Consider the following 72,089-nt stretch of genomic DNA (forward strand, 5'->3'; position numbering starts at 1 on the left):
ATGTCTATAACAACATTTTAAATTTTAAAACCATAATTAATTAAAAAAAAGGAAATTTTGTCAACAACTACCAATTAAAGCATGTGTTTTGAAAACAACTACGTACCTATTAATTTTTTTTTTTTAAAAAAAACTACCATAAATTTGTAAAAAGTTTAAGTCGCACTACCACTCTACACTTTTGGCTAGAATCTCTGACATTTGAGTATCACTTTTTACCACTTTTTACCTTTATGAAGGGAAATTTAGTTAATTTAGATGGTTATTTTATGAGGTAAAGGTAAAAAGTGAAACATACATGCTAAATATTCTAGTTGGAATTATTAGAGTGGTAGTGCTAATTAAAATTTTTACAACTTTGTGGTAATTCTTTTTAAAAAAAAAATTAATAGGTAGTTATTTTCAAAACACACGCTTTAATTGGTAGTTCTTGACAAGATTTCCTAAAAAAAACTTTTCTTTTATGAAAAATAAGGGATATGTGACTTAGTGACTAGGATACTCCAGTCACGTCACAGCCGTTGCACCAACTAGGCACATAGCCAATAACCACAACAGCCTGCTGCTGTAGCCAGGACTTTACTACGCCTACCGACGCAGCCAGGCACTCTCCAACCACCACCCAATCTTCTCGAAACTCTTGCACCCTCCAGCCACCACTTGAAACTCCATTAAAACCACCTCCTTCACTCTTGAAAACCCCCAAACACTCCTCCCCCACCATCAAAAACCCTAGTTGCTAAGGTGTCGGGGTAGGGAAGAGGGGTGATTTGGATTTTTAGGGAGTAGGGATCGAAAGAAGTTTCCTTGGTGGTTGCGTGGGGGAATGGGAGGGTGTGTTTCGGGGAAGGGGGGAAAACGACAACTCTAGGGGGTGGGGGAAGCGCGACGGACCGGCTAGAGAGGGGTATTGGGCTGGGTAGTGGGGGTAGAGGTTAGGGTTGGCCGGTGGGAAAGGTGGGGCTGGTGTTTTCTTTTATTTTTTTTTAAATTTAAAAAAAAAAATTGGACCAATCAGGACTGGACACGTATTATATAATCTAATATAATAGGTCATTGACTTTGTTTAACAGTTTAGAATTAAAGAATGAAAATAGACCCCAAAGTTAAGATTATTCCAGAATAATCCAAAATTGGAATTGTTAAAAGAAAATGGAGCATAGTTGAGATTATTAATATCAATTTTCCTTTAAATGTCAATTTTCATTATGTGATTCTTACATTTGTATGAACTTAATACTAATTAATTTATACTAAATTACTAATCGATTTAATTTGAAGTTTACAATAGAAAAGTAGAAAATACTATTTGCTTCAATAGTATCTAATGCGACAATATATAGCTGATTAGCTGATGTATTGTGTACTACAAGGGAGAAGTGATGCATTTAAATTGAACTTTTCAATTTTAGAAAGTAATACATCTAATAAAAAATAAACGGTGGATCATAATTACTTTGTAATTTCTAAGTACTTGGTCTCATTAATAAACCTTCTTAATAATTAGGAAAAATACACTTTAGTAATCCCAACTTTGCCCAATTTACTTTAAATAATCCCAACTTTCACTTGCATTTTCTTTCTTTAATCCTAAACCGAGCAACAAAAGTCAACAACCCATTATTCTAGGTTACCTAGCACGTGTGAACACGTAATTGCTTTAAAAATTAAAAAAATTAAAAAAAAGACAATAAAGAAAAAAAAATTAAAAACGTCTAAACCATAAGCCACCAGCCACCGTTCGTTGGTGGCCCTTCTACCTAGCTTACCCCCGAACCACCCCTCCCATACCCCCGCCACCGGTTTCCGCCACCAAAACACCCATAACACCAAAAATCGCCCCCAAATCACCTATAACACCAGAAATCGCTACCAAACAACCCACCAATTTCTGCCACCAAACCACCTAACCCCTAAATGGACCTCCTCCCTTTCCAAACAGCCCAAACCGGTGCCCCCTTCCTTCCCATAGCACTGAATCCGACCCCTTCTCCTTTCCTAACCCAAAAACCAACCCCCTCTCTTCCCCTTCTTTGAAATCTTTCCCAAGCTCCCAAAGTTTGCAGTTTTGGGGCTAGGTTAATTGTGGTCGGGGGAAGCAGTGCGAGGGAGGTGTCAGAAATAGGTTGTGGGCGTCGAAAAATGGAGAACATGGTTGAATTTAGGGTTTAGAATAATTAACGTTATAAGTAGTTATTAAACATCTTTGAATGATGATATACAAAACATTGGATACTCCTTCATGTTATAATAAGTGTTACACTTTCTTTTTTGGCAAAATGGTACATTTTAATATTATATCTCACCTTTCATGGTCCTCATCCAAACTCGTTCCTATTTTTTTTATTATTTTTTTCTTCTTACATTTATTAATTTTTAATAAATTATTAACCCTACTGTCTTTCTTTTATAATTTTTTAATACTTCAACTAAGCTACCTGTAGGGAATATTTCAAACATTAAATTTAAGCCCAACTGTGATCAAACATTTAAGCATGGCAGCGTCCAAAAGGAAATATACTAGAGCAAAAGAGTCGCCAATAAGTTCTAGGAACTTGTAAACCGTCCATGGGTGTGAAGTTTACACCCCATTCACGATCGCAGAGATCGCTAACTCCATAGTGGTTCTGAATCATGACTGGATATTCGGGGATGTTAGTACAAATTCAACCTAAAAGAGATTGAACCCGCCTTAAATAGGCCTCTACTTTATTCTTATAATATTCATGTGCGCTTTCCAATCAACATACAATCAATAAATTAATCCTAAACATATTTAATCTACGTTGGTTGATTATTAATGCACAAACAAATCTATTATTGGTGATTACTTGAATCAAAATCATATTAGCCTAAATCAAATTATTAATTATCTTATTAAGTGTGATTTCAAGTACAAATTCCCTTTGACCTGCAAAAAAGGCGTGATCAAGCAACAACTATAATATCATGAATAATCAAGCAATGTATAATTATTGACATAACAATCATCATCATTATATCTTCAAAGCATAATATTAGTAAGATCCTAGGCATGATACTAACATGATTAATAACAAATCCTATCATGTCACTATACAATAAAAATCAAAGCTTTATCCTAAACATGATACTAGAAATATGATATTAGAAATAATAATTAGCACCCTAAACATGATACTAGGAATTATAATAATATTCTAAGCATGATTTCTAAAGGAATAGCGCAATTGAATTACTCACTTTGAAGCCTTGTACCTCTTCCTATTAAAAGAATACACACGTTAGTAAACTTCAATAAAATATTAAATCAAACAATAATTAAAGAATAATTAAAATATGGATTTGGGACTAAACTCTCAGAACTATCAACCTTCCAAGTCGAGGTCTAAGGCAACTTCGAGCTTGGCTAGGTGTATTAGATTCTCCCAAGGGACATATGGTGTGTGTTTGTGACGTGTTTAGGCAAAGATTTAGAAAATCAAGAGGGAGAGAGAAAAAATAAGCTTTAGCTTAGAGAGAGAAGAGATGATGATTGTTGGTGAATGAAAACGGAAGAAATCGTCCCCTATTTATAGTGAAAAAACGACCGAAAAGATCAGAAAGGAGTCATGATTTGAATCGAAATAAAACTCCTTTCATCTCGTGGCGATAGGAATATCGCGGCCCAATGGAATTATTGCGGCGCGATACAAAACAGTTTTTGCAGTTTTTGTTTTTATCATATCTTTTGATCTAAAAATCGGAATACAATAATTAATATTTTGTTAGAAAGCTCTTGAAGTCTACTTTCTAACCCAATCAGAATCTGATTAAAATATTTTGTAGAATAAAAGATATGGCCAAAATAGTGAAAGGGTGTCAGTTTTGGATAGAGTTTGGTATTTCATTCATATCTTTTTCGTTATGCTTGGAATTGGGATTATGATATATCATTGGAAATATAATTTAAAGGTCTATCCTTTGGATAAAAATTATGAGGCATGAAATTCATATATGAACTTCATTCAATTCGAATAGGATTAGTATTTTCAATACGAGGAGTTTTATTTAATTTCAAACTCTTGATCTTTATCTTTCGAAAAGGATAGATTACAACTTTCTAGAGACTTCTAGAAACTCATAACGTATCCAAATTGGTTTAGGAATGGGACTAAGGTTAATGGACCCTCCACATGATCATTGGGTCCTAGGTAAGGCTCGGTTTGGGCCCAATTTCGTATTTTGGCCATAACTTCCTCGTTATAACTCGGATTTGGACTTATAATATATCGTTGGAAAGCACTTTTCAATACTCATCTAACTACACAATCATTGGACCCATATTATGGACCAGAATAAACTGGATTGGATGATTTTATAAAAAGGACACGAAATAAATGATTTTGGAAATACGAAATGAATTATTTTGAATTAAAACAATTTTTAGAAAAAGGGGAATTCACGAGACCCTTCAACATTTCACCTTACTCGATAATCAATGACATGAAAGATACTCATCACTGGGTTTGGTTTTTGGGGAGACACAATTAGGTGTCTACAGAACCCCCACTTTAACTGAGTTTGGAGAAACATAAGTTTTGAAAACAAAATTCAAAGTAGTTAATAGAGACGGAGAATGATTCAAAATCCTTAATCATTCTTTTAACGCCAATATCTGAAAACTAGCGTTAGTTATACAAATAAGGGAGTTAGAAACGCGTATCTAGTGCCGTCAAGTACACGCCCCTAGGTAACATCTTTTGCTTTGTTTAACAACCTTCACTATGCTTCGTGAACGCCTCTTAGGGTAATAATGCTTCGCTATCTTCATTTATAGTGACAATCTTCCACGTCCTAGGGAACATTGTCAAAGGTGACCTTGCTTCTCCATCTTTAGTTTTGTGGTAGTGCCTCGCCACATCAATGCTTCGCCGCTTCACTATTGTTGTTGTGGTCGTGCTTTGCCATGGCGGTGCTTCGCTGTTGTTGACAATCTCCTCCATGCTTTGGGACATCGTTGAAGACCGCAGTGTGTCTCCATCTTCAAAATCTCGTCATTGCTTCGACGTGACCAACTAATGCTGACAACCTCCACACCCTAGGGAAAGCTGTTGAAATCCGCTTCATCACAAACCGCTCCTCTCAAATCAAAGTGACAACCTCCAAAATCATAGCGAACGTCATCGAAGACCGCTTCATCACGAACTGCTCCTCTCAAATCAAAGTGACAACCCCCACAATCATAGTGAACATCGTTGAAGACCGTTTCATCATGAACCGCCCTCCTCAAATCAAAGTGACAACCCCCACAATCATAGCAAACGTCTTCAAAGACCGCTTCATCCTGAACCGTTGTTCTCAAAACAAAGTGATAACCTCCCTAATCATAGCAAAAGCTACCAAAGACCGCTTCATCTCGAACCGCCCTTCTCAAATCAAAGTTATTTCCTCCCCAATCATGGCAAAAGCTACCGAAGACCGCTTCATCTCTAACCGTCCTTCTCAAATCAAAGTGACAGACCTTTTAATCTTAGAGAACCTTGTCGAATACTTCTTCATCTTGAGTTTTCAAATTTTCTTGTCTTTACTCCGAGAAGTAATAGACCTTTATATCTTAAGATTCTACAAGCTTTAAATTGATTTCCGTAGAAATCTTCCAATCCTAGGGATTCTTTATGATCATAATCAATCACTACTCAAATGTTCTTTATCAATACTCAAATGTACTCAATCAATAATGTGATCGTCATCAGGCTGATCACTAATCAAAGGTGTGATTTCAAAGGTGTTTACTTAATGTGTAATCAAAATGTGATAATCATCAGGCCAATCATCAATCAAAACTATAATCGGGCCAATTACTAATCAAATCAAATATCTATCAATTGCTCATTATGAGGCTAAAAAGGATCAAATGCACATCAAAATGCTCAAATGGATTAGTCATGAACCAACCAACTAAGTTATGGGACCCTCAAAGGCTAACACAAGCGAAATTAGAGCCATCGCGTAACGACAGGTCTATTGCGCTGCGTCAAAGTGTATTGCGCCATGTCAAGGTGTGTCGCGCTACGTTGTTTCTGTCGCGCTGCGCTTGAATCAAAGTCACAGTTTTTTAAAATCTCTCTGCTCGTTTAGATTTGCTGCTGTTGCTTGTGTCTTTTCGTTCGCGCTCAATCAAATTACCTCTAATCTTTTGTAAAAGTTGCTCATCTACTAAGGACTTAGTGTAATTTCATCTATGTTTTAGACTATAGAACTTTGCTCGTGTTTATAGTTATCTTGAGGTTTAGCCAAGGCTTGGTGTTACTCAACTCATTGTGTGACTCAATATGTTTAAATAAACTCGACTCAATGCATTGTGACACGTATGTGTAGACTCAACTAGATTTGGTATGACATGACTCAATGTGCAGACTTAAAAAAACGAAGGTGAAGGTGAAGTGTTGGTGAAAAGTGAAGTTTTTTATCTTCCTCAAAAGGAAAAGAAAAAGAATGAATCAAGTGATGGTGCATGTTGAATAAGCTTAATCAAGTGTATGCGTTAATATTGTATCTCATGGTGCAAGGATTACAGCATCCTAGGCTATCTCAGGTGATGACTCGATGATAAAAGTATTTGAGTAACTTAGGCGCGGAGGCTAAGTACTTCGTACTTTGTGGTGCAATGATGATTGTGATAATAAGTGATAAATGATTCTACGATGACAAGGCATGCTTCAAAGTTGTATCAATATTTCATGACAAAGAGTTCCTAAGGGAAGGATTATTTGGCTATGTATTTGTGACGCATGTGAAAGTGACATTACGATTAGCATGCAAAGGCTAAGGGTGTAGGAAAACATTTTGAGAAGAGTCAAATGATGATGACTCTTAGGCCGGGTAGGGTAATGAAGTAGGGATCAAGCCCCCAAGTCTAGCTCTAAATGGATAGGGATGAGCATTGAAGATCCTTGATATGATCATGTATGAATGTAAATATGAATATGAATGTATGATTACTACGGCCGCACCCCAATGTGGGGTTGCCTACGTATCCGCTGGGAATCAGGCCGAACGTAGCTCTAGCCGAACCTCACACAAGTGTGTGTATACCTCAAAGAGGTCTTTCAAGGGTTGTAACGGAGTTAGGATAAAGGTTGAAGAAGAAAGGATAAAGGCTCAATACCCAAAATAAGCCCCCAATATGTGCAACCTTGCTTTTGAATCTTGGTATTTGTATGCTTGAGATTTTCTCACTTTTGAACTCTCTTTATTTTTATTATTTTTTTACTCTCTTTGTTTGCTTTTGCATTTTTTTATTTGGATAAATGTGGGCAATCTCGATCATGCGGTCTATCACTCACTTAGCATTCATGTGTTCCCAAGCACGGTGTTGAGCAGTCGATGAGAGATGTAATCTGAGACGTGTTCATATCAAAGACATGTTTATATCAAAAACATTGGAACACTTTCCATATTACACACTTTTATTTCTTTTTTTTTTGTACTTCCAAAATTTTCTTTGGTAAAAATCACTAAAGCTTTTATATATGAAAATCGCATAAGTTGCACACCATCCCATCCCTAGGTCAGGTAGATGTGGGTTGAAAAAATAAAAGGTCTATCGTTGGACGAGGCTCAAAATAGTTTATCAAGAAAGGATTATGTAATCCAAAGGGTGATAGTGATATGATGTGGCTATAAGCCTACAAGGGGTGCCTCAAATCATTAGTATACCTTGTGCTTAGTTCAGCATAAATTTTAATTTATTTTATATTTTTATTTTTTTTAATGCAATGCAATGATCATATGCAAGGAAATAAATGCTTATTTTATAAAAATGGAAAGGGTGAAAAATCAAAATCATGAAATAAATCTAAGTAATGATGGAGGGTGCCTATGCTAGACTTATTGGGGAAAGGGAAATCAAAAATAAGAAAAGAAATCATGAAACCTTTGTCATTGAAGCGCGCCTCATGCTTTGTGCTTATCACAACTCGGTCTTCTTGCCAGTGGGAGGGAACGAAATCTTGTTTGCATCGATAAGATCTTGGATGAGATTTTGAAACTTGTGACATTCATTTGTAGTATGACCGTTGCCTCAATAGTACTTGCAATAGGAGTCGGGGTTCCATTCGAGTGTTCTCTTTCCATGAGGAGGATCTTATATTGGTCTAATGGGAGTGATGAGTCCTTTGGCATGAAGATGGTCAAAGACGATATTGTAGCTTATTCCAATTGGAGTGAACTTTCTTTCTGGCTCTTTGGTCTTTAAAACATCTTTGTCAAGAGCCTAGATTTCATTGATGTAACTTCCATTTTGATGGGAAAAAGCGGAAGAAGGATTGTCGTTCTTCTTCCTCTTGCCATTGTTTCCATTGTTCTTGGCCTTCTTGTTGCTCGGAGGAACATGAAGGCAATTTGAATCAATGAGGTCTTGAATGCGATCTTTAAGTGTGAAGCACTTTTCGGTGGTGTGACCATGGCCTCTATCATATTTGTAATAGGAGTTTGGATCCCAATTTAAAAGTTGTTTCTTGGGTACTAGATCTTGAATTTGACCAACAGGGTGAATGAAACCTTGACCCTGGAGGTAGTTGAAAGCTTCATTATAAGTCATTCCTATTAGTGTGTATTCATCAATGGTCCGTTTTGACCGCGACTTAGGAGCATTAAGTTTTTCCTTAAGTCCTTGATGGGAGGAAGAAGGAGGATACTCGTTGTTTCATTCTTCCGATCCTGGCGATGAGAGTGTTGTTCGATGATCGACATCTGATTCACTAGGATTTTTACCACACTCATAAGTGTGGCAAGACATCTTGCAATTTACAAATTAAACGTCTTCTTTTAGATTTGACGAGTTTTCCCGGTATCACCCAAGAAAATTTCTTCTTGACTGGCCATTATTAAATTACGAACCTTTTTCTTTGTCGAATCGGTTTATCGAAGAGTGGTACTTGAACAAGGGTGTTGTCCTTGATTAACCGCCTTTCTCTCCTTGACCAAGTGATGTGGACAAGGAAGTTATGGATACTCATTGTTAATTATTTGACTCAAACTCGATTCAACATGCATATATGGGAAAAGATCATGGTGTATGAGGGGAATGATATTTATGGAGAAAGCATGTAAGATGAAGGTGGTGTATAAATGTGGAAAGTATGAAAGAAGGAAACTGTGAGATATGTAATGTACGGAAAAGTGATGTAGATGGAAAGATTAGAAGAATTCAGAAGTAGAATAAACCCTCAACTCAAATGATGGAAAGGCGACTCATGCATATATAGACCCTTATGGCCATGGTGTAAAAAAAAAATTATGTACAAAGTGTATGTTAAGACTTGTGAATGAAAGTGATATGTTCAAGATTCGTGTAATGACCATGTGACTAGACATGTAATTAGACTCAGACAAAGACTAAGCTAGGACTTTGGTTATTAATGTAAATTAATTAATCATGTGAATTAGACTCGACACACTCGGAAAGAAAAGATCGAACCATTGCATAGCGATGGAACTATCGCGTCGTGTCAACTCCATCGCTGCGCGATATTTCTATCACTTGGCAATGGAAGCTGATGCTTTGCGTCACAAGTCAAACCTCCGCGATGAGACTGGACGTTGGTTTTAACTTTTTTTCGATACTCTTTTGAAAAGGTAAGCCTATAGTCTTGCTAAATCAAATATAATTAGACTTTATTAATTTGAATTAATTAATTAATTAAGCAAAGTCCTTTAGTCATTGGTTAGTTTGTTAAGACTTTATTTACAAACTCAAGTCAACACAAACGGTTAGTTTAATCACAGGTAAGGTATGCACAAATAAGGAATGCACATGTAGTCAAGTAGTCACAACATGATACAATGAGCTTGCAACCTAACCATGGCTCTAGTTCTCTAAAGTTGAAGGATTATGGTATTCAAAGAGGGTCCATGCTTATGAGTCCGGATGCATCGCGCGGAAGCCTTACCTTTGGAAGGGTTGGCGTGTATGGATAGGACCCCGCAAGTTAGACTTGCTTCCATGGTTTGGTGAATTCACAAACTCAGATGTACTCGTCGTTGCGCAGAGTGTTCGATTGGGTAGATAGAGTGTGAATACCCAAGGGCTAAAACCATATGTAGAACACATATGGGTTTCAGAAAAGAAGGAAAAACTCAATCAGGAAGTATAATCGGCCAAACAGTATTAGAATCAGTCAAAACAAGAAGGCAGCTTTCTGGCTCGGTGTTGGAAGAACTCGGCGCGAGAAAAAGGGTCTATTGCGCAGCGATGGAGCTATCGCATGGCCATGGACACTGTCGCGAAAGCGACAGTTCCTACACTCCTCGGCAGCTTCCTGTGTTCTCGGGATTTTTCGATTTTCGTAATATGTTTTTCAATTTTAATTGTGAAAGATATTTTCCAATTTTCCTACGTGTAAAAATCCTATGTATTTGACGCATTACGGATGGTCTTTCCAATGCGGACCTTTTTATGCTTATGCCACAATGTTAATTAAAATTACGCACATGAATATTTAGAACTTTTCAAGTTTCATCTACTCATTCTAAATCAATTGCCAAAATAACTTTTAGGAACTAAAATAGAAATCCTTCCCAGTGAAGTCGCCAAAAAACTATAGGGAATATTTCAAACATATCCTTTTAGCCCACTGTGACCATGCATTTAAGCATGGTGGTGTCCAAAGAGAAAGATGCTAGATCAAGAGTCGCCAACAAGTTTTAGGAACTTGTAAATCGTCCACGGGTGTGAAGGTTACACCCCATTCACGATCACAGAGATCGCTAACTGCATAGTGGTCATGAACCATGACTGGATATTCGGGGATGATGATACAAATCTAACCTAAAAGAGATTGAACCCGCCTTAAATAGGCCTCTACTTTATTCTTATAATATTCATGTGCGCTTTCCGATCAACATACAATCAATAAATTAATCCTAAACATATTTAATCTACATTGGTTGATTATTAATGCACAAACAAATCTATTATTGGCGATCACTTGAATTAAAATCATATTTGCCTAAATCAAACTATTAATTATCTTATTAAGCGTGATTTTAAGTACAAATTTCCTTTAAACCTGCAGAAACAATAATATCATGAATAATCAAGCAATGCATAATTATTGACACAACAATCATCATTATAATATCATTATTGAGCTTAAATCATTTTCACTAAACATAAAATATTGTCATCAAACAAAAATTATTTTTTCACTAATTTAAACTTATTTTTATTGATTCTCTAATATTTTCTTAAATAAGTTAAGTAACAACGTATTTTGTATGCGGCTAGCCACATCATCTGGCCAAACAAAATAATACCTATAAAACTGCCGAGTAACCCTTGTAATACTAAGTAACCTCTAACACGAACTAAGTAACCCCTATCTATAACACTGATTGAGTGACCACTATAACACTGACTAAATATCTCTTATAGAACTAACGAAGTAGCTTTTGTAATAGTTGGTGACACGGTTTGACCAACTACGTATGAATGTTTGTGATTAAATATATTATAAATGGATCTTATTTTAAATAACTTTTTAAAATGAATTTGATGATGGAAATAGAACAAAGTTATAGGATATTTATTAAAAGTTATGATTAATTTTGTATATGTGAAATATTAATTATATCGGTAATAAAACTCTATGCAACAATTTATCTTAAAAATCTATCCAACAATCGCTTACTTAGTGATATGATGTGTCACAATAATACCTATTTTCGCCTACGTGGTGTGACACTTGGCGAAAAACTAGAATGTCAAGTGTCGTTGTCTCATGGCCTGTTTGAGAGACTAGCTTTATATATTAGTGATATGATATGAGATTATAATTTGTAATTTTGGTTATCTTTGAATTTTTTTAGTAACAATAACGACTAAATACTAGCACTTATTAATAATATCACAAATCATAGTAAAGTTTAAATTATCCAATTTCATAACATTTTTAAAAGTATATCGATATGGATGATTATATAAAAAGCAATAAAAATTAATTTCATTGGTTTTTTTTATAATAATTTTATGATTTGTAGTTTGTAAAATATTGTCAAATGATATATTATTCAATTCTAATAAAAACATCTCTCTTCATTAATGACGATGATTAGGAAAATGCTATGTCTAGTAACAAATTTGTATTTTTTAGTAACGTAATGTATTTTTTTTAGTAGCGTAATGTACTTTTTTAGTAACATTATAGCTAGATTATTGGCGCCAATGAAATTCGTCCGCTAAAAATTTTGCCTATTTCTTATACATGGCGCCAAAAACCAATTTTTCTACCACTCATTTTTCCTTCTCATTTTTTCAGCTAATAATGAGTTGGCCTTTTTTGATCGGTGTTATATATGGGTCAAACATACAACAATTATATGTGTATCACCCCCTTGACTTCAAACTCTCCTTTCATATGAAGTTCTCCTTTATTTGAAGGAGCACACATAACACATTATTTGTCCAATTTAATTATTCCCTATACAATGAAATAAATCGCATAACTTTTGGAAAGAAATCATCCCAAATTATGCGGTATAACTACAAAAGTAATGAGTCAATAAACTCTTGCTACCCCACATGTTGTGTGTGTGTATATACAGAAGTATAACTATATAAAATCTCACAACTCAAATTTTTATTTCAAAGGTGAAATGAAGGTCTTCTCAAGGAATTTGAACTTTGTCCCAACGGCTTCATCTATAGTGATCATCATTTTGCATTTGCAATTCACAAATAAGTCGGTTAAACAATTTCATCACTTATGTTTTTTGAGAAATAACAATCAATTACTCAATTAATTTGATGAAAAATAATATGATCTTAAAACTAAGTATTATGTATAATCAAATAAATTGATTTGTGTATCTAATAAAAGTTGTCATATATTTTGATTGTTAATACTATACGAGTATTGATTTTTGGAAATTTTGAAAAATACCACCATCTAAAGTAGCCTATTTTTACATTACCATCTCAAGTTTTTTTTATTGTATTATATCACCTAATTTTTTCCAAAACGCTAAAAACTACCACCACTTTTCTGAGTGATGTTATCATAGGTCCCACAAACGGCCTTCCTTTCATTTTCCCTCTTTCTTCTCTCGATTTCCCTTGTTCTTCCCTCTTTCTATCTCTCCAGCTTGCAAATTTGATTTCATTTATCGCTTTTTCACAAATTAAGGTATTAAATTATGCAATTAAACCTTCAACAAATTGAAATTTCAAAATCAAGGGGTTGAACAAGTGTAATTAGGGTTAGTGAAATCAATTTGAGGGTTTTCTCAATTCAAAAAATTAGGGTTAGTAAAATCAATTTGGGGGTTTTCTCAATTCAAAGACAACAACAAATAACCTTAGTTTTTTTAATTTTTTTTGGTGTTCCACCCGATTCACCCTTTGGGCTAATTCGGATTCGGGATCAGTTCTGGGTGGTTAGGTTACAATCCCCTCCCAATTGTTGTTGTGGCTGGGGTTCGAACACAAGTCCTTACTACCAAGTGCAATCTCAATCACCACTACACCAGCATCCAATTGGTACAATTGTGCTAATGTTGGGCTGAAAATCTTCACACTATCCGAACTCATTTTTCTAAATAGTTACTCATTTTTTCTAAATAACACACTCTTGCCCAAAGTATCATCTCAAATTTCACATATACATTTCCATTATTCATTACAGATGCATACAGCATACTCTTTGGCAACTAATTTGTCTATGCAATCAGGTGCTATTGTTGGAGTTAACTATGGGATGTGAAGCAACAATCTTCCTCCAGCAAACTTGGTGATTAAGTTCTGTCAGTTTAAAAACATTCATCTCTTAAGATTGTATGAGCCACATTCAAATGCACTCGATAGCCTAAGAAGGTCGAACATCAAAGTTGCACTTGGCATGAACAATGACATAGTAACAAGCATTGCTATGGGTGTAGATTTCGCCATGGAATGGGTTAACTCCAATGTTGTCCCTTGTGCTAATGAAGTAGATATCGAATGGATCATTGTAGGCAACGGGATGGTGCCCAGTCCATCTGCTGACCTCATCCCTCAAGCCATGAACAATATATTGAGTGGCCTTAATTCAGCCAGGTTATCTAATATCAAAGTCTCGACGGTGGTAAATGTCAATGTCTTGGGTGTGCCCTCCCCTCCTTCTGCTGCAAGCTTCAGTGCAGAAGCAAATAAATCTATGCAAGGGATCGTAGCATGGTTAGCAGGTACAAAAATCCCGCTGTTTATCAACGTGTTTCCTTATTTAGCCTTAGCTTCAAGGCCTAAGGAGATACCGTTAGATTATGCACTTTTTAGTGCACAACAACCTATAATCGATGGGACATACAAGTACTATAGTTTGTTTGAGGCTATGGTAGACGCGTTTTATGTTGCCTTAGGGAACATCGGTGGGGGTAGTGTGACCCTGCTTGTGTCTGAGACAGGCCTACTGCTGGGAATGATCCTTATACTAGTAAGCAAAATGCACAAACTTATAACCAGAAACTCATTGATAAAATGAAGCGAACAGGAACACCAAGAAAGCCAACAATTCTTTTGGATATCTTTATATTCTCTATGTTTAACGAAAATAAGAGGGCAGCTGAAATCGACCAAAACTGGGGGATTCACTACCCAAACTTGGATCCTGTGTATCCCTTGACATTTTAACCAGTATGGAGTATGATTGCTAAACCATGTTATGGCATTTAAAGTTGTAAGTCGAAGACTCGAAGATGCTTTTTATAAGCCTTGGCTTCAATAATATTCCTAAAAAATTTGGCAGTTTTTTTTTTTCTTTTGTATGTTTGTCTTCGAAATATAAGTATAGGTTACAAATTTGTCAAACAGACCGAAAAAAGGATTTTCATTTTGTCTTGCACAACCATATAATTCACCACCTTATTGTTGTGCAGTGGTGTGCTAATGACTTGGTCAAATTCAATCAATAATAAGTTATCTACTGCAGTTGATAGAGGTAAACCATAATTGTGTTGCGCTGCCTCCTCAAGTGTACGCTTTAAACGAAAGACTATGAATAAATGATTGGAAAATTTCTAGCAATGACAAAATACAAGTCAAACAGAAGATATGTTGAGTTTTTTTTTTTTTTAATAACAATTTAAATAGCATTCCCAAAATGGTTTCCTAACACTTTTCAGCAGATGGGTTTATAAAGCATTCCAATTTTCTGTACTGTTTCTTCCTTATTTATATGTCCTGCATTTTTGCTTAATATAAGGGCGCAAGCATGAGAATTAATTGATTTCATGTCAACTTTGAAAATTTTAAAGAGGACCAAGTAAAAAGAATGATCCCATAAGCTATCCTATGTGGCAAGCTCACGGCCACAAAAAAGAAAGAAAAAAAAAACCTTTTTATTTTATTTTTCAAAAGTCATTTAAATGATTAATTAATTGTTAAAAATGTTTTGAAAATTAGTATTGAATCCCTAACCCTTTAAAAACAGGGAACTTCTCCAAATGAAAGTAATAGTGATATGAGTCACAAGTCAATGAAATTTACTGTTCCTAAGCTGCAAAATTGCAAGAGTTTGACAAACTTGCATTTGGGTGCAATTTTATTTAATTTGTTGAGTCACCAAATTATACTTTCACGTTCCATTCATTTCCTTTTTTCACGTTCTTCCTTTTCCTTTTTCATTTGAGTACTTGCTTTTGATTGAAAAAAAGGCATTCTCTATCCCTCTCCTCCCACTCTCTATTTCTCCACCATTGAAATTGTACTCTGAGCCTTCTCTACTCCATTGACGCAAATTCTGCGGCAAGATGTTTATCAAGTTATGAAATTATAAGTTTGAGCTATTGAAATGCTACTAAATTAAGATTTGTATTGTAGAATTTCAGCTATTTTTTTATCAATCACCGAATATCAATTCTACAATAGAGTTCATTCTTAATTGAATTCAATATCAATTTAGGAAAGAAAACAAATTAAGAGTTCATTCCTCTTTCCTGGTCTAGGTTGCCTTGCGATGCCCTGCTCCACTCATTTTGAGGTATTTTTGTTTCAATTTTTTTTAAAGTTTAATTTCTGTAATCAGTGTGCAATTCTCTGCATATTTCGCACCTTTTTACATGATATCAAGCTAACTAATGCTCTGTGATTAATTTATGGTTGGAAAAGTAAATAGTTAGATGTTAACACATCACACTTGATTAGTGTCGAGCTCCTAACTAATTAAATAGGAAGCATCTAATAGTAGCCATAAAGTTGAGTTGATAAGATCGGTGAGCAGTATTTGTTTAGTTTGTCGTGACTTTGTGCCGAAATCCTGGATGTTGGTATAGTAAAGATCTCGAGCTATGGTTTTTCCTCGTGCATTATGATGAGTTGATTACTAGATTTGAGCTATTATTATGGGGTCTGAGGGCATTTTATGAGCTGTTATGTATGGTAAGTCCAGTCATTTGGACGAAAGACTTTACAAGAAGTTTCGGTTTATCAAAATTTAATTTTTAGTGTACTCACTTTAGGATAATTCTAAAGGATACTATTAAACTATTAGTTATAATCATTTAAGTAGTGATTATTAAACTATTTTATGTCTCAATCGTGCCACCTTTTGGAAGGAGTTATTTCATTTAAGCGGAAAAGAAAATAGAATCAAATTAATTTGAAATTTGATTGTTTTGCAGAATTAGGTTTCGATGGAAGTCCGTCAATGGCGATTGTCAATTTTACTAAGCTTCCAGCCGATTCCCCTCATTTCCCCTCCTCTGATCGTGATGATTGCAACTCTCAGGTAACTTCTTTCTCTCTCTTTTCTAATTGCGGGTTTTTCAAGCATTTGTGATTTTTTCCCCCGAATTCGAATGATGGAGCGTGTTTGGGTGAGCTTGGTAATTAAGCATTCTTTATGAATGATGAGCTTGGTATATGCTGTACTGGAGTAATGACCCTTGCAGGACTGTTATCTGATAATCCAGAGGTTATGAAATTTGATAATCACTCTGTTATGAAAGTTTATTGTTGATTATTTGTGATAAAATTACAGCAGCTTAAGTACATGTTCATAGTAAGGTAATAATTTTTGTCTTTTGCAAAAGTATTTTTTTGTTTGAATTGAACAATTATTGGTTTGATTAAATGAGGTAATAATGAAATCTGAAACTTTGATGAATTTAGTATCTAGGCTTTTATTTTGAATTTAGTGTTGAATTGGGTGTTGATTATAATATTTCTTTGTATATGATGAGTTAAAGGAAAGGCTTGTAGTGTAAATGTATATGTGCTTATGTATTAGTTTCGTAGGAATTAGATTTTGAATTTCACAGGATTGTGTTTTAAGAATGTCTTAGTTATATCCACCTCAGTTATATTCACTTTCGGAGAAGAGCTCACAATTACTCATGGTTAGTATTCTTACTACTAATTGTGGGGAAATTCATAGGAGGAGTCATTACCGTGAAGAACTTGGAAGAATTTAGGAGTACATGTCAGTGGAGAGGGTGAGCAAGAACAGGAGAGAATTTGACCAAGCAAAAGGTTGAGCAATTGAGGTATGTTATATATACTCTATACAAATTACAAAGCATGAAATTGGGTCAGCAAAACACATTGATCATAGATTTCATACAATTTTTAATCGAACCCCAAACGCCTAAGTTTTTTTGTTTTAAAACTTAAATTGTAGCTGGGTTCAAACTCGATTATCTGGTTTAAACTTTGATCATCTTGGTTTTTTTTTTTTTTTAAAAAACAATTTTTTTTTAAATCAGGTTGCCAAGTTTCATTGGAGGTGATGTAGCCACAAGTCCTTCAAGGTTGAAATTGAATCTAAAATTCTAATGGTAATCACTCTTCTATACACTTTGTTTATTTCCTCTTTAAATTTGTGATTATTTGGTTCAATTAATAGCCGTATGGTATACAATCGATGCTTAAGTAAGGCCATTGCAATCTCAGTGGGGTCGAAGAAGCTGTCCGTAAAAATATCAAAGCCTGTAAACACTTATCGACATTACTCTGGCCTTAATGGTATTCCTCTTTCTCTATCTTAGATCACATATTTCTGGGTCTTTTTTCTGATTTACAATGTGGGTTATTGCTTATTTTGCTTAAATTTGTTCTCATGTTAAAACCCCATTTTGATTGTTTGTCCAATGATTTTTGCTTTGTCTGTGAAGTGAGTAACAGGGGAAGATGGAAAACTTGAATGGGAACTGAAGTGGAAATTGGAAAGGTTGGAAACTGAAGTTAAAAGATTAATGGCCAGTGAAAGGGTAGCATTAAGTGAGTTTCACAATTCTCCCAGGCATTCAGTTTTCAGTATCCTTTTATTCTTTGGCTGGTATCTTTCTTTGTTTATTCTATTTCTCATGTTTATTTTTTTGGTGTTTATTGTGGTGAAATTGAATTTTGGTATTTGAGTTTTGTTTATTTATGTAATTAGACTGAAAATGTGTTGATGGGTACTGTTGGATTCCGTTTAGAGCGGTAAAAAAATCGAATTTAGCTGTGCACTTTGATCCAAAAGTGGATACTATACTCAGATAGTTGAATATGTTCCCCATTTGGATTTCTTGATTATCCATGTTTAATTCTGATTTGAGTTTCTCTGTTTTGATGCGAGTATTAGTGAGAAACTAGGAAAACGATTATTCATACTTTATCCACTGGTAACTGAAATTAGCTTTACCTTGACTTAAAAATTTCTGTACATGGTGACAACATGGCTGATAATATTCATTTACGGGCTATAATAATTAAATTTTTAGTGTTGTAAATGTTATTAAATCTGTAAGGGTAGCTTAAAAGATTGGAATTTTCACTGTTTTCTTGGATGTGATTGATGATCTGCATGCTAAAAAAATCACAAATTCCTTAGATGAATATTTTTGTAATGATTTTTTTTTTTTTTTTGGGATAATTAAGCACCCAAGGTAATTTATATTTTTTTTTTGATATAATGCAAGTATGATGTATGAGAGGATAAGGTGAATGAATATGTTCTTGTGCCCTATCTCTTATACTCTCCTCCATTGAAGCGTACTCTTAATTCTCCATTGAAATGGCTTATGACTTTGTGAGCTTTCTCTCCTCTATTAAAGGAGCTTCTGAGGTGAAATGAATTTCTTAATCAGCGAATATCAGTTTCATAATCTAGGGTTTATCGTTGACTAATACCAAGAATAAGGCAGGGAGAGGTCATGGGAGTTTCCCGAGGACTGTTTTTCCCCTCTCCTTAGATGACTATTGGTTACAGTGGTTGTCTTTCGCCGTTGATTTATCTAGACACTATTAAAATGGTCCTCAAACCATCGGATGCCAGAACCTTAGCTGCTTTATCTGTCTCTGTGAGCTGTGACTACATGCTCCTTGATCTTCTTGCTGACTACATAAATCACCAGCCATTAAAGACTGTGATGAGAGTACACCATTCAAAGTGTTTAATATGAGTTTGGAGAATTTTGAGGTTTTGGGTAATTTTATCCATTTGGCTTTGCAGAAAGATCAATTGTTGGTTTATTTTATACGAAGTATTATTTTTATTTTGTGGTTTGGTTCTGTTGGAATTTCGAATTTGGAAATTATTTTCCCTAATTTGATTGATTTCCGCCATGGTTGATTTTACCACCTCGAATTTCTCCACCGAATTGTTTGATGAAATGTGAATCTGAGCCTCTTGTTTAAAAAAATAAATGGAAGCTGCATTGTTGAATTTTGGTTTAATATACTACCTCCGGTCCAAATTACTCGCAACTTTGGAAAATTTTATATCTCACAAATAATACCCCAAAGTTGCGAGTAATTTGGACCAGAGGTAGTATATAGGACTAATTCCTACATCTTTTTTAATGTGTTTGTTGAGCAGGTGCCTGGAACTTGGCGTTGGCTGCTTGGAGTATCAAGAGTCCCTGTTGTTTTGCAGTTTCTCTTTATGCTTTGTTTGCTAAAATCCCCCTGATGGCTACATATGAAGGTCAGAAGCCTATTTAAATCATTTATAGCCATTCTTGCTTTAATAACTTTGAGAAATATTAAGTGAGATCAATATTTGCTATTTTGCAAAAAGATTATCCCTGGGTCGCGGAGATTCTATCAAAGATTTATGACCCATTTAGGCTAGAAGACGAGCTTGATTTGCCTGTTGCTGCTAAGGAGGAACACAAACAAAAAGTTGTCAGTATATTATGGATGTGTTCATAATTAAAGAAATTCAGCTTGCATTTCTTGCTGGTGGTGGGCTTATGGTAATAAGTTCATATTCAACTGTTGAAGTATGTTGCTTCCATTGTGCATTACTTGTTCTTCCGGCTCTCCTTGTAGGTGAAGGCTAAGATGATATAGAGAGGACTCCAGAGAAGAGGCATGAAAACTGAAGCTCTTTTTAGGAGACTGTTATAGAACATAATAGCTTTTAAATGACATGACAAAAATATAAATTATCAAAAAGAGAATATCTTAATTACACATTTATTAGATAGATGAGAGGGGGAAAAGTCGAAAGGAGTGAGGAGGGGTGGGGGTGGGGGAGCAAGTAGTAAGAACTGTGTTATCAAGACCATAATAGAAGAGTGAAAGGGAGAGAAGAGGGAGCAAAGGGGTAAGAGAGATGCAGCGGATGACGGAACAAAAGGGTTAGAGGGAGATTGGGAAAATGTGATGGTGACGGTGCGAGAGAAAGATGTGAGAAAGAGATGGAGCATTGGAGGAGGAAAATTATAAAATGAGGAAGCAATAAACAATATTAAAAGAATTTTTCGCAAAATCAAAAAAGACAGTGATAGAAAGAGTAGGGGGAAAGGGATTTAAAGGCAATTGGGGGAGCAAGTGATATGGAGTTTATTTTTGTTCTGTGTGTGCTAAATGAAAAGTCGTAGTTTAGTTTTAGATTTACATATAGAAAATGGATATTAATATATTCTCACTTGAACAAGTCAGATTCACAGTAATTAGATAGGGTTCTTCTATGGTGGATTATTCAACTATTGGTTATAATTACTCAAGTTATGAAAGAGATTTGTTTAGGGTAGTTTATGGGAAGTGCAGTGACAATGAGCAAGAGCACATCTAATAGTTTATGAAAAAAAGCTTGTAAGGGCTCGAGACTAGTATTTCTTATACTTGTAAATCAGATAAATTTGCTGCCGTTAATATGGGAAAGTAGAGAGGAGAGAGAGAGAATATGAGGTAAGAAAAAGACTAGGAGTCGAGGAAGAGTTGGGGAGTACCTTAAGAGACCATTTTAGAATGTAAATGAGGAAGAGAGACATAAATCTTATAGGAGCCTTTTAATTTTCTCACAACCATAAATGGCAAGTGAGTGAAGGACAGGCAAGGAGGGAGTATGCAATATTAATACGTTGGGACGTAGAGATCACTTTGAAACGATTTAAGCTCTACTAGCAATGGTAAGCAGCTTGATCACTTTGAAGTACAACCTATGTAATTAATAAATATTTTTGTAATTACTAGATATAAATCTTATGTTTTTGCAGCATACCAAAGAACTAAGTTAAGGGATATTGGACTTTTTTCGCATAAATAGAGATAAATCCCAAATTTTGGGATTAATCTCCAGCTTACCAATGAACTAAATCTCTATTTAGAGCTTTGATGTCAAAAACTTTGCCCTCCTCAAATTTTATGTCTAAAATATTTGGAATATCTACAATAACCATGACGATAGTTTGTCATTTTAATAGCCCTTGAAATATTATCATTACTGATATATGCCTTGTCATATTAGTTACTACTCTTCCATACTCTGTAAAATGTAATTCATACTGGAAGTGTTATAGTTGATGTCAACCTTCTATGTTTTAGTTACTTTTTGGTGAGTTGAGTTTTGATTTGTTTAACATGATAATTTGGAATTTTGAGTTTAGGTTTTAGTAGGATAAGGATGTCTGAGGAGTTTTTTGTATTTGGTTTTCAGCAAGAAGACGAGGAGATGTTTGTGCCCAATTTTGATGTCTTCGTCTATGGTTTGTGTTTCGAATTCCGACAGTCTAAGCTTCAATGGTGGTGTTACTTCTTAATATGGGGCTAATAATAAGCTCATTTGCTCTGCTTTTTGTCAAATTTTAGGGCGAAGAATGAGTTCAAGTTCAACTCGGTCGAGTTGAGGAGGAGACTAAACCATTCTTCCTAGGTACCTCTTCTCGTAAAATATTGGAATAGGTAACTGATTCCCTTTTATTCTTTTTTTTTTTTTGGAAACATTCCCTTTTATTCTTTTAGTTGGCGGGTTAATATTCATCATTAAACTTAATCATGCCCTTCAAATACTCTCAAATTTTTTTCAATATTGAATATCAAGAAAAAAAAAATCAGAGTATTTGAAGGACATGATCAAGTTTAATGATGATAATTGAATATTACCTACATTTCCACTTTTTTTTTAACCTTTTAAAGTTGTTTATCAATGTTTCTTGCTTTGTTCGTGAAGAATCCTTGGGCTATCTCTAATTCGTTTAAAATTCAAGGGGAGGTTTCACTCACTGAAGCAAAATTTTGCATAATAAGTATTGCTTTGCCCTGCATTTCCACTTTCTTATCTGAGGGGTTGCTTTACCAGATTTATCACTTACTTCGTGTAAAGAAAGATTATGGTTACTTGCTTCTGGTTGCACTTCATATGGAATGGACTTGGTTGAGGATGCTGAGAAGATAAAATATGTAACTGAAGATGATGAAGAGAGGGATGTTTTAGTTAATTATGTCCACCAAAGCATTTGAGATTATGCTATGTTAGATCAGTGTTTTTTTCATAGATCAGTGTTAGCATTGTATTTGGTTGAAATTAGGTTATGCTATGTTAGATTGAACATGAGTTAAAGTAGTTGATGATGATTTAACTAGAACTGTAGATGAATATGTTGATGATAATTATGCTATGTGGGTATAGTAATTCTCATCATCATACTCTCTAATTTGTTTTCTAAAACTTTTTTATTACCTAATACACAATTACACATTTCTATTACTAAATAACATTCTTTTGTAAAGCCTTAAATATACTTATATGTAACCAAAGCTAATTCACAATTGTGACAATTAACTTTTAGCAATTACTTGATCCACATAATGTCATAATCTCACAATAGCTATCCAATCATTACCCTTAGATTAAATATACCCTTTTTGCTCATCAATTCTTATCAAAATAATACGAATAATATAACACATTTAACTTCTACTTTACCTTATTTTCACCTAAAAAATTACACTTTTAACCTTAGGTAGTACGACATAGTCAACTAAGATTAAGAATGGTGAAATGAGTCTAGAGTCAATAACATTCACTATGTATTTAAAACAAAAAATCAGTAGTCTTAAAATTCATGCATGCATGTGGTTTATATTTGATTTGAATTCGTAAAACAAACTAGAAGTTTTCATGTTTATTTTTCCGTTTTATGTCTCTTCCGAATACCTTATGTTAATAAATTTAGCGACAATTATTGGCAAAATTAAATGTCTTGCAATCTTACAAATTGATTCAACAAAAGAATTTCCACTTGAAAGCATTAAATCACGCAAATCTTAACGTTAAACATATAAATGCTGTGTTTTTTTTTTTTTTTTTTTTGCTTTTGTTGTATTATCATATATTTTAATCGTTTGATTTTCTGAAACAAATACTTGCTTCACTGTGAGAGGTAATTACTGAACTATATTGTATAGTTTTTAATAGATAAAGGAAATAAAAATTGGGATGGGTATTATGGGAAGCGAAAAATTACTACCCAAAACTCTGTTTCACTTTATGGATTATAAGCTAATAGATGCATGGAATTTGTGCGTGTGAATATAAGCTAATTGTTTCAAATAATAAGTTTCATTTCCCTTTCTTGTTAATTTTTAAAAAAAAAATTTAGATTGTAGATTTTTTAAAGGGTAAAGTTTTTTTTTAAATAAAAAACAATAGGGCAAACAAAAATTAATAGGGGTATTTTGGAAAAGTGAAATTTATTACTCAAATTTTCCTTTCACTTTATATATAGGATTAAACTGCAGATAGATATATATTTTGCTTTTAAAAAATAATAATTTCCCGTAATACCCATCCCAATACAATATAGTTCAGTAATTACCTCTCACGGTGAAGTAAGTATTCTTTTCAGAAAATCAAACGATTAATATATATGAAAATACAATCAAAGCAAAAAAAACGCAGAACTATCGCGCGCGTAGCGCGCGAGAGGGCGACTAGTATTTATAAAAGTCATAAAATAAAATATTGTTTTAGAAATAATTAAAACGGAAAAACCCTGGCCACCCTTCCCACCAACAACCCCCTTCCCCACCAACGCCAATGTCCCACCCCCTTCCCCGCACCGTCGGCATACCACCCCTTCATCTTTACCCTAATTTGCCCCCTCCCTCCTTTCCCCAACCATTTCAGACTCCCAGCCCCTCCCCTAAAACCTAACCCCTCCTTTCGCCCAACTTGAAACAGGCCCCCTCCCTTTTCCCAATAAAGAGTGGGCCTCATTATTTATTGTGGCCGTGAGAATGTCACCTAATCAGGTCAGTGGCGGATGCAAAGCATTTGAGTGTAGTCTCTTCACCTCACTTGAGTAGGGGTGTAAATGAACCAAGTCGATCAATAAACTACTCGGGTTCAAGCTCGGTTAAAGCTCGTCCATGTTCGTTTATTTGATAAATGTGTCGAACTTGAACAAATTTTGAAGCTCGTTTAATAAATGAGCTTGCACACGAACATAGATATGTTCGTTCAGATAAATTCATGAACAACTCGTTTATTTATGTTTGCGAACTACTCGTTTATTTATATTCATGAATTATTGATTATTTACCATTGTTAATTTAATTTTAAAGTTTTTAATAATTAAGATTTAAATCTTAGGTTTATAATTAGGATTTAATTATATGCTATTTTTTGAGATTTTCAAATGTCAAAGTACAAAGCTCGTTTATTAGAGAAGCTCGTTTAATACTAAACTCATTCATGAAACGCTCATTTATAAACTCGTTTAATAAACAAGCCGATCAAGAACCGTTCACGAACATATAGTCTACTAAATGAGCCTAGATTGAACAGATTTTTGAGCTCGCTTGAAAGCTCGGGATCGTGCTCGGACTCGCCTAAGTTAAATGAATTTGAACATGAACAAGGTAGTACTCGACTCGGCTTGGCTCATTTACACCCCTACACTTGACCGTGAAAAAAGGAATATTTTCCTATAAAATTAATTTAATTTTTTGCTATAAAAATTACTTGTATTTTTATCAAATGACCTCATTAAAATTCATCAAATATATTTTAGGCTCGTTAAATATTTTTTTTGGATCCGCTACTGCATCAATCCCATAAAAAGTAAATAATGGGAATATGAACATATGACGACGAATTTCAGAACATGTATAGAATTTGAAACCAAAAGCTCTTGAATAGTAATTAGTTCTGATTAGAACTTATGTTTTTCAGATTCCAAACAATTTCTAAGAACTCCCAGTCAGAAAAATATAATTAAATAATTAAAAAAAAAATAAAATACTATCCACCATTCGACATCAAGGCCGAGAAAAGACTGCAACTCCAGATTAGCCCGATGAGGCACCAGATTCATTGCATGGCAAAACCAAGCTCATTTAGTGCAGTAATTCATACACCTTTGGCCAAAATCTATCATATCATCTCACCTCATCATCTTTTCCAATTTCCATTCAAAAACAAACCAAACCAGAAATCCAAATGATATACAGAGTATCTACATGAGTAACATGACTAAATTCGACATCCTTAAAACCGTAAATATTCTATTCAAACCTATAAATGCTAAAGCCTTTCGATAGAGAGCTTTGGCATAGAAGTTTATTACTTGTTAATACACTTGAACCTTGAAGGCACAAACTGCAGGATTTAGCTCTAACTCGAATGGTTACTACTTCACACAGCAATTTCTCTGTCATCTGTTACCTTAAAAGTTAAACTCAAAGAAATGTTGCCTCAAAAAACAAAACAAGGAAACAAAAATCAAACCAATGTTAATTATTAAACCCTTGTCATATTAACCTCCGGCAACATCATACGTATCCTTCTTCAGCAAATGATCGCTCTCATCCTTTAAGAACCTAGCTTTATCAGCATATACGGCAAATTTCACAATACCTTTGCCATAATCATTAGAAGGGTTAAGAGTAAATCATGATACTGCCATCCAGTGATTAGGGAGCTTAAGAAAAGACTTGAAGAAACTAATTGGACTTTAGGTAGCAAGCTCTTGCACTGATGACCAGTGTCCATAACTAGCTTTTGTTATGAATAGGATTCAGCATCAAACAAGTTAGCACTTGATATTCATTGTTCGATGGCTATTTGGGTAACATTCCAAATCAAGGGTGAGACAGACAAAGAAAAGACAGTAGTTTTCCGTTAAGAGTTAATGTTAAGAGTAAACAACTAGATGTATACTTTCGTATAGAAGGAGTTCATCGTAATAATGCCCAAAGAAAAAAAAAAACACAATATTACTGATCAGATCTCTGTAACCTAAATATCTACAACATTATTGTGTCTGTTTGATATTTCCTTCCACTTACCAAAACATCCTTGCTAGGTATCTTAATATACCAATCATCAACTTTCTACCAGACCCAGCTAGCCAGCCAGCCAACCTTTCGTAGAAAATTGGCCTTTATGACTACTACTCTCAAAATGTCATACGTGCACACCCTTTTATGTTGACTCTGCATTGAAGGAATATATGTCAGCAGGGGCATTGGTGCAGCTAACAGCAGACTGCTTGAATCTAACAATGTCGCCATTATGCTTGTTATGATCAAGATACATTACTACAACGGAGATATCATCATGGAAATGACGCCTTATGCCTTTCTCGATATTTTTAATATCACTATATCTAAGCTCTCTCTTCCTTGCAGCTTCTTGTAGGGCAGCTGTCACTAGTCTTTTGGCGATTCCCTACAACATAAACAATCAACATTAGGTTAAATTGTCTGCAGAAATTTAACTGAAGTTTAACGCAAACAAATTACAGTTTCTCCATAACAAAAATGATGTCTCATTTCATTATTGTAACATACAAGGAGTTACCATTATGCTGGTATAACACTCTACTTTCTTTATCTCATAGATTTAAATATAAGCAAGGTATAAGCAGTACAACGGTTGATTTAATCCATTGTTTTTTTTTTTTTAATTATAGAACTTATCCCAGGACTCTTCTAATGTTACGTCAGTGTGTAAAAATCACTCAGTAAAGTCATCTGATATCATGTAAATGTAACCCCTATCTCATCAAGGCCAGTCTTACCAAGAGGGCTACTATTTTTACAGTAGTTTCATTTCTCTTCAACCCCCCTCCAAAAAATAACCTCGGAATAAGGAAGAACAATACTCTATGTAGGGACCATTATTAAAACAGTAAGATTTGAGAACGTGGTTTATACAGCAACAAAAAAAAAGAAGCTATTTAAACTCACCGTTCTAGAATTCTTGGAAACCATTTCCACCACAGTTTGATCAGACAATTGTTCCCAAAGACCATCTGATGCAAAGATTAGAAACAAATCTTCTGGCTCAAGCTTTCTTTGAATTATCGATGGTTCAGCTGTCATTGCTGGACGTTTTAAGGAAATGGGGTAGACAAACTGCTGATATATAGGGTCTCTACTGAAATCTGGTTTTTTCAAGTACACATCTCCAATGGATCTTGATACCTGAAAAGGACAAGTTGATCAGAACAGCATCTTCATCAGATGCCTTTTCTCAGATAGAAACTTAAAGTAAGCAGCATAACAAACAGTAAGGAATATATGAAGACTACTTATAGTTCTTAATTGTTGTTGAACAACTACTGCTTTTCTTTTATTGTTCTCATCTCCATAAATATTTATGCTTCGCATATAAAGATTTGAAAAACAGCCTTATCAAAAGGACATAGTTAAATACTCTATATCTAAAAGAGGTAATAGCATTGGCAAAGCACCAACCAAAATAATAATACAAGGTATACACTGCTGAACTCTTTAGTAATTATCTTTGATGCAAAAGAGAGGAAATTTGCAAGGCCAATTTGCCATTGGATGCATAAACTGTATTTTATTAGTCGCATAAAAAAAAGGACAACTTAACACAGTGACACAAAGGTTCTAATATACAACGGTAAAAAACACGCATTCATTTAGCAAGTTCACTTTTCAAGCATTTTTGGTTCAAGTTGCAAAGCATACATTATATTTTGAAACTATCTTAGGCAAGTTTTAAAAAAAAATAAATAAAAGGAAATTCTCAAACTTAAAAGCCTTCAAGCAGAAAGGATACTGAGGTCAGTACTCAGAACAACCACCATTATCATAAAATGTGAACATTTAAGGTAAAATGATTTTTAAAAAACACTATTAATGTTGCAAAACAAATTCATACACACAAATGAGTGTTTAACCATTTAAGGCATGCTATTACGGTTGCAAAATAAAATGAAACACACAAGCAAGCATATACTTTGCAAGTAGCAATTAACAAACTATTCTCCTGCATAAGGCGTAATGCAGCTTCCAAATAGCCGTCCACATCAAACAAAGGCACACAACACCCTATTGCAAACCTGTAATATACAGCATACCAGGAGAAATGAAGACAATTGTTGAAAGGCTCAATATCACATGCACCCATCAATCCTCACTGTTCTGTTTGAAAGAAAACCACACAACCACCACCCTTAGAGGCTCCTGCAGAAGCCAAGTCTTGGGAGGTGAGATGTATGCTTCCATATGTCTTCAAGAGAACCTCAAGAAAGGATTATTTTGAACTAAATTAAGGACAAAGGTAGTATACATAAGTAAAAGCAGACTAAATAGCATGTAGTCCATAATACTCACACCTTAAAAATGCACAAAACACCCACACGGCCATAAGATTAGAAAGCAATGAATAGATGATTACTTGTATAATCCCCTTGATCCTCCAAACTCCACGACTGTATACAACGATATGAGAGTCATCAGGATGAAGTGCCTCAACCTCCCTTCTAACCTCCACTTCTGACACATTATGATCAGTTGATAACCTCTCAGCCACAACCACTTCCCTTTTCCTAACAGAAACTTTTCGACCCAGCACTGCTCTCGAGTCACCAAGATTGGCAACAAACAATTCATTATTTGCGACTGCACCCAGTAGGCAACATGATCCCACAGAAGCAATATTTGGCTGCACTGATAAATTGCGCTTTACTAAACGCAAGAATTCATCCTCTGTTGCACTAAAAGCCTTCTTAATCACTTCAACCGATAACCCTCCATGCTCGGAAGAAAATTCTGAGATAATCACATAAACTTATCAGCTCGTAAAACCTATTTTTAAGAGAGACCAAAGAAATGCAATCAATCCAACACAATTACAAGAATATGAAACAGAAACACAGCATATAATCCATCAAATTAGATAATTCACCAAAATTACAAAACCCCATAACTTTTCATCTGCCCAAGTCAATAACCAACAAAATCCCATTAACAAGATGAACCAAAATTCAATATCTACACAAGAACCAACCTAGACTCAGATCAAAATGGTTAAATCTAAACCAAACCCAATATCACAAATCAATCAAAAACACAATTAAAATCAAAATCAAACAAAAATCAAGAAAACTAACAAAAGGGTGTTATAATCAAAGCATAAAACTTACTATGGAGGAAAGAAAAAAGATGGGAATTGACAAAACGAGAAGCTTCAGGACCACCATGACCATCATAAACACCCACATAAGTAGCAGAAGGAGAACTATAAACCTGACTTTGATCTTCAAGAGATGAATTAGCTTGAACTACAGCTATTGAATAATCTCCATAAGCATGAGGTTTCAGATCCATATGCCACAATAATCCATCGCTTCTCCTTCCTAAACACCTCTCCAATGGCTTCATACAACTTCTTAACATTCTGGGTATCTCAGATTTTGATGAAATTTGGCGAAAACCCAGAAAAATCGCAGAAATTATGGTTTTGTTTGATAAAAAATTTGAATTGTGAGAATGAATCGAAAAACTGGGTTCCTAAAATTTTGATGGGGTTTGGTTAAAACCCTTAAAAATTTACAAATTTGATGATTTTATAATTGAAATTTAGGATTGTAAGAGTGAATTGGGATTGAAAAATTGAGGAGATTGAGAAGAAATTGGGAAGGGAAAATCGTGTTGAGAAGCCGCGTGAGAGAAAAGGAAGAAGACTGACTCATGATACTTCTACTCTACGCGTGAAGCAAAAGTGAGGAAATTAAGGGAACGTTATTTTTTTTCCTTTTTCTTTGCTTTGACTTTGTTTTAGAAAATTAGAAGCTTTTTGAAATTTAATTGTTTATTTAAGGAAATTAGAAGCTTTTCCAAATTTAAAATCCGTGTGCTAAATCACCTAAAATGCTAAAAATAATGAAAGATGCTAGTGTGAAAATGGGAAGATATAATAGAGGGATCCATACTTTCTTTTTAAAAGTGTTTAAAAGTGGCAAATAAAGGGGTGTCAATCGGTTTTACGGTTCGATTTTGAGTTCGGTTTATCGGTTTTTGATTTGTAACGGGTCGGTTTATAACAGATTGGAATCATTATCGGGTAGGTTTTAAATTAGTTTCAGGTCGGTTCGGTGTTTTTTTTATTAAGGTTTCTTGTCAGGTTGTAATTGGTTCGGGTCATAACGGTTCGGATTGAACTCGGTTAGTTTTAAAACAGGTTTTGTCATTTTAAGGCGGGTTTTGGGTCAAAACATATCGGGTCGGGTTGTAATCGATTCAAGTCGCAATTGGTTCGAGTAGAACTCGGTCGGTTTGAAAACAGGTTTTGCCAGTTTATAACTGGTTTCGGGTTAAAATAGATCGAATCCTTATAGGGTTTGGTTGTAATCGTTTCAGATCATAATCGATTCAGATAGAACTCAATCGATTTAAAAACGAGTTTAGTTCAAAACAAATCGAGTAAAATCGGTTCATGTCATAAATATAAAGAATTAAACAAGTTACATTGATCAATTAATGAATAAAAACGAGTCGAGTTGTAAACTTGTAATTGGTTGGGTCATAAACACGTTAGAGTAAAAATTATCACTTTATTAGTTGTATACTTAAATTTATATTTTGTTTTAACTAGCAAGTTACTAATAAATAGTAATTACTTAGTTATAGTTTCTTTATTACAAGTAGTTTATAAATTAAAATACGACAATTATTTACTAACTAGTGTATTAAGCTATAATTTTCATTGGTCGCTCAATTAAAACACGGATCACAATCCAAACCCCTCAACAAAATGTTGCTCACAACCGTTGATTAAACCTATCTTTAATCTAATGCCTCTCATTCATCTCCCCAAAATCACTAAAACCTAATCAAAATCGGCCCAAGCCAAATTCAAACCCTAAAGTCTTCATATCTCATTCCCTACACTCACCCGTACCACTTTAGGCAAAACACTTTCTCTCTCACAATCTTCTCTCATAACGGGTTACAGACTTACGGGTTATAAATGGTTCAGTCATAACCGGTTATGGATTGTAGAAAGTCTGGTCACAACTGATTACGGGTTATAAACAGTTCAATCCTAACCAGTTACGGGTTGTAAACGAATTGGGTTTATCGGGTTTTTGTCGGGTTTAAACGGTTTTGATTCACAATGGGTTAGGTTGCTATCGGGTTAAAAGTACTTCGGTTCGGGTTGTTCTCGATTTCGGGTTGTATTGGTTCGGCTTGATAACGGGTACAGATCATTAATGGTTCTCAAACATTCGGATCGGTTCAGTTTTAGGTTTTAAAAAATCGGATTGGGTCGGTTTACGATTTTAAAATAACAAGTTCTTAGCGGTTCAGATTCTTTTTTGAACAGCTCAGAACGATTCGGATTCACTAGTTCAGGTCGGTTTTTGACAGCTCTAGGCAAATAGGATCATTCGATTCGGATTTGGCTTGTATATTTGGGTTTACAAAATTCTTATTAAATTAAGGGTGTGTTTGTTTTAGCTTTTTTTAAAAGGTTAATCAAATTATATCAGATGTAAGTTCTCAAAAAAAAAAAAATAAATAAATAAAATTATATCAGATATAATAAGTTAAGTTTAAAAAAATTCAAGTGAAAAGATTTCATTCCTAATTTTATCATCAATCAATCAATCAATCATCAAGCTTCTATATATATAGTAAAACAGAGGGCACTCGAAGCTCCACTCTAACTATACTTTGACACGTGTCGAGCTATTTAAAAAAAAAATTCGCTTCATTTTTTACTCCTAAATATAGCAACTAAATCAAAGATTATATGCTATAAAATAATATAAATATTTTATAATCATTTACCTATTACCATAATATACCTACTTCCTTCTTATGATAATACATGTAAAATCCGGATATAATCTTTGATTATACTTCCTTTTAATATTATACCTCTAAATATTTTTATTATCTAGATCTTAATATTTGATCTTGAGATTTTTTTTTTTTTTTCATAGCAACATTTGATCTTAACATTCATGATCTTAACCCGTGAAAATTCTTAATTGCACTACGAGCATGTATTTTTTAACAATGGGTCGTGGGTTTGCACTTCATCATTATTGATCATGATATATATTTAAAATATATACAGTATAAGAATTTTTAAAACAGTGCAATTTATTTTTCTAAAACCGTGAAAATTTTATTAGATATATTAGAAATGATGAGATAATTGATCGTATATAATATTGTGACCACATTGTGGCCTGGGATAGCGAGAAAGTGTTATTATGTTGATTAAACCTAAAGTACAAATTTTAAAGGTAATCATAAACTTTCATATGTTAGGTGCTACAAAATCAGTTAAGCCACATTTTTAAAAAAAAATTGGTCGGGGGTTACTCACTCGGCCAAGGGTTACTCGGCCAGTCGGGGTTACTTGGTTAGGGGTTACTCGGTCAGTCAAGGGTTACTCTTCGATTAGTCATGGATTACTCAGTCAAAGGTTACTCGGTAGATTAGGGGTTACTCATCGGTTAGTCATGGATTACTCAGTCAGGGGTTACTCGGTCGGTCGGGATTTACTTGGTTAGGGGTTACTCGGTCATGGTCAGGGGTTACTTGTGTCATTGTGTGTTAGTTGGTCACTTACAAAAGTTGCTGAAAGGTAATATATAATATATATAAATGAGCATGAGTCATCCATATTTAAAATACGCAAAGGACATAAACCTTTTTATATCTCCAAATCTAAATTTTTTTTAATGCAACATTTAATTAAAATTTTGATACACAATAACATGATAAATGGGTGTATCAATGTGAATTTGCACGGGTACTACACATGATAAAAACCACAACTAACATTAAGCTAATTTTAGTTTCAAATTTCAGCATATATAATATATCAACTTTCAAAACCATGCAATTTGCACGGGTACTATACTAGTACTATATACTAAAAGACACTCCAGCAATGACATGTGTCATCTTCTGGTGTGTCCCTTATATTTTTTTTTATTTTTTATTTTTTTTAAAAAAATTCCATATAAAAAACAAATTTTATACATAAATAAAAGGTTTGATGCGTCTTTATATTTATTGTCAACTATAAACTTAAGTATAAAACAAAATTTCTAATTTACATAAATAAAATATTCGATGTATCAATTTTTTTTAAAAAAAACAAACCAGTGCTTGCATTAATTAAAGGACAAAGAGTCCATATTTGATGTATCCTTCAACAGTACAGTATATAGTAAAATGCATATTCTTAAATATCTGTTTGGATTATAGGCTATTTTATAATCCATTATAATATTTACATATGTAAATTTACTTATACAATGTTAATTTAAAATTAATTATTAAAAATTTCCATGCATGGCACAAGGTCTAACCTAGTTATGTACTAGATTTATGCCCCGAAAATGCCCGGATTGTTCATAAAATTTTAATTAGGATAAATTTTTTGGCTTAAATATCCATTAATACGGTCATGTAATCCATTTAGATAATGCAGGATATTTAAACATACGACATCATATTTAAAATAATGCACTTTTTGTAGTTTTGTTTGTAAATATTTATATTATTATTGACTTGAAAATATTGTTATTGAACTTAGATTATTTTTACTACATTGAAAGTATTTTTACCAAACCTAAATTTTTACTGATTAAAACTTATCTTTAACGTTTCTCTATTATTTAGTTAACTAAATTAAATATATTATAAATTGATCTTATTTTAAAGAATTTTTTGAAACGAATTTTATGATAGAAATAAAACCGAGTTATAGGATATTTATTAAAAGTTATGATTAATTTTATATATATGAAATATTAAAAGTGTAGTGATAATAAAACTCTATACAACATTTTTATCTTAAAAAATCTATCATAAAAATAACTTACTTAGTATCACATGTGTCACAATAATACCTATTTGTCGCTTACGTGGTGCGACACTTGGCAAAAAATTAGAATGCCAAGTGTCACTTTCTCGTGGCCTGGCTGCAAGACCAGGTTTATATATTAGTGATTTATGACATGATTATTCTTTAAAAACCAAGTGCGACGTTATCTCTATCTTTATAATCTTAGCAAAACATTTTATTTTTATTTATTTTTTTTTTTGTAAATTTAATTAAATCAATCTCTTGTATTCTAAAATAATTTTAAAATCTAATTATATATTATATATATAAAGGGGAGTTTTTTCCTGAGTTTTTAGAGAGTCACGTAGGATTTAATTTTTTCAGCGTGCCATGTAGGATAATAAATTTTAGTGTTAGCCAATTAAATACGAGATTATTAATTTCTTTTTGAATTAAATAATTTAAATGACACGTAAGCAAAATTGGCGAATGAGATTTCCCAGTTTAAATTAATTAAGTATAAAATATTATCTTTTGAAATCAGGAATTTTATCTAAATATATAACAAATTTTGGCACATAAATAAATAAATATATATATATATAATAATTTTTAAAAATTCAAACAAACCGTGCATAGCACGTGCTTCATCTAGTTTAACCTATTTTTGGCTGCGAGGTTGTCCCAAAAACAATTGCATATAGAGTTTCATTACTTTTTGCACCATGTTAAAAAAAAATTATAAATAAATCCATAGTTTTTTTAGGGGTTTATATTTTTAAAACCCAATTTTCACTCTCAAGCAATTATAATTGATACTAGAGGCTGGCAGCGTGCCGTGCTGGGCCACCGCGGGCTGTGCCTCGCCGTTCCTGGTGGTGGCTCGTGCCGGGTTGGCCGTACCTACAACTTGGCGGCCCGTGCCGTGCCGGGCCACCATTTGGCACACTCCAGCCCACGACATGGCCCACGTGCCTGGCGTGCCGGGCAGTGGACCGCACATAATTTTTTTTATTTTTTTTTGTTTTTTATAATCTATAAATATTTTTTTGAACAACTTTTAAAATGAGTATATTTAAATAATTTTATTAATTTATGTTTATGTTTTTGTATTATTATATTATTATTGTTGTTTTTTATTATTCTTATTTTTATCATTATTGTTCTTTTACTTCTTTATTATAGCCGTTTTATGGCTGTTGAAATCAACGAAATATAGCCGTTTGCATGGATTGTGGCATGTCGTGCTGGCGGGCCAAATTACCGTGTCGCCCACTGTGCCTGTGCCGTGCTCGTGCTAATTTTTCAAAATCGTGTTCACGGCACGACCCACGACCCACTCCTCGGTCATCGTGTTGTGCTGCTGGCAGGCTCGTACCGAGATGTGCCACCTCTATTTGATACGTATATAAGACTTGTAAGTATTTTGAAAAATATATATACTTCGGTGTAGACTATGTACAGTATAAATGATGAGTTTTCAGAGTATGAATTATTGTACTTTTCTACTCCCTCTGTTTTTAAATACTTGCTCCATTTCTCCATACACGGAGTTTTAGGAAAAATTAGAGAAAGTAATAAAATATTAAGGTAGTGGGGTAGGTGGAAGAATAAAAAAATTGTAAAAAGTAAAAGTAGTTGGAAGAAATGGATGAGATATATGCCCTGTTCATTTCACCTTAAAATAATAACATTAAGTAAAAATAATTTCAATTTAGTAAATATAAATTCAGTTCAGTAAAATTAATTTCAGTTCATTAAAAATAATTTCACTTCAGTAAAAATAAGTTCAGTTCAGTAAATTCAGTTATCTTAAAGAAGAATTATAATAGAAAATCAGTAAAAGTAATTTCAGTTCAGCACAAATAATTTCAGTTCAGTAAAATTAATTTAAGTTCAGTAAAAATAATTTAAGTTCAACAAATATAATTTTGTTTCAGTAAAAATAATTTCATTTCAGCAAAAATAAGGTGAAATGAACATAGCCATATTATAAAATTAATATAATATGGTTTACATTAAGTCACTAGTTGAGAGAAATGAATTAAATATTGTAAAAGCTTTCCAAATAAGGAAATGGAGCAAGTATTCAAAAACGACCGGAAAAGAAAATTGGAGCAAGTATATAAAATCAGAGGTAGTAAAATTAAAGGAATGTTTGACATGTTTGTTACGGAGTACAAGATTTCATACATATGACGTTCAATCTAAAAATTTAAAAACAATATTAAGACCCCATTCTCTTTACCTTATTTTTGCTGAAACAAAATTGTATTTGCTGAACTTAAATTATTTTTACTGAAATTAAATTAATTTTACTGAACTGAAATTATTTTTGCTAAAATGAAATTATTTTTACTGATTTTCTATTATAATTCTTCTTTAAAAAACTGAATTTTACTGAACTGAACTTATTTTTACTGAATTGAAATTATTTTTACTTAATATTATTTTTTTAAGGTGAAGAGAATAGGGCCTAAATATCTTAATTGATTATGTTTTATTTATGATTATCTTATGGTAATTCACTGACAACCAAACTTACGTGTAAGTTATTTACTATATTGAAATTAAATTTAACGATGTGGAAATCCTATCAAATATGTCTTTTTTAACACATGCTTTGATTTGCTAGTTTTTCATAACTACTTATAGTTATACCCCATTCACTTCACCTTATTTTTGTTGAAATGAAATTATTTTTACTGAAACAAAATTATATTTGCTCAACTTAAATTATTTTTATTGAACTTAAATTAATTTTACTGAATTGAAATTATTTTTGCTAAACTAAAATTATTTTTTACTGATTTTCTATTATAATTATTCTTTAAGAAAACTGAATTTTACTGAACTGATCTTATTTTACTGAACTGAAATTATTTTTACTGAACTGAAATTAATTTTACTGAACTGAACTTATTTTTACTAAACTAAAATTATTTTTACTTAAAATAATTTTTTTAAGGTGAAGTGAACAGGGCCTTATATGGCAATTATACTACTCTGTATTTTATAATTAAGTAAATCCTAGTTATGCGTAATCTTAATCATCTTAATCCATATCAATGAATTCTATAAGAATACTAATTTTGTACAAAAATTTGATCATAAGTAATTAGAGACATTGATAGTCAGAGCTACGCATTGACAACAATACAATATCAAAACAAGTTTTCAAATAGAAATGGACATTTATTTTATTTTATTTTTTATTATTGAGAATAGTAAAATCAAATCATAAATAAAAAGTCCTATGACATCTACAAAATATATTCAAATACAACAAATACATAACATATTGAATCAATAAAATAAAAAAAAAATCTTTACATAAACTACGAGAGTACATGCTTACACTAGTGAAATTAAAATACGGCGATTTTGAAGAGATAATTGAACGATTTGTTAGTCTAAGATGATTGTCAACTGATTTATTTGCCTTAATTTGGAAATTGATAAATCTCGCATAATTCTTGACAAATGAAATAATTTCACTGCAATCCATTAAAAAAAATCCTCCCTCAAAAGAGAAGAAAAATCCAGTTTTTTGAAATAGAAAAATCCTTGTTATGACTTACATTAATTAGGAAAAATACAATTTAATAATCCCAACTATTGGCGATTTACCTAAAATAATCCCAGCTATTGATTATTTTCTAACAGTCCCAACTTTGCCTCTTATTTTCTTCCACTAGACCCAACCGGTCAACAACATGTTATAACAGGTCATATGCCACGTGTCAACACACGATTGGTCCCAAATAAAAAAAAATCAAAAAAATAAAAAATCAGAAAATTTCATTTAAAAAATCAGAAAATTAAAAAACATGATATAATTTTTTAAAATTAGAAAATAAAAAAAAAATTAGAAATAAAAAAAATCAAAAATTCAAAAAACAATATGAAAATCTGAAAATAACAAAAAAAAAAAAATCAGACAATTAGAAAACTTTCAAAAAATTAATAAAAAATGAAAAAAATTAATATAAAAAAAATCAAAAAATTAGAAAAGATCAAAAAAATTTAAAGAAACAAAAAAAAAACCCCAAACCCACCCAGCCACCCTCCCACCACCACGTAACCTTAGCCAGCCACCCCCCTCCCCATTCGCTGCTGGCGGCCAACCCCCATAACCCCCTATAATGGTCGGCCGACACCCACCTAGCTCGGAAACCATCCAGTTGGCCAAAATCACCCCCGAAACCACCCCCTCACTATTCCCCGACCGCAAAAACCACCCCTACCCTCTTCCCCGACCTTCGAAACAACCCCCTCCTTTCCCCCACCGTCAAACCAGGCCACTCCAGCGGTGGGGAAAGGAGGAGGGGCTGTTTTGGGGGTCGAGGAAGAGGGATGGGATGGTTTTGGGGGTCGGGGAATAGCGAGGGGGTAGTTTCGGGGGGTGGTTTTGGGCCGGCCGAGTGGTTTTCGGGATGGATGGGTGTCGACCGTCCATTTGAGGGGTTATGGGGCTTGGCCGCTGGCGGGGAAAGGGGAGGGGAAGGATGTTTAGGGTTATAGGGCGGTGGGGGTTGCTTGGAGGGTTTTGGAATTTTTCTTTATTTTTTTAATTTTTTTTCTAATTTTTTGATTTTTTTTTTTAATTTCCTGATTTTTTTTAATTATTTTCTGATTTTTTTTTTTTTTTTTAGTTTTCTAATTTTTTTAATGAATTTTCTGATTTTTTTTTTTGAATTTTGTATTTTTGTTCCTAATTTTCTGATTTTTTTTTTAATTTTTGATTTTTTTAATTTTCTGATTTTTTTTCTTCTAATTTTTTAAAATCTAAACTAAACAAGTGTTGACACGTGGTATTTATAAATTTTTTTTTTTTAAAAAAATTACCTTTTCAACAAGTTACCGGTCATTGGGACTGCTGGAAGAAAATAAGAGGCAAAGTTGGGACTGTTAGAAAATAATCCTTAGTTGAGATTATTTTAGGTAAATCGCTAATAGTTGGGATTATTAAAGTGTGTTTTTCTTAATTGATGCAAGTCATAACCAGGATTTTTCTATTTCGGAAAACTGGGTTTTTCTTCTCTTTTAAGGGAGAAATTTTTTTTCTTAATGGATTGCAGTGAAATTATTTCATTGGTCAAGAATTATGCGAGATTTATCAATTTCCCATATTTAGTCAAATATATCAGTTGACAATCATCTTAGACTAACAAATCGTTCGATTATCTCTTCAAAATCGCCGTATTTTCACCAGTGTAAGCATGTACTCTCGTAGTTTATGTAAAGAATTTTTTTATTTTATTTTATTGATTCAATATGTTATGTATTTGTTATATTTGAATATATTTTGTAGATGTCATATGACTTTTTATTTATGATTTGATTTTACTATTCTCAATAATAAAAAAAAAGTTAAAATAAAAGTCCATTTCTATTTGAAAACTTGTTTTGCTGTTGTACTGTTGTCAATGCGTAGCTCTGGCTATCAATGTCTCTAATTACTTATGATCAAATTTTTTTACAAAATTAGTATTCTTATAGAATTCATTAAGTATAAATACGGAGTAGTATAATTGCCATATAAGGCCCTATTCACTTCACCATAAAAAAATTATTTTAAGTAAAAATAATTTTATTTAGTAAAAATAAGTTCAGTTCAATAAAATTAATTTCAATTTAGTAAAAATAGTTTCAGTTCAGTAAAATAAGATCAGTTCAGTAAAATTCAGTTTTTTTAAAGAATAATTATAATAGAAAATCAGTAAAAATAATTTCAGTTCAGCAAAAATAATTTCAGTTCAGTAAAATTAATTTAAGTTCAGTAAAGTGTATTTTTCCTATCATTAATACTATGAGAACTTATGACTAATATCAATTACAAGGATAATTTATGATAACTTGTTGGCCTTTTGCAATGGGTCCTCTAGGAAATATATGTTGGATCTGAATCCCAATCAACAATTTAGTATCTTGAGCTTATTACGTGTTATGCACAGTTCGATTTGCTCCTGCCTCCCGGCATTAGGGGGAGAAAACAAACATTTATAAAAGAAAATTAGCTGCAATGAGTTATCATATTATTATGTTGATCCTTCAATTGGAAGTGTTTACAAAATAGTTCACCTACAAAGTTTAGCAAATCAATTGCCAGACTCGGTTGATGACCTAAAAAGAGTGACCAAGTCACATATTCTAGATGTAAATGCTCCAACCAAATTTGATGTATCAGAAGAACAATTTGAAGTTGTTATTAAGTCTAACATAAGCATGGAAGATCAATAGGTTCCGAAGACAAAAATAATCATCAAAAAAGAAAAGGAACAATGATTAATGATGGCCAAATCGAGAATATGATTTTTGAAGGATCTCTAAATGAGACTTTATACATGATACTAAAGGATATTTAGGTACCTTTTTTTTAGGTAAGTCAGTATAGAAATTTTATAGGTCAATAGAAATTTTACAGAGTGGAGTCCCAAGAGGGAGCACTCTAGCAGGCTACAAGTAGCCCAAAAAAAAACAAAGAAAAACCTATACAATGAGTTTTTCTATATTTTCTCTATCTACAATCTTTATCTTCTTAGAGTTTACACCTAGTGATCTATTTCTCACCTCAAACTTTATACACTTTATAACTGTATAAACACATAAAACTTTCATATCCTAAAGAGCTACATTTCTAGCTCTCCAAATCCAATACAAAACTGCTAAAGCACAAACTCTAAGCAGCCCTTTCTGGAAGCTTGAGTGCTGATGTCTGATCCGTCTTAATAGCACCGTGAGAGTGCTAAAATTGCAGCTTATATTTAGCACTGCAGAACCTGCTCCCATATCTTCTTGTTGTAGCTGCATTTGAAAAATAGGTGTTCATGTGACTCTATCTCTTCCCTACATAATATGCAGTCAGTCAAAGTCACTGATCCAAAGCTAGGTCATCTGTCACTGGTCATTAATCTTCCCTTAATTGCCAGTCATGAGATAAACTTGTGTTGGAACAGCCCATCTTTATTTTTTTTATTATTAGGATGTCTTAATTTAATTTAAAGATGACTTTCGAAATAAAAGAGTTTTAAGGAACTTTAATCTGGAAATGACTTTAGAAATAAGAGTTTTAACAAACTTTAAATTTTGTTCTGAAATGATTGTTTATGAAACTTAACCTTATATTAGGATGACATTGGACATAAATGATGTTTTAAGAAGGTTTAATCTTATTTTAAGACGCTTTTAGAAATAATAACTTTTATAATTTTATGAACTTTTTTTTATCTCAAACCCTTTTCATAACACAAGAATGAATAATAACTTTGCATGCTTGTTTTTAATAATTAATGACAGTTAATGTAAGGTTATGGCCTCATTTCCAAACATGAGGTTAATATTAATTATTTAGTTGTATAAGGTTGTAACAATTATCCATCTCCATAAAAATAAGCCCAGATCCCATTATAATTACCCGATGGATTAATTGACAATCGGATACGATTAAATAATTTATTGTTCCCTTTTATTTGGAAGCAAGGCCTTGACAGGTGTTGTGTTCGGCCCATTCCATTAAGCCTAAACACATAACCCTTAAAACCTTACAAAAATTACCCTCGAGTGGTTTTAAACTTAAAGTGAGATTATATAATGAACCCTTATCGTTTCACTCCAAAAAATACCTTGACCCACTAAAAAAAGTCGTCAATTGGGACGCATTTGTTGAATTGTCTTGTTCAAAAGACATTTTTGGTGATCACTAATCGAGGTGATTGTCCTCAACCAAGGTGGTTCATTTTACTTTTATGAGTGAATCCGTCAAAGATCACTAAAATCCCACTTACAAAAATGACGTTTATTTCAACTACCCAAATTAAAAACCCAACGACATTTGGTTATTTAAAACACATCATCGGTCCGAACTACGAAGGTTTTGATCCGTGAGTGAATTCAAAATCCCACTATGATCGGTACTTAGTGCAACTTTGGTGCTCAAACCTACCGTATATTAATTATTATATCATTTTATGTGACTAACATGCCTTAAAACTTGCTTTTAAACAAAGCATTAGTAAGAGCCCGTTCTTTAGAATGGAAGAGAAGACGAGTTCCAGACGTTCCTTCGATTCTCTTAACCTAAATCCAGAACTCAAGATTATGCCTTAAAATTTTCTTTTTATGGAGTTAGCAGTTAGTTTTAGTACCATTTCTTAAAATTGACTGTTTTACAATCCGTCCTTATTCGGGTAAAAATAAGGTGACGACTCTAAGTTTTTAATTAAAAGTCTTATCAAACACTTAAGTGGAACCTCTATAGACTAATTTGTCCACTAAAAACCGGGTACCATAGTCTGGCGACTCCACTGGGGAATTCTCTCTCTTTTTTTTTTAAAAAAAAAAAAAAGTGTTTAGTGATTTAAACCTTAAATTGTGTTGTTAAATGGTTCAAGTGTTCTTATAAGCATGTTGTGTGTGTAGTCATCCATCAATTGTCATGAACATGAGCATTCTTTTCTTTTTATTTTTAGGCCGACACCTCTGCCTATTGGTAAGGTCGGATTTAGACAACAAAATTAATGAATTAAGGGCGGAAACCTATATCCGTGAGCTATCGCAATCGGCTCTGTTAGGAACGTCCACCCTTGATGTTCACAGTTGGAAGTGATACGAGGCCACTTGGTTAATAATTTCCTTAAAACGGATTGCCCATTAGATTAAGAAACATGTGCATCAATACATACATGAAATCTTTGTGGTCATTTGTGTTAATGATTCATTCGGGTTGTCATAAGGGTTTTTCTTTGTTTTTATTTTTACCTAAAACCTATTTTTTTTTTCTTTTTAAAAGTGAAACCGTTTTTTAAGAAAGCTTATTTATGGACCCAATAATAAACCGAGAGTTAGCCTTAGACCTTTCCTCATGTGATCTCAAGAGGGTTTAATTTTCCAAGACTAACAAACACCATACATGGTGCATTTTAAGAAATGCTAAAATCCTTCAATAAAATCTTTTCAACTTAAAAAATGGTTTAATCACTATTCATAAATTAATGTATGAGTTAATGTTCTTTTCAAAGGAGAGTCTTATACCCCTCAATACCTTGAAGGATTTTTTCTTTTTTCTCAACCATGTTCTTGTCAATCAAAATTGCTCACTCATTGTTTAGAGACCAAGATATGGATACAGGAGCACAAATGTGTAGTGGAGGAGGTTGTTGGGGTTTCATCCGCCAAATTTACTCTAGGAGGTGTGAATCTCTAAGTGTTATATATCATCGGCTGAAGTTGCAGGGTTTCCTCAAGTCAAAGCATAATAACTACACTATGCCGTCTCCTAGGGATGACATGGGGAAATATTGCAAGTATTGTTATGACTATGGGCACAATACAAATGTTTGTAGTGATATAAGACATGCCATCCAACAATTGATTGATGATGGGAAAATTCCAATTCCAAGATTGTGGACTCCACCTACTTTGAGGTTTCCAAATGCAGATTTGCCAAATGATTACAGTAATGATCGGCCTTGTCCATTACTTTGGTATCGGATTGCTACGAAATCTCAGGAATTTTGGTAGACAGTGAGTCTGTATTCAACATTTGTAGCAAAACCATTCTCGAGAAATCAGGATGTGAAGACGCTCTTTTAAGACCCTCAAAGAAGATGGTTAGAACAGGCGATTGCACTCTTATACAGGAAATTGGAGAAATTACCTTGCCACTAGGATATCATGACTGGGTTTGTAATGCCGATTTCAAGTAATTGATGATCCGAAAAACCTCACCTTTACCTTGGGAAAATCATGGTTACAACATATAGGGGCAATTGCCTCTGCAATTCATCAAAAGGTCAGGTTTTCAACCCCGGGCGGTGTGATAACAATTCATGGGGATGCAGTCTTACCAAACATGGCAACCACGGTGTGCAATATGGTGAGTTTTGGGGAGGGTTCGACTTCGAGACCGAAGAAGGAGAATTATGAAAGATCATTATGGGACTTGCTATTAAATTCCTCAATGTATCGTAAGGCTTTAAGTGATTATCTCAAAAGAACAATCATAAATGTCTCAACCCCTTTTAGCGATTTGCGGGAAATCTTCAAACTTGATCCTCACCAGGTCAAAGACGATTTGATTAGAAAGGGTTTTATAAATGACCCACTGGATCATGCAATGATATGTCATAACATCAAGTATCATCACGTTCACATTGATGAAGAGTCTTCCATTAATATGTGCCCGTACCATACATTTATTGAGTGGGAATTCGAGGAGGAAGACCTTAAACCCGTAATAATAGATGATTTTTGTAACAATGATGTATACGAAAATATACGTGGTAAAATTGATGCTATTGTAAAATACAAAGGTGTAAGTTTCACCACAAGTTTCATAATTTGTGATATACCAGTTCCCTATGATATTAAATTTTGTCAGCCCTGGATTTACCAATTTCATCCCCTCATGTTAGTTCAATCCCAAAAGACGCCAACACAGCTTCATGAATCTTTAACCTTCCATGGTGGCTATAAAATTTTAACCTTACGGCCTGAATCTCCGAATGATAAAAGCCCGCACCCAAAGGTTTCCACTATTGAACAATCCAAGGCCTCTTGCCAAGAAAACATTGTCCCCCATTCTCGTCAAACTGGCCCCGAATTAATATATGATGTGCCTATCCATGAATCAATGTATTCTCAAAATTTATTCAAAACCTTAGATTCTTTTCATCTTCCTCACAAAAAGGTAAAAACATCAAACATCACGATGTTGATCCAGGGCTCACCTTTACAGATAGCGATTTACCCCTACTCACTATCATAATGAACCACTGCTTATCACTCTCCGACACGGTTCAAGTTATATTAATCACATATTGGTTGACACCGGATCTGACGTTAATCTCTGTTCCCGAGAGTACTTGTACGAGCTGCGATACAATGATTTACATATCACTTACCGCTCCATTTTTCTCAGAGGTTTTGACCAATTGCCAAGGGAAGTGACGGGGTCTATAGTCTTACCTTTGGTACATGAGAATGTTCTGTTCAACATAGAGTTTATGGTAGTAGATTTTTTACTCTCATGCAACTTGTTACTAGGAAGACCCTGGCTGCACGGGTGTAAAGCAGTCTCATCTAGCTTACACCAGAAGCTAAAGATGAGAGCATCTTGGGGCATCATTACTATATGTGGTGACTATAGTAGGGAAACCTATGGAGGTTGGATAAACACCATAAAAGCAGCATATCATTGCATAGAAAATGATGAGGTGGTTGTAATAAGGCGCCTGCCATTTGCAAAAAGAACAATATATTTTCCTATTTCGGAAAATGAATGGGACAAACCGAACTGGATACCGAACAAGGAAAAGGCTGATGATATCCGAAGGAGGTTTAATTGGCTTTATGACGAAGACATAGCAGTTCCTTGTGAAGGGGTTGAAACATCTGCAAACAAAGTGGCATCCCTACGAGAAATCATGGAACCTTACTTCTTCCTCGACAATATTGATCATTTTACAATAGAGTCATGCATGGTAGTGTGTAAAGCATGGACATCATGGACTTTGGATAAAGAAGATAACCCCCTATATGTTGCCAAATGTAAAGCGACTTTTAACTGGGGAAGTAGATGCATGGTAGTAGTAGTCGTTACATTTTCAGTGAAGTTTGTTGTAATTTTTTTTATGTGAACTATGAGCGACTTGATCCCTGAAAAAAATGGAAAAATGAAAAATAAAAAAAAATCTTGTAACAGGGTACGTAGGTAGCTCACTTTGAGTGCAGTCGCAAAAAATAAAAATTATCTTGTTTTTATGTCGAACTATGATTGGCCTGATTTCCTGAACCACGTTACACTCAGCACATTTTCACACTTAGGAATACATAGGCAACCTTTGGGCTCGGCCATTAATAGTTTGTTATATTGCTGCAGGCTTTATTTTTTATTTTATTTTATTTTTTTACTTTTCACATTCCTTCATGAGGTGGAAAATAGCCATTCTGGAGGAGCAGTTGATTTAGCATGGAAAAGAACATTAATCCATACTTATATAGTGATATAACCATAATAATAAACTAAAAAACAACCATAATACTAAGGTCAAAAGGCATCTAGTATAGCCAAGGATGAGAAGAAGCCAAGGATGAGAAGAAGCGATTGACACCATCATCACTTCTAATTGTTTCACTTCTAGAGAGCGTGCCTTTTGTAACCCATTTTGCAATAAACATAGCGAGAAAAAGGGAAAATTAGGCCCTCTAAGCCTGGAACCAAACCAAACTTCCAAAAATCCCCTGGTTCTCGCAATGTATAACCACCCCTACATCCATCTGAGCCGTGTGATAAAGCAGCTAAAGATAGAGTATGAGGATTTTCACGTAACCAAGAAGTAGTTGACAATGCCCTAGTTAATCTGTCTATTATTATAAAAAGACTCCTTTGACCTATTGTCCAAAAGTCTCGGGGAGATGAGATATATAATATCTCTTACGTGGAGGAAGTTTTTGAATGAAACTCTCCTTAGACTCTCGATAGTTGGAAGGACCACCCATCATCATTGTTAAATGATTATAGGTTATGAAATCTAACATACCCAGCCAAGGTTGAGTTACAGAGCTTTGAGATGGACCTTTCCCCTAGCGTGAGGAAGTTCCAGAATAGACACTACAAAGAGTATTAAAAACTGATATGGATATTGACCCCTCAGTCAATCGAGTGAGCGAAAAGAAACATGAATCACTCCATAAGAATAGTGTGATGGGAGAGAATTATGTCTTGCAAATAGTACAAGACATTTTCATGCTTAGACTTTCTAAGACTTCCTTCCCGATTGACGAATTAGAGATGAGCAAGAAAGAACAAGTAGGGAGATAAGTTTTAAGTAATACGGAGATGTTACTTAGTATTTGACTTGTACAGTACCCACGAGCATCCCAAAACAATAACCTAAGAGATGTGTACGTGGGGAGGTTAGAAGCGAAATATGAGGATAGGTTAGGACTCTCTATGAGTTCGCTAGCGAAAGGGAGGTTTTGTTGACTTATAGTAAACCAAGTCTATAGGGAAGCGTAGAGACAGAGATGGATGATAATAGGGGAGAGAAAGTTCTCTCTAGAAAATTGAGATGGATGATCTTTTAGTCGTGTTGAACCAAGAATCTCATTACGTTCCCTTTCTCTTAATTCCCGAAGAGTAGAGCGCGAAGTGTCAGAGAAGAAGTGAATCAAATCTCTGACGCGTGAGGCATTAGGATCCATAATACAAATTTGAGCAAAGTAAGAAAAATCTTAGAAGATAACACTTGAGATTTTAGAGAGAGAAGAAGTTTGAGTGAAGGGTCTTATTTCAGGCTTTACGTATTTATAAGACAAGAACTAATAGTGTGTCCAACACACAAGGAATCTTTGTAGTAGGGTCCAAGTCATTTTTTTTTTAAAATCTTATTAAAAAAAGGGGTGTTCATTTCCTTTAAAACTTTTTATTTACTTTTCTTTTTTAGCTTGTCGAAGAAGTTTTTGTGCGTCTACAGTATTGTTCCCTTTTTACCTTAGGAAATTTACCTGGACCTGCATAGGATCTAGGCTTGTCCGTCAAACTTCTTCTCCCAGTTTACAATCTAATTCAGTAGCATTTTCCCCGGGTCATTTGACACCAAGGGAAGTTCATTCTCCACCACCAAGCGAAATGTCTGAGATTCCTGGTCATGAAAGTTCGCTAAACCCTGATCCATCTAATGATCTTCGAGGAATGATGTGAGCTATCCTTAATCCTCAAGATACCACGGAACAAACAATATAGAGCTTGTTAAGACAGAGTTCAAGTGCTCCTCCTCCTCTTCATGATTCAGAGGTAGCTTCACCATTGCAGCTAGATGAGGGAAACAGTGATAGAAAAGCACCTACCAAGATTGAGGAAGATATTCTCAGGCTCAAGGAAGTACTAAAGGGTATGACCAAAGCGGAACCTTGGTTGGATATTCATGGTCTCACCTTATTTCCGAAAGCACGGTTGCCATCCGGGTTTAAGATGCCGAATCTCACGAGATTCGATGGTATAGGAAGTCTTACCAATTTTTTGAAACTATGCGTAGGGGCCATGAGTCCTTGGGGTGTCGACAAACCTTTAATAGCACAATTGTTTCAATAATATTTTGATTGAGCTGCTGCTCATTGGTTTCTTAATCTAGAAAACTCAAAGAAATTTTCATGGGTTGATATTGTGCGAGCATTTTCTGGCCAATACAAATATAATGAAGAGATCGGTGTAACAAGGAGACAATTGCGTAAAATTATAATGAAACATTTCTGCCTTCATCACCAGGTGGAGAAATAAGGCTGCAAAGATGGTAAATAGGCCAAACAAAGAAGAACAATTACAGATGATAGTGAAGAACATTCTTCCCTTCTATCAAGGACGAATGGCTTTCCAGTATTTTCCGTCATTCAAGGCTCTCATATCAACAGGAGCCTTGGTAGAGGATGCCATAAAAAAGGGAGATATCGAGAAAGATGAAGGGAGCAGTAGTAATACATCTTACAATCCTAAATTTGGGGCCAACAGGAAAACCAACAACAATGACTCAATACCCTCAAAACAATCAAACATGATACACAACATTGGTGCCACTCCAGCATTTTAGCTCAAGCCACCGAAAATTTTTATCCCTTTGAACATGACTTATACTCAAGCTTTTTCCAAACTAAAAAAGGCCAACCTTGTTCAACCTTTGAACCCAAGTCCAACCCCAAGAAATCCTCCTCCCAATTACAACCTGAACCAACACTGTAAATTCCATCAAGGGCTTGGGCATGACATTGAAAATTGCATAGCATTTAAGCACCGTATTTAAGACCTAGTAGATGGAGGAAGGCTTTCAGTTGGGGCGTCCTCTGATAAATTTAAAAACACACAACCAAGCATCACTAACAATCCTCTTCCCAATCATAAGCCTCCCGTCTCTATAAACACCATCTCTACTTCCAGTAACAAAATTGATCCTACACTATTAATGGTTCGAAATGCCCCTTGAATGTATGAGATGCCATTGTCTGAAAATTATGTATGTGCTGTGTATGATTCATCCACTCAGCAAAGGGTCAAGCTTGTGCCATGTAAGGGTTCTGATGATGTCCTTAACAAAGATCCGTTCTCTGATGTATGTGCCACAAAGGGTATGATGGAGCATTTTTCCTAATAGATGACGATGATGGTGCTTATTCGTTGTTGTCTATTGTTGAGAAAAACACTGGGGCACAACTTACTACTCCTATTAATCTTCGATGTCCGATTTACCTTGACGATCTTAGTGATGAGAAAGATTTACATGTGGCTTATTTGACTCGTGCTGGTCGTCACTTTAAACCTTCATACCTCGAGGATGAGAATCCTGTGGAAGCCTTGAGAAGGAGAAAAAAGGATAAAGAATTAGCAGAGGAGAATAAGGAAGAAGATGACACTATTAAGCACATGAAGGAGGTTAATGCTAATGTTTCTATATGGAAGTTGTTGACCCATTCACAACCCCATCGGGCTGCCGTTCTGAAACATCTCAATGAGGTTTCGATCGACCCATCCATAACACCAGATCAAACGGTAGGACTTATTCATGGGGTCGACCGTACTTTAATGTTCACCGACAATGATCTCCCAGAGAGTGTCAACCATAATAACTCCTTGAACATAACTATAAAATGCCATGGATGGACAATACCTCGGGTAATTATTGACAATGATTCTGCCATCAATGTATGTCCATACCGAGTTATGACAAAGCTCGGTTATCAAGAGGAATATTTGACACCTTCAAGCCAGGTTGTTAGGGCTTACGACAATGCCAAAAGAGATGTTTTGGGGTCAATTGAATTACTTTTGGAATATGGACCAGTGGCTAGAAATGTTGAATTTGTTGTAATTGACATTGAATCGTGCTTTAATCTTCTACTAGGTAGACCATGGCTTCATGAAAACAGGGCGGTGGCCTCTACCTTACACCAAAAGGTGAAATTGCTCACGGATCATGGTGCAGTGACACTTGTGGGTAACCCAGAAGTTATGAGTGTCTCTAATATTGGAAAATATGTGCTGCACTTAGATGAAGAAGAAGGTAATCGATTGGATGGATTGAATGTCCATAACATTGGATTTGATTCAATTGACTCGTGGAAAGAAGAAGAAGAAACTAAAGAGGACTTAGAGGAGGATGAAGAAACTGATGAAGATTTGAAAGAGGAAGAAACTGAGAAAGATCTAGAAGAAGATCTTCAAGAAGATAACAATGACTCTGAGGTTAATTCCCAAGAAGCTAGGGGTGGAACAAACTGATCCAATGAAGATAAGGCAGAAGAAAACTCCAAAAGACGACGACCCTCGTTTTAGAGGAGAATCTTGGACAAGTAATTCTTTTAGAAAGGGTCATGATGAGGGATCTTGGAAAAGATCTAGGGCTAAGGATTTTGATCTTGATTTCGATATTCTGTGCTATAGAAGGTCAGTGTACCCGGAGGAGTTGGTCCTTTTCCCTAACTACAGACATGAAGATCATTACCATGATCTTCCCTAGCTTGAGAAGTTCAATGGGTTGGGAGATCCCGTCCTTCATTTATACAACTTTGTGAACACCTTATAACCCTTGAGTGTTCCAGAAGAGCATTTTCCCATGTTATTCAACAGAAGTCTGGAGGGACCCGTGTTATCTTGGTATTATACTTTGGGGCCAACAAGTAGAAGTTCTTGGGGGAAAATTGCTCAAGCATTCAGCGATTGCGCATTTGAATTTCGACAGATGGACGATAAAAAACTGAAGCTAGTAAATATGGAGCAAAGTGACCGGGAATCATTTTCACATCTCTTTTCAAGGTGCCCTTACATTCGGGCTCAACTTCGCTTTCCTATTACCGATCGGGTGTTCATGTTGATATTACCGAGGAAGCTAAATGATTTTTATTACCGTCACATGGTCTCCATAAAACACACCAACCTCTCTCACATGCAGAGACATGGTTACGAAATTGATGCCTATCAACTACAGGAAAGAAGGCCTAAAGTGCACCCTCAATATGCAATTGTAATAACCCTTATTTTTATACGTATTTTATTTTAAATAAATATCTTGTGAGGTATTTAAATAATTTGAAATGAATGGCATTTTAATTATTTATTTTAAATAAGTTTGGAAATATTTTATAAAAGGAAAGTTTTATTTAATTAATTATTTTATTAAGTTGAGATTTATTTTAGGAAAGTTTTATTTTAGTTAAGTTTTATTAGGAAAGATATTAGTAAAGATTAAAAAAGGAAATTTTAGGTAAGAAGGGTTTCTAGAGAAAGGGGTATAAATATTCAACATTTGGGTAAATTAAACTTTGCCCAGAGTGGAGAATACCCAAGGTAAACTTTCTCTCCCTTCTCCTTTATTTCTTTTTCTTTTTCTTTCTTTTCCCCTTCCCTTTGCACGCACCACCGCCGGCCACCACTTGTAGCAGCCAGCAGCAGCGGCGGCGCCACCAGCAGCCGGCTGTGGTGCCGTGGCTGCTGTCAGGCCACCCCCTTCGAAAAAAGAAATTAATTCTTTTTTTTATTTCTTTTGTTTAAATCCTAAATCTAATTATTGATTATGAGTTTTTTGATAATTTTATGATGATTGGTTTTAAGTATGGTGCAAATTAAGTTTCAAATTTTAATTTTAATTAAAAAGCCCCAAATTTGAAACCCTAGATATGTAAATAACTGATTATTGAAGGAATATGATTTAGGGTGGTTTAAACCTTTAATTTGAGGGTTTTAAAGTATAATTACAACAAGTTTTCATAAATTAATATTGTTGGAAATTAGTAAGCTAAAAATTAAGTTTCTTGAAGGAATTTTGAATACCCAATAATTGGGACTAAAGTAAGAGGTTTTAAATTAATTTTCAGCTTGTTTTAATTAAATTATGAGTGGTTTAATAAGAGTATATATTTTTGGGAATTTGTGTGGAGTATATTTTAATGCCATATTATGATTTTGGATTTGTAGGAGACTTCCAAGTGAGTGATTTCTATTAGTTGTGGCGATTTTAAGATCGTATTCAAGGTACGTTCGCGTACTTGGTATTTATTTGGTGATATAAGAACATGCTAGGCTTTGAATAATTGATTCCAAATAGTATTGTGATAGTTTTGGTTGGAATTCATTATTTGGTTGATGTTGGTGATTGAATTATGAAGCATGGGTTATTTGGGATGGATTATTGAATGGAAATAATTATTTTTGCATGTTTTATATGAACCACACTTTTATTATTGGCATGTAGAGAGCATGTTTAATTAAACTAAATGTTTAATTTGGTTTGGAATGTTAAAAAGGAATTTTATTATGGTTCATATAATCTTTATTGATGCTAAAAGCATGAGAAAAGAGCTATGTAAGTGTCTATGTACACGTTATATGTTGGTGCCTTAGTGCACTTAAGGTGTTTGTGACATCGAGGGATAGGAATTGTGGCACATTACTCGTTTAAGGTGTCTTTGACACTGAGGTAGATTTAAAAAGGGTCCAACATTAAATATTATGTGGTCACTAATTATTCAAGAATTAAAGTGGAATATTTAATTGTTTGGATAATTATATTGTTTGATTGTGTTATGGGTTGAGAGTCATCACCAAGTTTAATAATATGGAAATAACATAAAGTGAAATTGATTACGCACCAAAACTCTTAGAACGTATATACCTTGAGTATGAACATATGAGGGGAGTTATGGGGTTTTATATTTAACTATAACTTCTACTGGGAGTACAGGATGGTATATTTTCCTTTTAATATTATGCGCAGGAATTCCGTCACTTAGAAGTGGTTATTTTATACTGGCACGATTAGCTCCCGTGTTAGTACCCCTTTATTGGGGCAGGTTAGGGGGGAAACCCTTTCGCTGCGTAATCAATACTAAATGAATTATTTAGTTACTTAATTGAGAAGTCATATTGTATGTTGCGTGCTTGTAAACAGGTGCAACGAGGTAAGTTGTGTGTTGATAGGTGAAAGCATGTTAGCGTGTTTAATTACGCTTATGTACTCAGCTTTGCTGATTGTGTGTTTATGTGTTTGTTGGCCTTGTCTTTATCTTGGCCCTATGATGACCCATTTTTAATGGAGAGTAGTAGTAACAAGTAGATAGAAGCTTTTCAAGTGATGAAGCATATCATGATGGGTATGAGTGAAGAGCGAATCATGCTAGTTTCCATAAGTTTATGATATGTTTATTGCTTTAGTTATTTTATTATATTATGTTTGTGAGACTAACGCAAAGATTTTGAATTGGTTCGGTTTTGTTAAGGGCCTATAATGGTTCCAAGTTGTAGGTTGACTTTGTTTACTTTGGTTTGACTTTACTTTCGTTTGTTGACTTTTTAAGTTGAGTCGTTTTGAATATTTTTAAAGATAGTTTTCTGCTGTGTGTCTTTGGTAGTTGCCTTAGCCGTTTTTACGGTGGCGGTAATGTCTTAGATTTTCCTATTTTGAGTTTTAAACAGAGCAAAATAGGTATTTTAAAAGAAAGGAATTACTAGGGTGTTACAGGCTAACAAGAGGATATTCACTCGAATCGACGAACCATTGAGTGTGGTGTACGATTGTTTGAGCAAAAAGGGTATTCTTCGGGCAAAGAGCTATGTGTACTCATTACTACCACATGGAACCGATATGAGACAATATTGTAGTTATTATCATCAATATTTAGGTTGTGATGTTTAATCATGTGAATGGATCGCTTGTGAGAATGTAATTAGGTGATTAGAAATAAGAAAATTGTTTGATTGAACATTGAACCTAATTCATGCAAGAATTGTATTATTTTTGTTTTCTTTGGGAAAGGATATTCTTTTCTAAGTCTTTTCCTTTACCGGATGTCGAACCTTAACACCCAAATTGGTACTCTAGTTAAGAAAAACAATGAACACCCCTACGATTATGTGGGGACAATTCGCTACTATTGTTCTTACATGAGTAATGTCCTCAGAAACAAACTTTATGACCATCCTGATCGTATCTCTGCTATGATCATTCATTGCCTTTCGGATGAGCCTCCATATCTTGCTGTTAAAGCAAAGTTCTCTGATTTCTACCTTCCGGGAACATCCCAAACTACTCTAAGCATAAGGATTTCTTTGGTCAGTGGTATCCGGATTACCAATTCTTCATTACTTATCTCATTAGGGTCGAGAAAGCCCATTGTCAACGTATGAATATTCCTTATCCAAACTACTACTATGACAATCCAGTGGGGAATAATCCCCCTTCTTCTAGCTACTAGCCAGGTAGTTCTTCTTCCACGGGAAACCAAGCAGGGGCAAATGGAGAGCAAGAAGAGGGAGAAGCAATGGAAGAGAGTAACAACATTGTTGGTAGTTCCCTTATGGAGATTTCTGATCCAAATCCACCTTCACCTCCAACCCCAATTATAATTGATATTTCATCTGATGAGGAGGAAGAGGGAGAGTTCGTTCAAGTAGAGCCTGAACCAGAGTCACCTGAACCTATGGAGGAGACAGATGATCCCGAGTTCGATCTTAGAAGCTACAAACAGTCCGCAGATAAGAGGGACAATGTTCGAAAGGATTAGATCTTTGTGGTTTCATTTTATTAAGGATTATTAGTTTCATTTCCGTTTATCATATCTTTCAGTTTTAGTAAAGTAATAAGTGGCATGACTACATTGAGTCAGTGAGCTTATGTAATGCATAAGTTTTTAGAAATCATTTTATTTAAGTAATTCTATTCATTTCCTTTATTTATTAATAAAATTCTATTTATTTCCTAGTCAATTAAATTATTTTATTGACAATTACCTCATTTCACTTTCCAAAATTATTCATTTCATATCACTATCCTAATGAGCCAATCCTTAATTAAAAGCACTCCAATAAAATTTTTTCTAAGTCATGGGAATTTATGGGAATTATTTTTATTTATCTATGTAATGCTTTATTAAATGTATGGTTGGTTAGCAATCAATAATTGATTGACAAAGCTACGAATTTAGAGAATTTTTAGCTCTTGCTATCCCAATTTGTTAGCTTTAAATTTATTGTGAATAATTCAAGGGTTTTAATTAATAGATGAGTGTATACCTTGAGAGCTAGCCAAGACCATATTTAATATAGACCCTTGTTCTATTCAGGCGAAGAAAGATGGCAGGGGGAAGTGGTGACAATAATGATGGAGGAGAGTTGAGTGAAGTCGTGAGGCAATTGGCAGCTGTTGCCCAATAGTTGGCAAGGAATTTGACTAACAATGGGCACTACAAGAAAAACAATTTTGGGCAACGGATTAATAATTTATGAGCAACAAAATTAATAATCATTGCCCAAACATTTCATTATGGACCACGAGGTAATTATTGTCACCCAATGTAGAATAACAGGCGACGAGCAAGATCTGCGTTGCCCTTATTCATAATTGGGCCACGAAATTATTGATAGTTGCCCATTAATATAACCGGGGCGACAAAATTACTTAACCCATTGCCCAAACTAATTAAATTGGACTGAATGATGTTTAATATCGTTGCCCATCAATAAAAATTAGGCGGAAATAAAACCCGCTCAATAGAAATCCCAAATATGCCAAAACTTCAAATATTATACTCAAAATACAAACTAGTTTCTCTAGTTCAATTCTTCCCTTTCCTCTGTCCCCTATTCGCACCAGAAGCTCGCGAAAGCCATTGTAGAGGTATTGTTTTTGCGTCTTTTTGGTCAATTGTGTTTCTTTATACAATATCTAAATCCAAGTTTTTCCTTTTCTCAATATTATTTTCTAGTTTGTAATTTTGTCAAACCCTAATTTGTTTGTTAATTTCATAGGTGGTCCGGCGGTGGTTAAGGCAAGAGATAACAACGGCTTCAACGCATCCTCTTAACGGGTCAGTATAGTGGTTAATATCAATCGAATTTTCTTTTCTGTAAAAAAAAAAAAAAGATTTTGAAGCTATTAATCGAGTGAAATTCGAGTTTTCTTTTAGTAATTAAATGAAAAAAAATGTTCTTGAAAATATTCTATGCTTCTAATTTATCCAAATTTAGATCAATGACGTTATTAGTTTTGGTTAATTTCCCTGATTTTGTTTGGCGTGATGTAAGAAGCTTAGATGACAGATTTGTCCCAAGAAATTGTAAGGATTCGTATCAGATGGGTAAGATTAACCGAGAATCTGATTCAATTTTAATTGCTCATGTAATATCAATTATTAGAGAGCATATTAGAGGATATTAGCTCGCTTAATATTAGGTGAGAATTATATTGTATTTAGGGTGTGGAAGGACAATGATATTAGTTTAATTACTTTGATTAGTGCTTTTCTATCGTGTCTGATTTTTAATAATTTCAGTTGTTGTTAGTTTGTTACAGATTTACAATATAGAACTTAAAATTCTAATTATTATATGAGTAAATTGAGTACATATAGAGAGATTCAATTATAAGAGAACATGTCTTATTTTAAAATATGGAAAATTAGAATCTTTATTTTAACTACCCATGTACTATGAGTGAGCAGAATCAATAGAGTATGATAAGTATTGAATTTCATTCTGATTAACTCATGTGCAAATAACAACCTTAGCTACTACTCTGACTATAATGAACCACGAACTAATTAATTCTTTTGCTTAATTGTATAGATCCTTCTATTAACCCTTTTTTTCAGGATCTTAGGAGCTTCAAAGAAGATCTGAACATTAGTGTTTCTTGATCAAGCTACCAATATTCAGGTTGGTGTTTTTTTATTTGATTGCTTTTGATTGTATTATACTTGTGTGTGTGTGTGTGTGTGTGTGTCTATATACATATATATATATATATATATATATATATATATATATATATATATATATATATATATATATATATATATATATATATGTGGGGTGAATTTGGAGTATGTTTCTTTGATGAGTACTAGCTTATTATCAATTTTGTGCAGCTATATGATTTGAATAGTACCTGAACTTGCTTTAAGAGAAATGTTTTGATGAAATTTATCCAGTAGTATGCCTTGGCCAAATTAAAGTAAGAAAATGATATGAGAAAGAAGCACCTTTGCATATGACATGTGTAATTGTGTATATACTTTTTAACTTATTTGGTGTGCTTAATATATGGATTAATAAGTAGTTTGTGTGGATTGGATAGTTCTTATTATTAACTTGTAGATGACAAATTTTTTTTGTTCTCTGTTTTTATAATTTATTATTAAAATTTTGACTACAAAAAGCTATCAGTATGTAAAATAATAATCCTAAAAGAAAATATAAAGAAGAATGGTACTTTGTATTTTAGATTTTTAGGCTAACACCAAAATCCTAAGAATTAGCTATACTTTGATATTTTTTTCGGAAGTGGAGGTGATTAACTTGGCATAATTTGATTGTTTTTAACCTGTAAACTTTTTCTTGATTTTATAACTAACTATTTTTTTTTTTGCTTTTATGCTATTACAGACTATCTTTTATTTTAAATTTCAAGAATGAATAGAGATCAAACTTGGATGAACCACAATGGTATAAAGGATAGACGAAATCAGAGTATAAAGCAGGAGTCGATGAGTTTTTAAAGTTTGCTTATAGGGAAAAAAATGATGACACCTTGTTGAAATGTCCTTGTTTAAAATGTAGATTGAGTTTGGCCCATGATCGAAAAAATATGCAATGCCACTTACTAGTATATGGTATAGAAAGTAGTTATAACCCATGGGTGAGTCACGGAGAAAGTGGTGGCCTAGATGTTAATAATGAAGATGATAACACGATGGAGGCCTCAGATAATGACGATGATATACCATTTGATGACATGGCTCCATTGGTTTTTGATGCCACAAATTCATGGAATAATAGTACAACTTATGATGTTCCTAGTGATGGTGGTAACCCCATGGAGTTTGGTTCTAGTAGTGGCAATGATGAAACTCCTAATAAGGAGTTAATGACATTGCTCGAAGACATGGATGCCGAATTATATCCAGGGTGCAAGACATTTAAGAGATTAGAGTTTCTTATCACATTACTACACATCAAAGTTAGCAGCAAGTGGACTGATAAGTCTTTTTCAATGTTATTGAATACATTACGTAGGACATTTAATCATGATAAAAAATTTCCATCAAATTCTTATGAATCAAAAAAATATACAAAAGCGTTAGGATTAGATTATGTAAAGATTGATGCATGTGTTAACCATTGCATTTTGTATCGAAAGGAGCTTTCAAATGAAGAAAAATACCCTAAATGCTTGACTCCTAGATGGAAGGAAAAAGTTGTGCAAGGTGGTGATGTGTCTCCAGGTGACGAAGACGAGGGCGTTGCTGAAAAGAAAACTCGAATTCCTCAATTAGTTTTACGTCATTTTCCTCTCATTCCAAGGTTGCAAAGGATGTTTGTCTCCTCAAGGCTAGCAAAGGACATGCGATGGCATAAGGATGAATGCTCAAAAGATGAGGTAATGAGACACCCAGCTGATTTAGAAGCATGGAAGTCCTTGGATAAGATATATCTAGACTTTGCTGCTGATGCTCGTAACATACGTTTGGGTTTGGCAAGTGATGGCTTTAAGCCCGGTGCTAACATGAGTAGCAAATATAGCATTTGGCCAATGATGTTAGTTCCGTATAACTTACCTCCTTGGATGTGCATGAAAAGTGATAACATGATATTATCTTTGCTAATTCCCGATCCCAAATCTCCGAGAAATGATATAGATGTTTTTTTTGCAACCTCTAATTGATGAACTAAAGGAATTGTGGAGGATAGGGGTAAAAACTTTTGATGCTCATGCCAAAGAGACATTTAATATGCAAGCAGTGTTGTTGTGGACTATTAGTGACTTTCCAACTTATGCTAATCTCTCTGGTTGGAATACTAAAGGAGAACGTGCATGCCCTAATTTTCATAAAGATACAAGATCATCTTGGTTAAAACATGGGCGCAAATACTGTTATATGGATAATCGAGTGTTTTTAGAGCCAGATCACAAATGGAGACGTAATAGGAATTTGTTTGGTGGAAAAGTAGAACGGTGTCCTCCCCCTACTCCACTTACAGGACATGATGTTTTGGAGCAATTGAGTGGCTATTCCAATGTGGAATTTGGAAAAGGTGTTACCAGAAAACGAAAGAGAGGTGAACAATACATTGTGCATCAATGGATGAAAATAAGTGTTTTCTTTCAATTTCCATATTAGAGACATCTTTTAGTGCGACACAACTTAGATATTATGCATATAGAAAAAAATGTTTGTGAAAGTATATTAGGCACACTACTTGATTTATCAGGGAAGAATAAAGACACCTTAAATGCGCGATTGGACTTAGATGGTATGAAGATGCATAGTCAATTATGTGCAAAGCATTTAGGAGATAAAAAATATAAAATCCCTCCAACAACATACAACCTAACTTTGAATAAACGAAGAAAAATAGTCACCTTTTTGTCTAACTAATGCATATGGTTCAAATATATCGCGGTGTACATCTTTACAAGATGGAAAGATCATGGAAATGAAAACTCATGAGTTCCATGTTTTCATGCAAGATTTTCTTACCCCCACCTTTAAGGGTGTCATAGATGAGAAAGTGTTGGACCCTTTAAGGGAGCTCAATTTATTTTTCAAGCAATTATGCTCAAAAACTTTGAAGGTTTCCAACTTAGAGCGAATGGAATCAAATATTGCAATCACCTTATGCAAGTTAGAACGTAAATTCGTTCCTGCATTTTTTGATGTGATGATACATCTTCCAATTCACTTGGCCACTGAGGCTAGGATGGTCGGCCCGGTACATTATCGCTAGATGTATCGTTTTGAAAGGTAAGGTTTTAATTTATATAAAAATGGTGGTTTTATATATAACTAAATACTTGTAGATTATAACTAACTTTTTTTTGAAAAAGGGCGATGAGGACATTTAAATCATATGTACGGAACAAAGCTCACCCTGAAGCTTTAATTGCTAATGGGTACATCGAAATGGAATGTCTAACATTTTGCTCAAGATATATGTAAGATTGAGACGCAATTTAATAGTCTAGATCGAAATGATGATATCGACCATCAACAACTCCATACCCTGTCCGTTTTCTCTAATATGGGCAAGTCTTTAAGGAAGATAAATATAAAGCAGCTGACTTTTGATGAATGGAAAGAAGCTCACCTTTATGTTCGAAAAAACTGTGATAAAGCACAACCTTTCTTAGAGTAAGTGTTATGATGTGATTGATTTGAAAAAATTTATATTAAAAATATATACAATTAACTAACTATTAGTTCCTTAATTTCTCTGGTTAGTGAGTATCAAAATGATACGAGTCTTCCAAAGATTGACTTTTACAAGTGTTTTGAGAATAGGGTAAGTGAGCACACCCTTTTTTTTTCCTACTACATATTTTTTTTCTCTTTTCTTGATTGTTTCTTTATTACTTATTGTGAAAAACAGAATATTAAGCTCTGGAAAGATGGGGATGTAAGGATTATCGAAGAGTTATTTTGTTTAACAAGAGGACTCATGAAACGTGTTGTGACTTATGATGGATATATCATTAATGGATTTAGATTTCACACCAAAAAACGACAAAGAAATCGAAAAACTCAAAATAGTGGTGTGGTGGTTAGAGGCGATGAAGAAAGTGGAGAAAAGAATTTTTATGGGATTTTAGAGGAGGTTATTGTGTTAGAGTATGGTGCCTTAAAGAATCGAACAAGTCCAAAAGTTGTTTTGTTTAAGTTTAAGTGGTTTAACGTGTTTAGTGACGAGAAAGGGATCAAAAAAGACAATTTAGAAGCAGTGCATAATGTTCTGTCTTTCATGTTACTATTTTAATAGTTATGCCTACATTAGCCTTATCTCATACTTAATATGCATAATGTTTTGGGCTGATTTCATTGAATAGGCATATAAAAAAGGATGGGAGTACTATTTGGGAACCAAATGCTAAAAAGAACTATGAAGAACTCAAAAGGCTTCACGAAACTAAAATCGCAGAACATGTTGAGGACACATTGAGTGTAAAAGATGCTTATATGAAGGTATTAAAACCTAAATCTGGATATATGAGAGGACTTGGTCCTGGAGCTCGACCACCTACAAAAGTTAGAACCCAAGGAGATGATATGGATAGGGTTCAACTCTCTACTCAAGTTCACACACTTAGTGCGTCAAATGAAGAGCTCAAAGCATCGAATGAACAACTTAATGTAACACCCCAATAATTCTCTCTTTACACCTGTGAGTAACCTGAACAATATTCAAGAGAATTACTGGTGTGCTACCGCCACGTGTTCTAACGTTAAGGCTATATCAGAAATTAGCAGCGAAAAAACTAAAAAAGTTATAAATAAGTTTCAAATCCAATAACCAAAACCAAATTAAATCTTGCAACTTGGAACCATTAAGGCCCTTATTCAAAACTCGAATCAAGAAATAGTATGAAAGAAAAATTGAGTTTAGATAACTTCAAAAGTAAATAACAATAAAAATAAGAAAAACAACCAACACTCCACTCAAGATCCCACCACCTAGATACGGATGCTGCATGTGTAAGAACCTGTAGTTAATCTGCTCCCCAATATTACAAGTGTAAAAATTGGATCGTCACAGGGTCATTGAAAGGCGAAGGCCATGACCAAAGAAAAACACACAAAGCACGCAATCAGCAAAGCTGAGTACATACAAGCTGCGAAACATAATAAGAAATCCCTAGCATGCTACTAATAATCAATCATCACACATCATTAATTTGTAGACTCGACACATGACTCAACTATCAATTTACTAAGACTTCACTAGTTAAAAGTAGTTAACTCATCATTATTATTCATTGGATTAAGCAATAGACAAGGTTGTCCAACCCATGCTCCATTTGGAAAATCAATAAAAGAAAACCCCATGCCTCCTTTCGGAAACATCAATAAAACATCCAACAACCACGGGCGCGACTCTATGACCTTAGCTAGTATGAGATCTCATCTAACTCCTAGTTTTGAAAATTATTTGAAATAAGAGACTCGTAGATCAGACAGCCTCGAGAAAAGTGCACGTCTAATACCCCGTGACCCCAACCCCTGATTGTCATTACTCCAGATGTGCACAAATCCAGAGTTTTGTTGCTCATCCATCTTGCACTTTACGTGATTTACAAGTTTAGACTTAGTGATGACTCATTTGCAAAGCAATACAATCAATCCAATATCAATTCAATCAAGCAAAGCAAGTTTCCAATTTCAATTCTTGATTTATTAGTGACAAGCAATATTTATTATTGATTCTTTTAACTACCTCGGTGTATAAACACCTTGAGTGCATAAGGCACCCCAAAACCTTAACCTAGTCTTATAAGACTTAACTTCCTCCTTTACTCATTCTATTTCAATAATCATGAATGAGTAATAAATGAATCATTTCACCAATCACATACCTTTGTCTCTAAGCACACCTTACATAATTAGAGCATAAACACTACTTGCAATATACAATAGTGCACAACATACGGAAATCACAATGTATAACCAAACAATTTAGCCCAGTCTTCTCTATACATGATACTAACTTCTCGATCCGTCCTTAACATGCACCTAAAAACAAGGTTTCGTAACTCGTACGTACCTTGAGTAAACGAATTGGTATGCTACTTTACTCACTAGAAATCACCTTCTATAAACTCTTCTCCTAAACCAAACAACGAGAATTAAATTAATACCCAAGCAAATAAATTTACAGCAATACTAAACTACTTTAAAACCTCTTAAACCATCAAAATAAAGCTTTTAAATTGTTTCTATTAGTCAATAATAATAGTATAACATCCCAACTATAAGTTTATACGTTAAAATTATGAAAATATAGTGTATAACACCAAATTACAGCAACTTTAAAGTAAGTGAATAAATCTGAAAATTTGGTTTAAACATATAAAATAACCCCATAAACATAATTACTTGAAATAATCATTATTTAGTAAGTTAGTGTGTTAAAAACCCAAAAATATACCAATTCAATGCAATTAGAGGCTTCAAAATACGAAGTATAAAATCTGAAAATTTATTCTTGAGGTTATAATTTAAAGTTCAAAGCTTTTTAATCATAAAATACCCACAATAATTATTTATATGCTTAGAAGCATAAAAAACATGAAATTAGCATGACTTGCTCATAAAAATCAAAACTTTAATAATCTGAAAATTTATTTATAATCAAAATAATTACACTTTGATGTAATCTAAGCATAGTATAATTAGATAACTTAGTTAGTACGTTTTCAAGCCCTAAAGCATAAAAATTCAATGTTTAAACCCTAAATTTTATACATACACAAATCTGAAAATTTATATAATAAATTAAACATGTCAAAACTCATAAATTTATAATCTTTTATAATCTAAACATATTATCAAACCATAATAATAATTAAAATTCAACAAAGATTGAAGCTTTGAACAAATTAATAAAACAAGGGAAAGTGAAGAAAAATTAAAACAAGGAGGAAGAAGAGGGGCGGCTGTACTGGTGGCGCAGGGGGCGCGGCGGCTGCTGCAGGGTGGCCGGAGGTGGCACGTCTGGCTGGGCAGCAGCTTAGCTTCAAGCTTGAAGTTTTTTTTTTTTTTTTTGGTGTTGTTGTGTATGTGAAAGAGGAGAAGAGAAGTGAGGGTTTGGTGTTTTATTTGGGTTTTATTCTCCTAGTTTTATTAGGAGTAGAATTTGGGTAGTTTGGGCTTGAATAGAAATCAACTTTGGGCCAATACTTAAAAAGGGAGTTGTAAATTAGACTAAAAATTAATGGTTTAGCTTACTAGTAATAGAATCTTATTATTTTTATATCAAATAATTCGTATTATAAAATAAAAATAAAAAAATATTTGTATAAATAATAAATAAATATATTAAAAATATGCGGATTACACTTAAAGCATCAAATAAAGAGCTCAACGCATCAAATGAGGAGCTCAAAGCAGAATTTTCAAGAATGAACAAGGAAGCCATTGAACGTGAAAATAAACTAAGAGAAGATATGCTAAAAATGTTTGAGGAAATGAGGTATGCAATTTTTTTTATTGATGATTTAATTTATTTAGGCCAATGAGTTATGACATGAGATCATAATACTAACACAAGTGTAGGTCTACTATATTGTTGAGATATTTAATGCTTGGTTGTGGTGTATATGTTAATTTCTTATTTTTGGTTTATATGTACTGTCTGGTACCTGCTAGACTAAATTTCTGCTATATTGAGTTTTTCAATTAGTGTTATCCATGGCTATAAATTTTCTACATATCGGGTAGAGTGGTGATCAAATTTGGGTTGCATTGTCTTTCATATAGGAGACTTATCTATAGATGAAGGTTGTAGATTGATAAAATTATTGCATTGTCTTGTGGATAAGGTTCATTTTCATGCTTATAAAATCAACAGAAAGTTGGTGAATGTTTAAAATTATACATGAGGATAAATGAGTATGTTGAGCAACCACTCAAAGGACTGGAACCCAAGGTTAAAAAGCTCTAATTCAGCTATTACTACTTTTAATATGATACAGTTGATGTGAAGGTTGAGAAGCTAACAACTATAGTACATGTTCAAGAATATCATAATATGGTAATCTAAATGGGAAGATAAATTAATAGTTTTTAAATTCCTTTTGTAAGCTAGACAAAAAGATACTGGTTTGTGTTTTTTGGTATTTTGGCTAGTATATGTTTTCAATTTGATGCTTTTTTTTTTAAATTCGGAGATGGGTGTCATCTAGCCTTCCCACTTCCCCTCTTACACCCTTATTTGTATTCTATCCAAACAGATTGCTATATAAAATCCTTTTAGGTATACATTTCAACCCTTTTGCTTTTAGAAGATTGTATCGATTAGAATTTAGGAAGTGTTGCTTGCCAAACTCTGCTTGCACTGCAGTGAAACTAATGGTGGCTGTTTGTGCAATTGATTGTCATGGTCTCAACTTTCTAATTTGTAATTTTGTTATTTGGTTTGGTACTCTGCCTAATGTCTTGTGCTCTCAATACCATTGGACATTTTGTCTCTAAATATTGAAGTGATTTTGAGTCAGACCATTGGAGCTTATAAGTTACCATGAAAGTTCCTTGAAACGCAACTTGAATAGAGATACAAGCTTGGTTAATTAGTTTCAAATTTGGAAAGGTACATTCAATTTTTGTAAATAAAGTGCTAAGTGTGCCTCCTTAGATTCACCCACCATTTAGCTTATTGACTTTGCCTCCATGGGACAGAGACTTGTAAATGTGCTTGTGATTGGGATTTTAAAAGTATACAAACTTGCTATATAAAATCCTTTTCTGATGAGCTATACAAGCTTGGTTAATTAGTTCCCTTGATCTCCATGCTCAAGTCAAGTATTGTATCAAGAAGGTTTATCTCTACCTAATCTCTAGTTGTGAATATTTAACTAGAAATGTTTCTATTACAAATTGTGTATTGAGTATTGAGATAGGTTTGAGTATTGGTTTGGTACTCTGCCTAATATTTAACTAGAAATGTTCTCTGCCTTACTTCAAAATTTAGGAATTGTGTATTGAGTATTGAGATAGGTCTTATAGGAGCTGTAACCCCTTTTTGTTTCAATTACTACATTGTTTTGACCTTAGTTTCTAACTTTTAATTTTATTGATTTTATTGAATTAATGGTTATATTGTCACTTTCATGACCTCCCTTTTATGTGGTGAAAGAAGCAATATTTTGTAGCTTTAATTCTATTTTATTATATCTTTTTAAATCATGTGTATTTAATTTTGGAATATTGTTTTACAAGAACAAATGATCGTGATATTTTCCTAACAAGCCAAGGAATATGATGTATATTTTGAATATATTTTCTCTTGTTAAAGCTAGTAATTTCTAGGGATTGATAAATGTAGTTTAGTACGATCGTAGTACTTGTTTCTTAGTAGAAAATTTTTAATTTAGATGTAATTTTGATTACCTTTAGACCATCAGTTGAACTTGGAGAAACTCATAGTACTTTTTGATGATCTTCCAGTTTTTATGAACTATGAAATGCAATTGTATTGAAATTGGGAGCTATTATGTGCTATTGTCCAATGAATACTATATTGATTTATATATTATATAAAAACGTGGAGGAGAAAGGTAAAAAATTAGTAAGACAACAACAATAATGTCATTGCCTAATATTGTAATTGGGCAACAACATAATCACACATAACTTCTTGTTGCCCATTAAAGGATTTGGGCAACAACATAATCACACATAACTCGTTGCCATTAAAGGATTTGGGCGATAAAACCGACGCACATTCTGATTTAAAATTGGCACTGTATTTTAAAATTGGGCAACAGATATAATAAGTCGTTGCACAAATTAGTTTGGGCGACGACATAATGGTTGCCCATATGTATGTATGCCATGTCACAATATAACGTTTGGGCAACGAAATATTGTAGTCGTTGCCCAAAAAGCAAGAACAAAGGCAATGAGAAACAAGATTCGTAGCACAAAGTGGTAACTTCAGCAACAACAACAGCAACAACATAATCTAACGCCCATGCCTGGCTTTGTGCAACCAAATGCAAGCTCGTCGCCCAAACTGGAATGGGCGTCGACCCTTGGGCGACGAGTCCACGACGAGTTGAAGTTCGTTGCCCAAACAAATGGGCGACGAATAACCAAGTTAGGGCGACAAATTTTTTTGTTGCCCAAAATTGTTTTTCTTGTAGTGGGGGATGCTCAAGGAGAGCTTTTTAAGAAGGTGGCCCAAAGTAAACCACCAATCTATTAGGGTGAGTCTGACCCTACCATACTGGAAAATTGATTAAGGGAGTTTGAGAAACTGTTTGGGGCAGTTGGGTGCCCAAAAAATTCTAAGGTGGGTTGTGCTACTTATTATCTGAGAGGTGAAGCTGACCTTTGGTGGCAGCAAAACGAAGCTACCATTAGGGCATTACCTGGATTCAATTGGAATAAGTTTCAGGAGAAAGTGAGGGATAAGTTTTACCCAAGCTTCTTATAGAAGCAGAAAGCTGAGGAATTTTCAAACCTTAAGATGGAGGAGATGTTAGTCACTACTGAATACTGCACAAAGTTTATTGAGCTGTCTTGTTTTGCTTTAGAGTCTGTTGCTACATAGAATGCAAAGGCTAGAAAGTTTGAGAGTGGTTTGACTACTGATTTGCAGCTGAAGTTGTGTGGGCAAGTGTTTGAAACCTTTGATGAAGTATATGGGAGAGCCGCACACTTTATGCACTAGAAGTGAAGAAAAAGAAAGAACTAGCTGAGATAGAAGGGAAGGAGAAGAGAAAAGAGGTGGGGCAAGGTTCTGGAAACTAATAAGATAACCAGAACAATTTTAAGAAGTAGAAATACCCCCATAACAAAAATAACTTCCACAACAACAATAATTCCCAAGGTAACAATCTTCAAGGAGGACGAAACTTCAATGGAGGGGCTAGAAACTATAACCAAGGGAATAACAGGAATGAAAGGCGTTATTTTTACAAAAGGTGCAAGAATAATCACCCTGGGAAAGATTGTGAAGGAAATCTAGTTAATTGTCGTGCTTGTAATAAGGTGGGGCATAGGGAGTATGAGTGTTTCTCCAAAAATCCTAATGGAAGCAAGCAGAATAATAATTCAGGAGGGACCCAAAGGAACTTTCAAGGAAACATCAACAACTTTTCTGGGAATAAGGGAGTGCACCAGAATGGAGCGAAGAGCAACAACAATAGCAGTGGGAATAATCAAAAGAAAGGTGGAGTTATAGGGAAACTGAATGTGTGAAGTAGGCATGAGGCCGATTCCACGAAAGATGTCATCACTGGTACTTTTTCTATTAACTCTATTCCTGTTAAAGTTTTGTTTGATTCTGGTGCAACTTTTTCTTTCATTTCAAAGGGTATTGTTTCGAAACTTAAAGACTGTTTGAAAATAGTAGAAGTAGTAGACCTACCTATAACCATTCCTACGGGTGGGGTAGTGAAATGTACCAAAACCTTTAGAGACGTGCCTTTAGAAATTGAAGGGAAAGTGTTTCTGTCTTACCTCATCGAGTTTCGGTTGAGTGATTTTGATCTCATTCTCGGAATCGATTGGTTGAGCAAGTACAGTGCATAAATCAGTTGTCGATCGCAGAAAGTGAAAATGAACACAAGTGAGAATGAGTCAGTAACTTATTGGATGCATGGTGAAACCAAATGCCCAAGGTTGATATCCGTGCTAAAGTTGGCAAAGTACATTAAGAAGGGACATCTAGTGTACTTCTGCAGTGTGAGAAACATGGACCATGAGGAGGAAACTAAGCTAGAGGATATAGAAGTGATGAATGAATTCCTGGATTTATTTCCAGAGGAGATCCCTGGAATGCCACCTAGGAGGGCAATTAATTTCACAATAGATTTAGTCCCAAGGACAGAACCAATTTCCAAAGCACCATATCGTATGGCACCTGCAGAAATGAGTGAGTTAAAAGAGCAACTGCAGGATTTATTAGAAAAGGGATACATTAGACCAAGTGCATCTCCTTGGGGAGCACCGGTCTTATTTGTTAAGAAGAAAGATGGAAGTATGAGACTGTGTATCGATTACAGGGAACTAAAAAAGGAAACAATAAAGAACAAGTATCCATTACCAAGATTTGATGACCTGTTTGATCAGCTAAAAGGTGCAACGGTGTTTTCTAAGATTGATTTGAGGTCTGGACATCACCAATTGAGAATTGCAAGTGAGGACATTCCTAAAACTGCATTTAGGACAAGATATGGACATTACGAGTTTACGGTGATGCCATTTGGATTGACAAATGCACCAGCAATCTTTATGGATTTGATGAACAGGGTGTTTCATCAATATATGGATAAGTTCGTAGTAGTATTTATAGATGATATATTGGTGTATTCAAAGAGTAAAGAAGAGCATGTAAAACACCTAAGGGCAATTCTACAAACACTAAGAGAAAACAATCTTTATGCAAAGTTCTCTAAGTGTGAATTCTAGTTGGAGAAGGAAGCATTCCTATGTCATTTTGTGTCTAAGGATGGAGTGGAAGTAGATCTAGAAAAGATCGAGACAATGAAAGGTTGGCCTATGCCCAAAACAGTATCTGATGTTCGGAGTTTATTAGGTTTAGCAGGGTATTATAGGCGTTTTGTGAAGGATTTCTCAAAGATTGCTAAACCTATGACTACTCTAATTAAGAAGGACAAAAAGTTCAAGTGGGATGATAAGTGTGAAGAAGCATTCTAACTCTTGAAACAGAAGCCGATTACAGCACCAGTACTTACACTGCCAGACGATAGTGGAATCTATGATGTGTATAGTGATGCATCCAAGAATGGCTTGGGATGTGTGCTTATGCAAAATGGAAAGGTGATTGCATATGCATCAAGGCAGTTAAAGACTCATGAAGTAAATTACCCAACTCATGACTTGGAATTAGCTACAATCATATTTGCACTAAAGATTTGGCGGCATTACTTGTATGGAGTGAAATGTAGGATTTATACAGACCATAAGAGCTTGAAATATATTTTCACTCAAAAAGATTTAAACTCACGCCAAATAAGATGGTTGGAGTATACGACGGATTATGACTTGGACATGTTGCAGATGCACTAAGTCGTAAAACCAGTCACGGATTGAATACTTTAATAGTGGCCGATGAGTTGTGTAGAGAGATGAGGAAAATGAATCTAAAAGTGGTAGAATGGGGAGTGCCAGCAAGCATACTTGTGAACTTAACCATCCAACCAACAATATTTGATGAAATAAGGGAAAATCAAACAGGATATGTGAAGTTGGATACGATTCGCGAGAAAATAAAACAAGGCAAAGCTATAAATTTCAAAATTCATGAAGATGGGAGTTTAAGGTACAAAGGTCGATGGTGTGTACCACAGAAATGTGAGGAAGTTAAAAGAAATCTAATGGAAGAGGGTCACAATACACCATACTCGGTGCACCCAAGAGGGGATAAACTGTACAAGGATTTGAAAAAAGTGTATTGGTGGCCTAGGATGAAGAATGAAGTTGCGAAATTTGTAGCAAAGTGTTTGACTTGTCAAAAGGTGAAGATAAAGCACAAGAGACCCCAAGGGACTATGCAATCGTTAGAAATTCCTGGATGGAAGTGGGATTGTATCTTAATGGACTTTGTGACTTGTCTCCCAAAGTCAAAGAGTGGAAATGACACCATTTGGGTAGTGGTGGACAGACTTACAAAATCTGCAGTGTTCATATCAATGAAGGAGACTTGGAAGATGGAGCAACTTGCAAAAGCTTACATCAAATATGTTTTGAGGTTACATGGAGTTCCAAAGGATATTGTGTCTGATAGAGATTCTAGGTTTCTTTCAAAATTTTGGAAAAGTGTACAAGAAAACTTTGGTACAACATTTAAGATAAGTACAGCGTTTCACCCTGTCACAGATGGACAAACTGAGAGAACCATTCAAACCTTGGAGGACATGTTGAGATCTTGTGTTATAGACTTCAAAGGGGGATGGGAAGATAGCTTGGATTTGATTGAATTTTCCTATAATAATAATTATCATGCTAGCATAGGTATGGCTCCATTTGAGGCTTTGTATGGAAAAAAGTGTCGTAGTCCCATTTGTTGGAACGACATAAGTGAAACTAGGGGTGTCCATTATTCGGATAAAAACCGAAATCCAATCCAATCCAATCCAAACCGAATTATTAATTCGGATCGGATCCAAACTTGAAATTGGATCGGATCGGATTGAAATTTTTTGAAAATTCGGATTTTCAGATCGGATCGGATTGACCTTGTTCGGATCCAAAGAACCGAATTAACTGAAATATAAAACCATGCTTTTACAAATAAGGATACATTATATTAATCATGTAAAATTTTGTTGATAATTACATTAATATAAACTATGTAAAATTATGTTTTTAATATTTGTATTAATTATGAAGAACCATGTATTTAAGACTAGGCTTTTTATGATTGCATTTTTATTTTTATAATCACTTAAGTCCATAAAAAATTTGCAATGTATTTTAATTCGGATTTTCGAATCAGATCCAAGTAACCGAATTTTAATTCGGATTAGATTCATGAGAAATTCAGATCGGATTGGATTTAAAAATCAAAAATCGAATTTTATTTCGGATCGGATTGGATTTGGCCTAAATCCAAAACGAAAACTGAATAGACATCCCTAAGTGAAACAATGATTTTAGGGCCTCAAATGATCGAGAACACAGTGAAGCAGGTAAGGGAAATTCAAGCTTAAATTCAAGCAGCTCAAGATCGTCAAAAGAGCTACGCAGATTTGAAGCGTAGAGAAGAGGAGTTTGAAGTTGGTGACAAAGTGTTGCTAAAGGTGTCACCAATGAAGGGAATGATGAGGTTTGGAAAGAAGGGAAAGCTCAGTCCAAAGTATATTGGCCATATGAGATACTGCAAAGGATAGGCAAAGTAGCTTATAAGTTGGCCTTACCTATGGAGCTAAGTAAAGTGCATGATGTATTTCATGTGTCTCAATTGAGGAGATATATCCCTGATAAGTCTCATGTGTTACAACCTGAAACCATTGAGTTAGACCAAAGCTTAGCCTATGAGGAAAGACATGTCAAGATTCTTGACAGTAAAGTGCGTAGTACTCGCAATAAGAATGTTAAGATTGTGAAAGTGCTATGGTCTAACCAAAAATATGAGGAAGCCACTTGGGAAGCCGAGGATGAAATGAGAAAGAAATACCCAGAGTTATTTCAGGTATGTTGAGTTACGAGGACGTAACTTGTTTCCTATAAGGGGGGTAGAATGCGGTAAAATTTCGCGCTTTTACCCTATATCTTTAGTTATTTCTGTGCTTTTTGCACAATTTTAAC

The 72,089-nt window shown here is 34.2% G+C and overlaps 1 protein-coding gene, 1 long non-coding RNA gene and 1 pseudogene across 5 annotated transcripts; 2 read left to right on the plus strand and 1 right to left on the minus strand.

The window, feature by feature from the left end:
- Positions 1 to 13,859: 13,859 nt before the first annotated feature.
- On the plus strand, positions 13,860 to 14,629 carry LOC145577839 (glucan endo-1,3-beta-glucosidase pseudogene; annotated as a pseudogene).
- A 1,029-nt stretch (positions 14,630 to 15,658) lies between these two features.
- On the plus strand, positions 15,659 to 22,885 carry LOC145579000 (uncharacterized). Of its 4 annotated transcripts, none has more exons than XR_014098964.1 (9): positions 15,659 to 15,977; positions 16,618 to 16,724; positions 17,373 to 17,481; positions 17,701 to 17,772; positions 17,888 to 17,959; positions 18,109 to 19,904; positions 21,864 to 21,912; positions 22,016 to 22,108; positions 22,377 to 22,885. It is a non-coding gene; the product is annotated as an uncharacterized LOC145579000 (long non-coding RNA). The 4 variants fall into 4 exon arrangements; XR_014098966.1 differs by having other exon boundaries at positions 22,506 to 22,885; XR_014098965.1 differs by having other exon boundaries at positions 15,663 to 15,977; positions 18,109 to 18,214; positions 19,797 to 19,904; positions 22,016 to 22,885.
- A 3,412-nt stretch (positions 22,886 to 26,297) lies between these two features.
- LOC145580101 (putative protein phosphatase 2C 63) lies at positions 26,298 to 30,151 on the minus strand. Its single transcript, XM_081637447.1, has 4 exons — positions 29,611 to 30,151; positions 28,863 to 29,236; positions 27,401 to 27,637; positions 26,298 to 26,879 (listed from the first exon to the last, which is right to left on the minus strand). Exons 1-4 carry the CDS (start codon positions 29,861 to 29,863, stop codon positions 26,634 to 26,636), a joined length of 1,110 nt encoding a protein of 369 aa, XP_081493573.1. The 5' UTR covers positions 29,864 to 30,151; the 3' UTR covers positions 26,298 to 26,633.
- Positions 30,152 to 72,089: the final 41,938 nt, after the last annotated feature.

Source organism: Chenopodium album, chromosome 14 (assembly GCF_948465745.1).
Source record: "Chenopodium album chromosome 14, dcCheAlbu1.1, whole genome shotgun sequence".
Classification (NCBI taxonomy): Eukaryota; Viridiplantae; Streptophyta; class Magnoliopsida; order Caryophyllales; family Amaranthaceae; genus Chenopodium; species Chenopodium album.

Bases quoted from the DNA above. Each gene is read 5' to 3' on its own strand.
- LOC145580101 (XM_081637447.1), bottom strand. From the start codon at position 29,863: ATGTTAAGAAGTTGTATGAAGCCATTGGAGAGGTGTTTAGGAAGGAGA. The intron at 29,237-29,610 runs GTAAGTTTTATG...TGATTATCTCAG, and splicing joins TCTTTTTTCTTTCCTCCATA to AATTTTCTTCCGAGCATGGA. The intron at 27,638-28,862 runs GTAATCATCTAT...TGTCCTTTTCAG, and splicing joins GGATCAAGGGGATTATACAA to GTATCAAGATCCATTGGAGA.